Source organism: Anolis sagrei, chromosome 2, assembly GCF_037176765.1.
Source record: "Anolis sagrei isolate rAnoSag1 chromosome 2, rAnoSag1.mat, whole genome shotgun sequence".
In the NCBI taxonomy this organism is placed as follows: Eukaryota; Metazoa; Chordata; class Lepidosauria; order Squamata; family Dactyloidae; genus Anolis; species Anolis sagrei.
In genome coordinates, this window is record NC_090022.1 from 82,421,650 (window position 1) to 82,482,597 (window position 60,948).

At 39.4% G+C, this 60,948-nt stretch overlaps 3 protein-coding genes across 5 annotated transcripts; 2 read left to right on the top strand and 1 right to left on the bottom strand.

Annotated features, from left to right (window-relative positions):
* Positions 1-2,942: 2,942 nt before the first annotated feature.
* On the bottom strand, positions 2,943-16,183 carry MFAP3 (microfibril associated protein 3). Its single transcript, XM_060765513.2, has 3 exons — positions 16,058-16,183; positions 12,805-13,223; positions 2,943-8,759 (listed from the first exon to the last, which is right to left on the bottom strand). Exons 2-3 carry the CDS (start codon positions 13,085-13,087, stop codon positions 8,002-8,004), a joined length of 1,041 nt encoding a protein of 346 aa, XP_060621496.2. The 5' UTR covers positions 13,088-13,223; positions 16,058-16,183; the 3' UTR covers positions 2,943-8,001.
* Positions 16,184-16,235: 52 nt separating this feature from the next.
* On the top strand, positions 16,236-38,573 carry FAM114A2 (family with sequence similarity 114 member A2). 3 transcript variants are annotated; one of them, XM_067463664.1, is made up of 14 exons: positions 16,236-16,437; positions 20,086-20,294; positions 21,779-21,878; positions 22,212-22,307; positions 23,143-23,255; positions 25,461-25,595; positions 25,779-25,940; positions 26,421-26,544; positions 28,308-28,387; positions 31,113-31,241; positions 31,444-31,583; positions 33,791-33,863; positions 34,979-35,032; positions 36,642-38,573. In XM_067463664.1, the coding sequence occupies exons 2-14, from the start codon at positions 20,100-20,102 to the stop codon at positions 36,741-36,743; spliced, it is 1,503 nt and encodes a 500-aa protein (XP_067319765.1). In that variant the 5' UTR covers positions 16,236-16,437; positions 20,086-20,099; the 3' UTR covers positions 36,744-38,573. The 3 variants fall into 3 exon arrangements, with proteins under 3 accessions (XP_067319765.1, XP_060621493.2, XP_060621494.2); XM_060765510.2 differs by having other exon boundaries at positions 16,236-16,415; XM_060765511.2 differs by having other exon boundaries at positions 16,236-16,382.
* Positions 38,574-47,012: 8,439 nt separating this feature from the next.
* Positions 47,013-56,782, top strand: LOC132768985 (uncharacterized protein DDB_G0288629-like). The gene is made up of 5 exons (XM_060765508.2): positions 47,013-47,116; positions 49,364-49,402; positions 51,697-51,809; positions 55,101-55,151; positions 56,556-56,782. The coding sequence occupies exons 2-5, from the start codon at positions 49,384-49,386 to the stop codon at positions 56,610-56,612; spliced, it is 240 nt and encodes a 79-aa protein (XP_060621491.2). The 5' UTR covers positions 47,013-47,116; positions 49,364-49,383; the 3' UTR covers positions 56,613-56,782.
* Positions 56,783-60,948: the final 4,166 nt, after the last annotated feature.

A 60,948-nucleotide genomic window follows, 5' to 3' on the forward strand; every position in this document is an offset into this window, starting at 1 on the left:
GCACATTTTCATTATTTCAGAAGAGTAATTCAGAAATGTAATCTAGTGTGAAATAAAGGCAGCATCATTTTGTGCTTGACATAATGATGCAATTGAAGACTGAACATTCATTATCAAGGCAACATGTTTCTGTTCCTTTCACAGCTTCATTCAGAATAAACTGAAATTCTCAACACATTGTGGGTGCCATTTGATTGCTTGTAGTCAAACTTTCTAAAGGAAAAAACGTAATTAGTCAGGTGTATTCCAAAGTCACTATAATTGCTTTAAGTCTGGACTTACTTTTGAACAGGTCTATATAGGCTAGATATGTAGTCAGTAAATGGCATTCATTCATGATGCCAATTCACCATTGATTTCCCTTCCCTCTGCAACCACTGTTGTGTTTTTGTTGGGGAAGAAGACACATGAACTCATTCCAGAGCACTACCTTTCTCCATTCAAAACTATAACACTCCCCAAATGCCTCCACATGCCTGTCTCTTTTAATGGGGAAGATCATATAGTTGTTTCCTGGCAATCTTCCCATATGAACTGTTTGTTGTTCATTCGTTCAGTTGCTTCCGACTCTTCGTGATCTCATGGACCATCCCACGCCAGAGCGCCCTGTCAGCCATCACCTCCCCCAGCTCCTTCAGAGTCAATCCAGTCACTTCAAGAATACCATTCATCCATCTTGCCTTTGGTCAGCCCCTCTTCCTTTTTCTTTCCATTTTCCCCAGCATCATTGTCTTCTCTAAGCTTTCCTTTCTTCTCATGATGTGGCCAAAGTACTTCATGTTTGCCTCTACTATTCTTCCCTCCAATGAGCAGTCAGGCTTTATTTCCTGAAGTATGGACTGGTTGGATGTTCTGGCGGTCCAAGGCACTCTCAGAACTTTCCTCCAACACCACAGTTCAAAAGCATCTGTCTTCCTTCACTCAGCCTTCCCTATGGTCCCATTGCTTTGACTATGCGAATCTTCGTTGCCAGTGTGATGTCTCTACTCTTCACTATTTTATTGAGATTGGACATTGCTCTACTCCCAAGAAGTAAGCGTCTTCTGCTTTCCTGGCTACAGTCTGTATCTGCAGTAATCTTTGTACCTAGAAATACAAAGTCTGTCACTGCCTCCACATTTTCTCCATTTGCCAGTTATCAATCAACCCGGTTGCCATAATCTTGGGGTTTTTTTTATGTTTAACTGCAACCCAACTTTTGCACATAAACTGTGTAGCCCTCTTACTTTCCAACCAATTGACATGGGAGGAGGACAAAACATTGTATGCCAAGAGACTTCCCTCCTCTGCATCATTGTGGATGAGAGGGAAGAAGATAAGGTGTATACTAATATTCACTTGACTGGAGTCACTGTCTATCACTGTTTTGAGATACTTGTGGACAAAAATACTGCCAATCCCTGATACAGACCATCACCCAGCATGGTCAATGATTAGGCATGAGTATTAGTCCAACATCTGGAATATTAGTCCAAGTCTAAACTACTTATATTTTAGACTTATATTATCTCCCCCATTCCCTGACCCTCAGTTCCTTTATAGCAGGGGTGGCCAAATTTGCTTAACATAATAGCCATATTATAAACTTCTGATCTTCGAGAGCTCCAAGATATGAACAAATATTACACACATTAGTACTGTCATATTTTGTTAAAATTATAATATTTAGAAACACACCTAATGTAGGTAATATTTATCAATGTATGCAGTTTTTAAATTGTTAATTTGTATTGGTTTCAATACTAAAAAACTACACATACACATATACATATATACCAAATGTTTTCAAAATCATGACCGGTTAGGGATCAAAGCAAACCCATACTCAATCAATTGTTCAAACCATCCATTTGAAACAATATTGTAATATTTTTTCAAGCAATTATGCATCTGATTTTACAGCAGGGTATGTATTTTAAGTTCCATTCGCTAATTTGTTCCAGGAGGCTGCAGTTTAATTTGAAGTGCAATTACAGTAGAAACAAAAAACCAATGCACCAATGTTTTCACATATCTTAAATCTGACAAAAGACGGTAGGTAATTGGTTCTTATAAGAACAAGACAACCTACACTATATTTTCCTCTTCCCCTTTCTTCACAACATACAATGAAATGAGAGTTCCTGGAGGAAATCAGTTGCCCTATAAGGATTTGCTAATACCTGATTTTATGCCCTATAAGGATTTGTTAATACCCGATTCTATGACAATGATAAATATAGGTTAAGACTAGAGAGGAGTTCATGGTGGTGGGTTATTCAATGAAATGGTTTACCTACAGAAAAATAACTGAATAAGATGGATACACAAAAGTATTTTAAACAGTTAAATCAGGTTTTAAATCTTACTGTACACAGCTGATGAGCATTTGGCTGCTGAATAGTATGCGTTGCTGTTGAATTACAAAATGGAGGAGGAACAAGTGAAATATTGCACTGTGAAATGGGCTCAAAATACACAGGACTTGACAATTAGGGTTTCAAAGCCCAGTTTACCCTTAGGGCAATGTTTAAGAATCTTCCATCTTTGCTATCCTGTAGCCAAGTAATTCTTCTTCTGCTTTTCTTCCCTTGCCTCTCAGGAGTTGTATAAACTTGAACGCTCGTTATTTCCTTTTTGTTAGGAAAAAAAAAAAACATCCCTGTGTCACAGAACAGGATTATAAAAAATCAAGACAAGTGGCATTATACAGTTGAGAATATTTCTGCTGGAAAACAACCTCACTGATTGTACAGGAAATTGTTTCTAGATCTAGGATGAACTGTTAAGAGATGGCAAGGAGCTTTAAGTGCACATAAGAATGCTATATGGATTGACATGCAAATAACACACTTTATCTAATTCCATGAAAAGTCTGCTGGCAATGGTTAAAGTCAATTGTTTAGTTACTGAACAATTCATTTGCTTGCCATTTTCTGACAAAAGAAATGTAAAGCTAAAAACACAGTTTACAATAGTATATTTTATTCTGGAAAAACAGCACCACCTTATTTTTATATGAAAGTATGAAGCCCAGTGCTGTTACAGGAAACCAGCATTACAAAATCAAGCATTACTTTGATGTTTTAAGCAATAGTTCAGTTAAAGCACAATTTATTGATCATGAAGGAAGCCAGAGGTTACAGAAATAAGACAAAATTTTGCAACTGATAGGTAACATTGGTTTGAAAAGAAAATAGAGGAATGTTTATCTTTTGTGGGTGACTGGATATTGTGCAATGGAAACCTCATGAGAAACTTGCCCTTATCATTAACAAAAATACCATGTTGACGGAGTAATTTTACATAATTACTTACTTAGCTGCATCAGTTACTAACTGCTAACATCACCAACATTTTCCATGTAAATAGTATTACAGGATTTATAAAGATTCCAGAAAACTAGTCACACAGCACAACATTTTAACTATTCTTTCAATTTTGACAACACATTTCAACTTACACATTGAAGAAATATATATTTGAATCTTGGCTTTTGTTATAACAACTATACACAAGACAGCACTCTATATATTTTCCATGTCATAAATGCATCTTATATACAGAAGAATCTAGAAGACATAAACAGTTAAAACAAACTTAGGGTCCACTGGAACGAGGGATCGTCACCACACTCCAGAAAATGATGTATTTCCTGGATTAATTCTTGACACAAATTGTCTGCATTGTATTATCAATGTATTTCAGAAAGTACATTTTCCCATACATGTATTTCCTCATCTATGCAAACAACAATTAAAAAGGTGGTGGTCTTTAAATGGCTTTCCCAATATTATCTACTTATTTGAAAGCCACTCAGTGGTTTTGCTAGTACAGTGGTTCTCAACCTGTGGGCCCCCAGGTGTTTTGGCCTACAACTCCCAAAAATCCCAGTTAATCTACTGTTAGGATTTCTGGGAGTTAAAAGCCAAAACATCTGGGGACACACAGGTTGCGACCTACTGTTCTAGGGGAATGTCATACAGTGTTCTCTTACGTCTACTGGGTTGGTAGCACCATGAAAGAAACCTGGGTTTGCTAGTTGTGCCTTGATATTAATCTCAGGAGGCTATGTTTGCCTCACATTCAGACTTCAAGGTACAAAAGGACACATGATAATCTGATGTGCTTTGGCCTACAGATCCACCTGGCAATCTGAACAGTCACTATTATTATGCCAAGCAACAATAAAACGTGAACTGCTTTAAATAATTTGCCACTGTGGATCGTAGCCGAGACCATACATTCACATGATTAAAAACATTCAAATCTCTTGTCTCTAGCATTAGAAGCTTTGCTCTCAGAACACACTGAGCACCATTTTCTTTCAATACAGAACAGCAAAGTGTGTAATTAAATATTTGAACAATTAACTCAAAGTTGCTGTGCAAAATCAGCTCGACAGCATTCAGCAAAACACAGGGTTCCATTAATACTCTGCTGCAGTTTTCTTCACATCTAGAAGATTCTTTACACTAGGAAACAGATTCTTGGAATTAGCTGGCTTGCTCTGTTCATTCATAAGACAATATATATTTCTGAGAATATTTATCAGCCAGGATCACCAAAGTAACCTCCCTTAACCTAGTGCTGCCAAATTAGCTGAAACAAGGGAAAACATTATATGGAATTTATCTTGTATTGCCGATGGCTTTCATGGCCGGAATCACTGGGTTGTTGTAGGTTTTTCGCCTGCATCTATGGCAGGCATCCTCACAACCTCTGATGATGCCTGCCATAGATGCAGGCAAAACGTCAGGAGAGAATGCTTCTAGAACATGGCCATACAGCCTGGAAAATCTACAACAACCCAGGAATTTATCTAATACACAGTTTCAATCTTTCTAATATGCTGTTTCTTTCTTTGTAGCAGAGATAACAGGTGCACCACAGGAACAGAACTGAATGTGGCCTAGAAAGTACAGCTTTTTCCCGACATGGATACTGTGCCTGTTTTCTTGAAAAATTCTATGGTAGTAAGACTTTATGCATGACCAACATATCTTAACTGGACACAACAGTAAGCCATATGCTCCAAATGGGATTCAGGGCAACAAAGTTTAGTAAAAAAAACATGACAGGAGCATTAGCCATGAGTTACTGTTTCTATATAACATTTTATTGCCTATAGCAGTAAAAGCGGAATGCTACATCTTGGGGTCAGAAGCTGACAATTCGAGTTTCTAAGAAATATACAGCATAGTCTTTTGAAAGTACCCCTCTGCCATGTTATCACTTTTTTATCATTTCTATTTTATGAAAAATAGAGATGATAAATCTCTTCATGCAATGAAATTCAAGCTACTATGAGCTGAATATTACTCAAATTGTCTGTTGCACAGCAAGGTGTCACTGCCAGAGCCTCCAATCTCTAAGGTATCATTACTGTTGCTATTTGTCATCCACTTCTACTACTGCTATAAATGTAACATTAATCAGCTTGAAAACACAGCTTATTTTCCTTCAGTGACTGGAGCTCAAATGGCATTCCATGAATAAAATGGCAGGAGAGCAGCTGGAAATTAAGTGGAGCTCTTGTTGACATGCTGTTGAAGTTATGACATTGTTTTAGTAATCTGAAAGAAGCAATTTGCACAATGCAGAGAAGCCTTATATACATACTGAACCTGAACTGAACATAAAATGTAAATACAGTAATACACTTTCAATGTGTAAAATGAAAAAGAAAGCACCAAATAGTGAAAATGGGAGTCGGCTTTGATTTGTCAGGAAACTTGGGAGTAACAGCGAACAAGTATACTCATGTCTCAACATTAGGCTGACAATGACTTAATCTTTGGCAGTGTGAAAGTAAGAGAGTCAGTCATAGGCCACATCATCAAAGGAACATCCTTCCTAGAAATTAAATCCAGAATTAGATGTTTCCACTTCCTCTGAGGCAGTCAATTTTCCAATTCTACTTGATATTAATTGCCCCAATTCGTAACACTAGAGACATGCCACTACTTTACTGTGGCTTTTGGCAACTGTACCTGCATGGGGACAGACTACCATGCTATTACACACCAGTGACATGCTTTAAAAAATTATTATTATTATTATCGTGTCAGAAGCTACTTGAGAAATGGCAAGTCGCTTCTGTAGTGAGAGAATTGGCCATCTGCAGGGATGTTGCCCAGGGGATGCCCAGATGTGTTACCATCCTGTGGGAGGATTTTCTCATGTCCCTGCATGGGAAGCTGGGGTTGACAGGTGGGAGCTCACCCTGTCTTGCAGATTCGAACAGCTGACCTTCAGGTCAGCAGTTCAGCTGGCACAAGTTTAACCCATTGTGCCACCACGTCTTATGTGGTTCAGCAGCAACATGCTGAATAAGTTTCAGTCTATATGCACCAGGATGAAATGGTAGAATGCACTACATCATTTCAACATTCAAAGTGGGGGAATCCCATTTTGGAGAGGTCACCTATGTTTTAAACGGCTGTAGAATTCTCTTCTTAAAGTGGCCAGAAAGGCTATTTTCTGGTAAGTCTTTTAATTGCAATAGACCTTTGGAAACTGGTTGCTGGGAGGTGGGGAAAGAGGCTACAAAGTCCACTGTTATCATTGCTAGGTGCTTACAAGTTATCTCCAATGTATGGCAATCTCATCCTTGGTTGTTGCCTTCCTGCAGCATCTGGACTCTTCTTCAACTATTAACTAACCTTCTAAAGCTTTCTAAATCAGACAGGATCAGGTGTCTTCAAAGTATTTAGGCTTGCTTTTTTTTAAATGAAGATGCTACTGGATTGTTTTCATTCTATTGGTAGGATAATTCTATTTTACATTTTGTACAGTTTTCTATGTATTCATTTTTATAAGCTGCCCTGGGGAAAAGGTAGAATATAAATGAATAAAAACCCACCAAAGACAACTCTAGACAAGACAACAATCCCGATTAGTTAACCATGGACCAAGCTAGAATTGCCCTGCTACATCTGTATAATACTCTTCACCTGAGGTACAATCTGTTGCACTATCAGCTGCCCCCCTACCACTCAAATGATAGCCTTAGAGGGATATCATTCAACCTGGTATCAAACTCTTTAAAGTATACACCAGATTTAAGGGCCAAACTAAATATTGCATGGCAGATGGTTGTGTGTAACAGGTACCTACAATCTGTTTTTCCACTTGTATGCCGAAACTATTTTTTACACAACATAAGCTTCTTCAGCTGCTCTTCATTAAACACACACATTAAGAGATCTGTTGTGATGGTGTCTCTATACATTGGCCTCCTTCGCTAACATTTCTTACAAACAGACTTTTGGGGAAGTGAGAGGTTTTTTCTTCTTCTTCTTTTAAATGCACTTCGAGATTTTCATTTACACGGCTGTTGCCTTCACCATAGCAGTACTGATGGCACCAAAGCACTTTGGCATTTCAGCACTGTTAATTCCAGAAGAAAGAGAATTCTTGTAATGCTGGTGGGCTGAGCTTCAGTTGAAAAGTGAAAAAAGTACTCTGCTGAACTACTTGGCAGCATGTTGGGGTTACTATTTTGCATTTCCATTTCATAGTTCAAGGATTGCATTGTATAGCTCTTGCTATAGTCTTTATTTGAACTTATCAACTGTCTGACAACTTCAGATAGGCTGCAGTCTTCCATGGTCTAGCAAATGATGCCAGCAAACACCACAAATTCATGACTGGATACATTCAGGAATTTAGACTTCCCTGCAGATACGACAAAAACAGTTCATGTCAGTGTATTCTTTTTGTCTGTAAATATGTACCACCTATTAGAACAGGGTTTCCCTTCTGTAAAATGCTTCTAATAATAGGAATATTTTAATCTTTACTGAAGTGAACTTCAAAAGATCTTCATCTAAGCCATTTTCAAAAATGGATTATATGACATACACAATGACAAAAATGCTTGCTGTATTGGCACCTTAGTCTCTTAAGAAGTTAAAAACAGAAGCCTGTGCATTTGTGATTATGGCTGCATTTCTTCTTTTCCTGCCTCTCAGCTTGCAGGAAATTTGATGTAGCCTTTATTCCTCTGTTTCTGTTGCTCTATTTAGACTCGGTGCTTGCATCATCTTCTGAAGGTATGGAAGGGATGCTGTCTCTCGAAACAGTGTCAATGCTTTGGGCTTCTGACTGAAGGTGGACAGATACCTCCACGGCTATTTCTTTCCCATGGTCATTCACAGAGCCATCATCTGAATCCCCTGCGGGTGAATTGCTCCGCTTCATTTCTGGATTCAAGGAGTAGAGCCTTTCTTGGGCACCAAGGGCCTGGGTCTGTTTGACTCCCTCTCCCACTTCATCAGGGTCATCAATGTGCACTGCTTCAAAGATTTCTTCCATAAAGGCCCTACAGTTAAGGATCAGTGGTGGAAGAGGGATGCTTCTGGCAAGCTCTTCAATGTAACGAGCAAATTCCATTGTCTTGAACTGAGTGACTTTGGCCAGCTCTAGCGTTTTGGCAGAGGTGATGATAGGAATCCGTTTGGCAATTTCAAAGGCTTTCTGCAATTTCTCAGCCCCTTCTGTTCTGAAGAACTCATTGATGGCCTTCTCTGTCTTGCGGAGGTGACTGCTCATCATACACAGACGTGTTATATTTAAGATCATGATGATAGTGAAGGCAACCAAGCAGACAATCATGTAGTAAATGCCCATGTCTCCAGAGGTGGAGACCACTCTGAGGGTGATGGAGTAATAAGAAGTGCCATTTCCATTAGTGCTAACACAAGTATATCGCCCCCGGTCACCAAAGGTTACTCTAGTGATATTAAGGGCACTTTCAGAGGTCAACCATCTTCCACCTAAAGATACAAAAATACAAAATACATTCAGTGTCACAGCTGTAATTTATACTGATAGCTATGCTAGAACTCGTGAATACAAGACACATAACATTTCTGTGGTAGCTTCATCTTTATGTGACTCCCTCCCAAAGGATCTGCATTTGGTCCCCTCTGGAAAGTGTGTGTTTAAAATGTCTTCGAAGATCTTTTCATTTTAATTTAATTCTTGATGCTGACCAGGAAGTTTAAATTTGTTATTGTTGTGTTTTCTTTGCTAATGTGGACTAAAATGTTTTTATCTTCCATTGACTTATATATGTTTATTATGAGCCATTTTGCAGACTATTCTCCTGGGAAGTGGGATATAAATTCTTTAACAAATATATGCAATATAATAATAATAATAATAATAATAAGTATACATTTGTTAAAGAATTTACTGTATATACTCAACTATAAGCCTAGTTTTTCAGCACATTTTATGCTGAAAAGGCCCCCCTCGGCTTATACTTGAGAGGGTCTTGGGAGGAAGGCAAGGGGCTGAAAGAAGCCCTTGGCAGGGCTTCTACTAGCTGCGTGCCTCCTCCGCTTTTGGCACAGCAACACAGCTGCATCTCTGTGCCAAGAGAGGAGAAGAAGGTGTGTGGCCTCTCCTCTCTGCACAGCAACTCAGCTGGGTGGCTATGGAGAGAAGAAAGGAGAAGCTGTATGCCTCAATTAATGCAATTTTATTCGTATCTATTTTTATTTTGAAATTTTCCAGTAGCTGTTGCATTACAGACTTGTTACCTTCACTGACAGCTGTTAGGCCACACTGCACAATGCAGGTTTGCAAAAAGGTCATCATAAATATATATGAGTAGAGACCTTTGGTGAATCAAAAATATCCTTTCATGTATGGAATAGACTGAAATTAAGTATGTGATACTGGTTTGAGGACGCAAAGGAGGAAATCTTCCTTTCAGTTTCCTTTCCAACATTGCCCTCCCCCTGACTCTTCAGAAGGATGTGCAAGAGAAATCAGTCAAAACTGCCTCTCTTCTTTCAGCAAAGAACTCTATGAACTGAATTCTGCATACAAGTAATCCATACTCAATTCATAGTAATTAATGACATTAAAAAGCAAATCACTGCAACTAGAAAAGGTATATTATGAATATGGCTTTCTGTCTAACACCTCCTGTGCTTGTATCCTGATTAAAAATTAGCACATGGAAGGAGCTAGTAGTATAAGCTTTCTTCCAATATCTCCAAATGAAAGGAAGCAAGCAACACACACCTGTGTATCTACAGAAGTTATTACCATACAAATAGACAAAGGCAAACATTTTCACCAATTTTGGTGCATGTACTTTTTTGATATACTGGAACAGAAGTAAATTATGTGAAGACTTTACCCCAAAATTACTATGTATAGTAGAGTTTTGAGCTTTTAATTTCTCTCCCCCCCCCCCCATGTAACCTTTTAAAAATCTTGATAAATTTATGTTTTATATATACATCTCAAAAATAGAGAGATGTGTATATAAAAACATGAAAATAGTACACCTCGCATATCCATGGGGGATAAGTTCCTGGAATTACTGTGGAGACACAAAACCGGGGATATCAGTGAACCCTATTGAAATGAATTACTTCTGATAGAGGCATACCATAGAATCACACTGGAGTACCTAGAGAACTTTTTTTAGATGGTTAAGTGTAACCTGCGGATATGGAGTCATACTGTAGTGCTTTGCCTTCAAAAATGCTAGTGTGTAAGAAATCAATACACATAATACTGTTTTCGGTGGATAGCCAGAAGAGATTTAAGTCTATATTCTTTAAAAGATACAGCTGATGATGGCAGAAACCTAGATTTCAGTTGGAAACTATTTTTCTTTTCTTTTTCTGCTTGCTCCTGCTTGCCCCTTGAGTTTTGTCGATGTGAAAGAAATTTAGATCTGAAAGAGTAAAAATAACTAGAACAGGTTCTTTTCTGACCTCAGGGTTCCACATGTTATACTCTGGAGAATGAACACTGTGGCTGTATTGCTTCCCATCTAACAAACCTGAATGAGCAGTGAAGCAATGTAATGTTTGAGTTTCCCAAGCAATTTAAAAGAGGTCTATTCTTGACAACAGCAAAATAGAGCAAGCATGTTCCTGTATGGCTACCTCTTTCAGTTTTTAGTGGCTAGGAAAGACATTTACAAAAGTTCTGCAATGCGCTATTTAATCCAGAAAAGATGCAAATTTCAGTTAAAAGATGGCAGAGAAGACACTCTTTTGCATTTTTTGTTTACCTAATGCTAATTAAACTTTCCACCACTGTATTTACATTAGACAGAGGTTGATCACAAAAACATAATTGGAAACCTAGAAAGAACACTTTTTTAGGCATCATTAGGTTTTCCAGCCCAATTCCAAAGTATACAAAGCTCTTCGCATTTTATGTGAAACTGCCTACAATGGGCTCACATAATAAGTAGAAATACTGCACTGAGATGATCATGACACCCAGAACTAATTCAGTCTTGGTGTGCTGAGCAGAACAATGTCCCTTGAGAAGAATCATGCAATTATCACATGGGTTGAAATAGCAATGAATGAGAACTGGTTAGAGCAAGTGTATACAAGAACACTTAAATTCTCTTTCTGTAAATCAGTTGGTTCCCAACCTTTTTTTGACCAGAGACCACTCTCCAGCATTAGTACCAAAAGGATTACAAATCAGTTTTTGGACAACTTTCGATTCTGTTTGGTTATTTGGGGTGCTGATTCTGAAAAATTCATTGGATAGACCACATCAGCTCTAGTTTCTGATACAGAATATATGCCATCCAGTAGTTGCTATCTGTTTGTCCACAGAAAACCATATTTAATAATCTAGAGCTGATGTGGTAGTAGGAATCTTTCATGGGTAGTCAGCCTAGCCCCTCCCAACATCCCTGTTGCCTTGGCACTATAAGAGGGCTTCATGAGACCAGTTGTTCTCGCCACATGGTTTTGAGGCAACAGTGCAGTAATAGTGAGGCCGTGGACCATGTTTTTGTTCTTACAGACCACAGTTTGGGAACTACTGCTATCAATCATGGTTTGTCAACAGGAGGCCGTTCAGGTCATGCATGCGCTCTCCTTTTTCCTTCATTCTCCCCTAGGCATTTCTCTTTCTCTCTTTTTTAAAAAAGGACAGATTGCTCTGCCCACTTGTTTTCACAATCATTCAGATACGAATCTGGATATACACTTCTGGTTTCATTTTTGGGAAGTGGTGCAGCCTATGGCTAGAAACAGGTTTGGAAACCGGATCCCTAAGTACCCAGAACTTACAAAACCCTCTTCTGTTGTAAATAATAATCTATTTGCCCTAAGCTTCTTGGTCTATCTAAAGATGGGAAAAGAATGGCCTATGTGCCATATGTGGAGCTTGATTCCAAAAGGAAACAAATCCATATGAACACATTTTACAGGAATCAGAAAAAAGAGTTGAGGTTATGCATCCTATTGCTGTTATCTAAAAGGAAGGAACCAGGAAGTTGACCTGTTGGAGAAAAGGGCCTCCAGAGTCCCAACAATGTGAAAGAACTGCCTTGGATCTCTCTCTCTAGGAAGTAAGGGGAGTGTTTTTTCTTCTTCCAAAAATGGTTATGTGTGGGCATTCAAGGTCCTCTAGCCCACAACAGTTAACCAACCTTACTCTAACTCTGACATGGGCAAACTTCAACCCTCCAAGTGTTTTGGACTTTGACTCCCACAATTCCTAACAGCTGGCCAGGATTTCTGGGAGTTGAAGCCCAAAACACCTGGAAAGCTGAAGTTTGCCCATGTTTGCTCTAACCAACAGAATACACAAATGTTCACAATGTTCTTGTTGAAGACATAATCCAGTTTTTCACAATATTCTTTCTGAAAACAAAATTCAACATAGTAACATATGGGTCTACATTTTAGTTTACTGTGGATATCTTTAAGCAACGAGGCAACATATTCAGGGGAGGTTTTTTTGCTTGTCCATTCTAAAGAATGTGATTACTATGCAAAGTATCAGCTCTACTGTACTAATCAAATGGGTATCACTTACCTTCTCCATTGGGTTCAAGCAGATGCCATTTTGAATTATACCAAAGGATGGCATCATGCTGGCTAATGTTCAGCTTACATTCAAGGAAAGCACAGTTACCCTCTTTCACTATGATATCCTGAGGTTCAACTGATCTTGTCAAGGCTTGTAGAATGGGCAGCCATGATGTGTTGAGAGGCAGGGACCTTGAGCTAGATGAAAGTGTCAGGTTGGGGGCCACATTTTCTAGTGCAAAAACACTAGAATTGAGGAAAAAAGTCAACAAGCAGCAACTGAGCTTCATGGAAGCATATAATACGGTGCTCCTTTCATTGAATTTTATAGCTGAAAAAAGTTGTCTGAACAGTCTGTATTTTGTTGGTCACCATGAAAAGATCTTGACAGATGATTTTTTTAAAACAAATAAATGGACAGTCCAACTGAAATAAAAAGATAAATATGATTAATGCAAATTTTGTATCATGTTTAAACTCACATATTTATGAAATATCAGCTATCTAGATTTCAAATGAACTAGGGAAAATCTTCACAAATTAACAAGTCTATGCATTAGCAATGAGGTGCTATCATCTCATGTTTGTTCCCTGCTTCTATTAAATAGCAACAAGAAGGTCCCTAAATTGGTCTCTTCTGTGAATGGGATCAAGATCCAATGGAAGGTCCTACTAGATTTTTTTTCTTTTCCAATCCTCATTTTTTCATACTATTACAAAAGGCACGGGGATTTTGTAGCAACTTCAAAACTAACTAGGAAAATATGTTTGTGGCATAAGCTTTCTGAGACTGGTTCTATTTCATCAGAATATCTAAGGCATTAGACTGGGTGGAATACAAGAGCACCACTAAAGGGGGAAATGGTTGGGATTTACTGGTTCCAGTTGATGTAGGTTCAAAAAAAGTGAATAGTAGGTAGCTGAAATCTGACAAAATTGCTTATATGTAAACAAGTGACAATGCTATACATTATAAGTCTATTTCTATGTGCAACACAATGCCGTCCTGGAGCATAAGGATATGACTTTATATTTTTTAAAATGTTGTATTTCCCCAAGTCATTTTTCCTTTTTGAGAAGTCCAGTCGTGTCCGACTCTGGGGGTTGGTGCTCACCTCCATTTTTAAGCTGAAAAGCCAGTGTTGTCCGTAGACACCTCCAAGGTCATGTGGCCAGCATGACTGCATGGAGCACCATTACCTTCCCGCCGGAGTGGGACCTATTGATCTACTCACATTTGCATGTTTTCTAACTTCTAGGGTGGCAGAAGTCTTTGTAGTTGTTGGGATTATAGTTCTAGGTGAACTATAAATCCCAGCAATTACAACTCCCAAATGACAAAATCAATACCCCCCCCTCCCCCAACACCACTAATATTCAAATTTGGGTGTATTGGGTATTTGTGCCAAATTTGGTCCAGTGAGTGAAAATATCAGATATTTACATTACGATTCACAAAAGTAACAAAATTACAGTTGTGAAATAGCAACAAAACAAATTGTGGTTGGGGGTCACCACACCATGAGGAACCGTATTAAGGAATCGTGGCTTTAAAAAGGTTGAGAAACACTGGAGAAGATAATAATTCACATACTGGCACATGCTCCCTAGTACAGGGCATGTGCCATTATGTGACCGCTGTCAGTGACAGAAAGGGGCTTCTGGTAGACCACTGTCATCAAATCTTTGGTCTTTACTCATCCCTCCTAGGCAGAGATATTTCACTGCTGAGTTTTGGGAGTGAGTGAAAATTTCACATCTCTCTCTCCCCCCCCCCCCTCTATCTATCTATCTATCTATCTATCTATCTATCTATCTATCTATGTTCTGTTCATTTTGAGTGACATCATAACTCAAATACCGCTGGATGAATTGCCGCCAAATTTGGGCACAAGACACCTACTAACCCAAGTAGTAACCATCACTAAAAAAAAAATGATTTTGTAATTTGGGAGTTGTAGTTGCTGGGATTTATAGTTTACCTACAACCAAAGAGCATTCTGAACTCCACCAATGATGGAATTGAACCAAACTTGGCACACAGAACTCCCATGACCAACAGAAAACACTAGAACGGTTCGGTGGGCATTGATCTTGAGTTTTGGAGTTGTAGTTCACTTACATCCAGAGAGCACTGTAGACTCAAACAATGAAGGATCTAGACCAGGGGTCCTCAAACTAAGGCCTGGGGGCCGGATGCGCCCCTCCAAGGTCATTTACCCGGCCCTCGCTCAGGGTCAACCTAAGTCTGAAACGACTTGAAAGCACACAACAATAACAACAAGCCTATCTCATCAGCCAAAAGCAGGCCCACACTTCCCATTGAAATACTAATAATTTTATATTTGTTGAAATTGTTCTTCATTTTAATTATTGTATTGTTTTTAGGTGTTTTTTGCACTACAAATAAGATATGTGCAGTGTGCATAGGAATTTATTCATTTTTTTTTTCCATTATAATCTGGCCCTCCAACAGTTTGAGGGACTGTGACCTGGCCCTTTGTTTAAAAGGTTTGAGGACCCCTGATCTAGACCAAACTTGTCACGAATACTCAATATGCCCAAATATAAACACAGATAGTGTTTGGGGGAAACAGACCTTGACATTTGGAAGTTATAGTTACCGGGATGTATAGTTCACCTACAATCATAGAGCATTCTGGACCCCACTAGAAACAAAGTTCTTACACAGAAACCTCATGACCAACAGAAAATACTGTGTTTTCTGGTGGTGTTTGGCGACTTCCCCCCAGGGGTCCTGACCCCCAGGTTGAGAAATACTGCCTTAACGCCATCCAGTCCAACGCCCTCCTGACAAAGAGCCATCCAGCCATAGATATAGATAAATATATTTGATTCTCACACACGTATATGACAGATATAGTATCATAGATTTGGAAGGGGACAATTATATGTCCCCTAAAGGAGGACAATTATATGTTGCATGTTCCAGAGTAGGCAAACCAGACACTCTCCACATCAACACTGACAAAGAAACAAGAAATACTGTTTACCCACAAGCAGGAAGAAATTACACATATTAGAAAACAACACTTTCTCATTACTTTATTTTCCAGATCAACAGGCTGGGCCACAGCAACGCGTGGCAGTGAATGGCTAGTTATATTATATAAACATATCTGAAGAGGGGAAAGGAAGGGGCCTGAGGCTGTTAGGAATTGTGGGAGCTGAAGTCCAAAACACCTGGAGAACCCAAGTTGGCCCAGGCCTGATATATACACATAGACAAGTATACATACTGTGGCAAACTGGGATCTTTCCTTTGCGGAAGGAAGGGCGCCGGCCGCGGGTAACAACACTTGCTGCTTCCCTCCGCGCGTCCAACCCCGTCGGTGTCTCTCCTGCGCAGGCGCAACAGCTCCCGAACGGGGATTGGGGAGAGAGAATGCCACTTCCGCCGCGGAGCGTCGTTCTTCCGGGGCAGGCCCGCTCTTTCCGTCCTACTCTATGGTCTGGCTGACTCGGCAGCGATGTTGATGTCTGGAGGGACGTGGCGGTGACAGAGAGGGCCTTCTTCGGGCGGGAAGGTGGAGGCGCCTCGACAGAGCCGGACACAGCCTTAAGGTGCCACCGCCGCCTCTGCTGCTTCCATTAGATGTTCGTTCCCTTCCTGTTTATTGTGGGTATTTGCTGTTATCAACACCTTATAAACAGTGGCTCCCACTGAGGCCCTGCAAACTCTCTTGAATCAGTGTCTTGTCGAAGGTTTTCATGGCTGGAATCACTGGGTTGTTGTGAGTTTTTCAGGTTGTATGGCCATGATCCAGAAGCATTCTCTCCTGACGTTTCGCCTGCATCTATGGCAGGCCTCCTCTGAGGTTGTGAGGTCCTCACAACCTTTGAGGAGGCCTGCCATAGATGCAGGCGAAACGTCAGGAGAGAATGCTTCTGGAACATGGCCACACAGCCCGAAAAACTTACAACATTTCACTTGATTCAACCCATTTTAAATATCACTCTTACTGTTACTCCTAGTATGCATATGTTTGCTTCACTGCTCTCTTTCTTTCCCTTTCTGTTGTTGTTCATTCGTTCAGTCGTCTCCGGCTCTTCGTGACCTCATGGACCAGCCCACACCAGAGCTCCCTGTCGGCCGTCACCACCCCCAGCTCCTTCAAGGTCAGTCCAGTCACTTCAGGGATGCCATCTATCCATCTTGCCCTTGGTCAGCCCCTCTTCCTTTTGCTTTCCACTTTCCCCAGCATCACTGTCTTCTCTAAACTTTACTGTCGCCTCATTATGTGGCCAAAGTACTTCAGCTTTGTCTCTAATATCCTTCCCTCCAATGAGCAGTCGGGCTTTATTTCCTGGAGGATGGACTGGTTGGATCTTCTCGCAGTCCAAGGCACTCTCAGAACTTTCCTCCAACACCACAGCTCAAAAGCATCGATCTTCCTTCGCTCAGCCTTCCCTAAGGTCCAGCTCTCACATCCATAGGTTACTACAGGGAATACCATGGCTTTGACTAGGCGGATCTTTGTTGCCAGTCTGATGTCTCTACTCTTTACTATTTTATCGAGATTGGACATTGCTCTCCTCCCAAGAAGTAAGCGTCTTCTGATTTCCTGGCCACAGTCTGCATCCCTTTCTGTATGTACCTTCAAATGACTGATGGAAACGCCACCAATTTCGTAGTATTCTCTGAGAATGAAATGGGGTTCATTTCATCACGCTAGAGAAAAAAATTCACTTAAAATCCAGTTTCTGTCTCCTTCAGAATTATGGGGTTCATAGTTTAATGAGGCTGTTAAATGCTCTTCCTTAAACTACAAACACCACAATTCTGGAGGAGGCAGAAACTGGATTTTAAGTGATTTTTTTTCCTCTAATGTGATGAGACAAGTATAGTGAGAAAATTATGGTAGTGGTGGTTTTGCGAGTTTCTTCCTCTGAAGCACAGGTTACAGGGCCCGGTATTTACTGCTGGCCTCACATCCAAGTCGTAACCAAGGCTGCCCCTGCTTAGCTTCCAAGATCAGATGGGATCTGGTGCCTTTAGGGCACTGGCAAGGCCTACCATGTTGTTTTATGTGGCTCTCCAGATGCTTCACTGCAACATCTGAATTCCCCATCACTAGGCATCATTACTAGAGCTGATGAGAGTTGGGATACAGCAACATCTAGAAGGCTACAGGTTCTGTTTAATCAGGAGAGTGGGGTTTGTGTTGAGATACAATGCTTGTGGGGATCCCCTAGAGGCACAGCAGGTTAAACCACTGAGCTGATGAACTTGCTGACCAAAAGGTCGGTGGTTCGAATCTGGGGAGTGGGGTGAGCTCCCACTGTTGGCCCCAGCTTCTGCCAACCTAGCAGTTTGAAAACATGCAAATGTGAGTAGATCAATAGGTAACACTTTGGCAGGAAGGAAACGGTGCTCCATGCAGTCACACTGGCCATATGACCCTGTAGGTGTCTATGGGCAATGCCTGCTCTTCAGCCTAGAAATGGAGATGAGCACCACCTCCTAGAGTCGAACTTGGCTAGACTTAATGTCAGAGAGAACCTTTACTTTTTTTTACAAGGCTTGTGGATATGTAACTGAGATTACAACAGTACTTGTAACCTCAGAGCTACAAGTACTGTTGGGCTGTACTTCCATCATCCCCAGTCCACATGGCAAATAAGCAAAAGGGATGTTACTGCAATTGTCGTCCAGTAATATCTGGGGACCCTAACTGGCTTAAACGAAATATCACTAACCACTATGTAAAGAAATATACCATAGTTGGCCCTCCGTAGCCACCGATTATCTGTGTGTGGATTCAATAGCTCTTTGAAGGCAACTGATATGACCCTCGATTAAAATGTGTTTGGCACCCTTGGTTTAGGGTATTTAGGCACTGCTTTAGTTGATACTGTTTGCTTAGAAATTATTGGAGTCAGGTGGAAGAGTTCCCAAAGTATTTGCTCCCTTTCTCTAAAATGGGCTTGGGTTAAGTTTTCTCCCTTAGGATAGAAAGGTACTGTATTTGGGTTTCCCTCCAGCACCCTTCCTAGCCACCCGACAGGCTGGCCCACCTCCGCAGCCTCCTGCACATGGAATATTTATGCCTGTGGGACTCACTCCCTTCCTGCCCACACTTTTGCAAGGCCTCTTACGCTGTTGTTCTTGTTGTTGTTGCTGTTGCTTCTGCTATGTTAAGACTCAAAGCGGTTTAACATAAAAGCATCAGCATACCATTTAAAATGTACAGATATGCAAACATTAAAAGTGGATTAAATATAAACAGTATTTTAAAATTCCCAGTTTAAAACCATTAAACATATCCAGAGATAAAAACCATAGCAGCCACTAACTTGACCTTAACAACCTTCATCTTTAAAAGCCTACCTGAATAAAAAGGTGTTGGCTTTCCCCTTTTACACCCCACAAAAGCAATGATGTTTGTTATTGAAGGAAAAAACAGTGTGTTGGTCATTGTCTGTCATAATCCAACTTGGACAGATATTTGCAGTTTAACTGAATTCTAGCCCTCTGAACGAGTCCTTCCCCATCACAGTTAATATATCTCTGTGTCCTAAAAATAATATCAGGAACTTGAAAATAGTGATAGAAAGACTTGCATGCGCAGGTTGATTATGTGAGAAAGCAGTTTTCTCAGGTATTTGTTTTTGTTTTGTTTTTTGTAAAAAAAAATCCCTACATTAGGAGTCATTTTGTTCTTTCAGTAACATTAAAAAATTGGTGTTTTGATTAGTTGCCAGAACAATGACCTTTTGCATCTTGCTTGCAGTGACTAATATAATTAACCCTTATTATATTGCCTTTCAGTACATAGTCTTCCTCTTTGCTTCTGATACTGATGAGGTAGTACTAATGATTCCATAATTAATTCCCTGTGACTAATCATGGATGCCATGGGTTGCATCAGGTCATCTTCATGTGATCCTGATTGAGGGATGTCATGCCTCACCCACTGGCTGGAAGGGAAAGGATCAAAGCTGCACAGGGCCTCAACTCTTCTGTAGCCATAGATTCACAGCAAATGCATTTATTAGTTATATATTTGAAATTACTTATATACTCATGTATAAGTCTAGAAAATTTAGATAAAATATCAAGCCAAAACCACAGGTAAATGTGACTACTGTATCTTATCTCTTATTGAAAAAGGAATTTTCCATTCTCTGTTCTGATTCAAGTCTTTTTGGAAAAAAATACACTGCTGTGACAAGGCACAAAGCACTTTTGAGATTAAACAAAATGAAGATTTTATGCTGTGCTATACTTTATAGAAGTTATAACAAGAATTCTTTGTACATTTAGGATATGCTCTGGTCATGTCCCAAAAGGATGATGAATCTTTGAACGAAGATGCTTATGAACCTGTTGAAAATGACCAGAGGACAGAGGAAGCTGAGGCTACTGAGCCTGATGGAGTGGAAACTGAGCCAGTGGCTATGACACGGAAAAGACCTGAAGCCAAAACCTCTGAGCATGTTGCTTCACAAGAGTCCCTGGGCCACAAAGAAAAGGTATTGGTGACAAATCTGTCACTAAATGTTATTTTTGTTACAGTGTTCATATGTTTAAAAATATTTTACCTTCATTACTAAGACTTGAGAGCAAAGAAAATTGCACGGAATTTGGTGATGTGTTACGTACTGTTGTGAAACTATAAGAAGCAGACACCTGTGTTTTTTGAGTGTTTAGTACCTACATCTATAGAGTGCCCCAAGTATTCTTCTGGTCTTTAGAGAAATAAGAATCCCGAGCTCCCCAGAGCAGATTTTGGCCATGCAAGCAAGGGGAAGGACATCTCTTTCTTTTGGCTTCCCATTGCTGCCCATGAAAGTCTGGCAGTGGAAGTGACCTTTGATCTGAATGTTTCCAATAGCAATCGGATGACATTTTGTGATATCTGGACTTAAGTATGATTTTAATTTTTCTTCTATTTCCTTTGGACCCTCTGTTTCATAGATGTAATTTATTGACATTTGACTTCCCCTTTTAAACATTTTTTAATGACCAAGTACCTGAACAGTGATTTGTTTAACATTCAATTTGAGTAAAAAACAAACAAACACCCCCCCCCCCAAACCACTGACTTTTATTGAAATAGTTAACATTGTTACTTTGAATGATGATTTGATATTGGTCACAATTTGTATAGCAAATGCCCCAAGGTCCACTGCTTTATGTTAGAAATCTCCAGTCCAAATGAATTGATATAAACATGTTTGGAACATGACGTTCTTAATGAAATTGACATTTAAGAAAGGAAGAGAAAAGTTGCACCCAAGCAGATTAGTTAAAATAGATTTACAGTGTAACCCATTGTAACTATACATTTGAGAACTACCGCTATTGTATTATTTTTCAAAACTCTTATGTAAAATTGTATTTATTTGCTGTCTTAGAAGTATAATATTTTATGTTTTCTTGTATCTCGGTATGAAATAAGTTGTTATTTCAGTGAACAAGGCCCAGAGCAGATATCCCAGACATTTCCCTGGTTGTCATCACATTTTCCTCTCTTTTAGCTAAATTATGGGAAAGGCAGGGGAAAATCCTTCCCTCCGACCCTGCTTCTCATGAATCTTTTTCATTCTTTCTGGGCTTGGTGCAGATAGAAGCCAATGAGATTGCTTTGTGCTAACCTTCACAGCCTATTTCCAAAGCACCTGAAAGCATGTGGAATGCATGTTTTTTACAGAGGCTTTGTGTACATGGAGTCCTTCCCTCTGATCTCTTGCCCTGATGAGACTCCATGAGAAAAGAGATCAGAGCACTGGGTGTGTGACTAGCTCCCTTTCACTAAAGGTACTAGTGAGCAGCTGGCAATAAAAGTTTTGGTTATGGAGTATTTTAGATTGCGGATTTCAGAAAAAGAGATTCTACCCGTATATTAAATATGTATTATAAAGCAAGTCTAAGATTAGAAATATGATAACTATAAGCAAAATTTGATAACTATAAGCAAAAGATTGATCATATCCTATTTTTTCCCCTCTTACAGGAATCCAGTTTATCTGATGGGTCACAAACAGGATGGAACTATTGGGGGAGTTGGGGGAAATCATTGCTCTCAACAGCTTCAGTTACAGTGGCTACCGTAGGTAAGGTTTTCTAAAGCTCCAGTCTACATTTATCGTAAAGATCTGCTCCAGATTTCAGTCACTTTTTCATCTTTATCATTTTTTTCACTTACTTTTAGATAAATCAGACATGTTGAGGAAAGGAGCTACATATCTATCTATCTATTTATCTATCTATCAATTAATTTTAATTTAATACCTAAACCAGGCATTACACTGTAGATTTATGAGCACTTTTTCAAATGCACACTGGTGATTTGAACAGATCTGTCTTACTGATTTGGTTTGCACTTGCTGTGTTTTTAAAATTTTAAATCTTCTTATGATTAAAGTAATATTTTTTCTTGCCTTTAGGTTATGGCATCTCAAATGTCATTGAAAAGGCAGAAACATCTCTTGGGATTCCAAACTCTACTGAATTACATTCTGAGGCCAAAGATGCTACAGAAGGTGAGGTTTTTTTTTAGTGAAAAATAAAATCTGTTTAAAGTTTTCTGCCTTTATTGTTGTAAATGGTAAGTCAGTACTATTGCTATTTATTTGAGGGGATTGGTTGTACATTGTCAGAAAATAGTGTCATTCTTTTACTTGCAGGATGTGATTTTTTTTTTTTACCAAGGTGGCAGCTTCCTCCTTTTTGAATCTGAGAATTGTGCGCACAGCCCATCCAGGGGAATTGAAATTTTTCACATAGTTAAGCAAAAGGAGGCTAATGTAGTCTTACAGAACTACATGTCCTTTTCAGGGGTGACTGGTGGATGAAAGCTGTAGAGAGTGGCAATGCACCCCTTTTGTAGTTCACCATCCCTTTTCCTGGAGGTAAACAGGAGAACTCTAGTTTGACACCAGTGGGGCTCCTGAGCAGCTCAGAGCTGTGGTAAAATCAATAATAGTTAAAGGATCAGCACCTGCCCCAGAGTTTTTCTGCATTATGTTGGGGAACCCCTCTGCAACTGGACTGTCTCTTGTATGCCAAAATGGCTGTTAATGCTAACTCAATCCATGTGAGCCTGTGCACCTCTGTCAATGTATTGTATGTGCTTCCAACAATGTATGTTGTCTGAAGTCTAGAGAATTGCACTACTAGTTTCATGTATCAATCCATCAATCAATCAATCAATGTAGCCAAAGGATCTTTAGTCAAATTTGAAATAGGAAATCTGAGGGGAGGGGGAGTGAACAACCTTGCAACATTATAGGTTTCTTGTTTTAATTTATAATGCAGATAATTTAGTTGGAGGATTGTTGATTATAATGCAGTTTCTTGTGGTTTTCTCCCTTTCAGAAAGCCAGCATTTTGAAGAAGGCAACACTCACAAAGGAGAGGCTGAAAGTCTGTTGCCTATAAGTGGTGCGCTTGGAATGCTTTCTACCCTTTCTGCTGCAGTTCAGAACACCGTGAGTGTGACCATGGACTTGTATGACTACTGAATTGTCTTGTTTTTAGGACTAAATGGTCTACTCTTTTATTTTAAAGCTGGTCAGTGGTGGTTCATTAAACAGTCAAGTAAATAAGTAATCTAGTCCCGTGTGCAATGTATGATGATTAATGGCATCTAGAGTGAAGTGGGGACAATTGCTGGATGTTAGGGGACTAAAATGGAGGACTACACCCCAAAACTCTCTCCTGAAAAAAAAAAGATTTTTTTTCTTCCCCCAATTTCTCCTCTATACGGCCCAGGGAGAGCAAAAATATAGAGAAAAAAACTCATTTGCACTAAGGGGACAGTCGAGGTTATTTTCAAAATTGAAGTCCTCCATAGATGTAAAAACAGCGACTTTCCTTATCTTGTTCTGCCATCTTCCACAATTCTTCACCCCTACCTTCCCAGTTGTTTTCTAAAAGGAAGCAATGAGTAGTTAACTTTTTATGATTTTTTGGTGTGAACGTCTTCAAAAACTGCAATTTTCAAGGGCTATTTTCAGTTCATGGCTAACTCTGCACAATATTTACATGTGGCTTTTTTCTGTGCAATGTAACATCATTTTCTTCACAGTAAGCAATATTTTTGCACATCGATACTATTTTCTGCTTAGAACATTAGCTGTTTCCTGTGCAGAAAATTCTGTTTTCCATGAAAAACGATGTGCATTAAAATGAAAATTCTCATCAATCCATGATTCTTCTCATCATGATTTCTAACAGAAACAACTGTTTAGACCACTTTCTGGATATATTTGAATATTCATTTCATCCCTAAGTAGTGGGCATATGACATGTAACCTTTTTTGACTGTTCACTGAGTAGCATGAGATATTCTGGCCTTGAAATCTAAGATATGGAATAGCTGATGTGAAGCCTTTTTAGAAAATTTCATGCTGTATTCTAGGCCTTGGGCACCAACCTGTATGAATTCTTCAGTCTAGATTTATTGTTTAATTTGTGTGGTGTGAAGGAATGCCCCTCTTTACTTTATTTCTACTGATTATTAGTGATGTATTCATATTGTTATTTTTAATTCAATAGTAGTAGTAGCAGCACTAGAGTAATAATAATTTTATTGATTCCCTTAAGCCATGTCACAACACCAAACCAAACAATGAGGCTTGATTAGACTTTATTGCAATCTATGTAGTAAGTTAAAATAAGACACTAATAACAATACAGTAAATAAATATGATAAAACGGAGTATATACATCATATTTCCTTATCACTCTACATAGTACTAGAGTAGAGTTGGGCCTCATCAGACTAGAGAAAAAAATCAACTTAAAATCTGGTTTCTGCCTCCTGCAGAATTCTGGGATTTGTAGTTCAGGGAGGAGCCTTTAACAACCTTGCTAAACTACAAACCCCAGAATTCTGCAGGAGACAGAAAGTGGATTTTAAGTGGATTTTTTCTCTAGTGTGATGAAGTGGTAGTCCACTTTTCAGGATGGACTACCATCTTGAAGTTTTTCATTAAGGATGAAAAACTTAATGACTCAAATTGCAACTTACACAAAATCAAACCCCTTTAATAATACTGAGTACACAAAGCATTAAACTAAAATAGAAATAGCATAATCACAATACAATCACAATATCACAGTACAATAAATCATATTTGAGCTGGGATAAATAATACTTGTTGTAACTATCAGCCACATATTTCCTACAATAACTTGCAACCATCAAATAAGTTATATTTGCTTTTAGCAAGCTTTCCTCCAGCTCAGATTTATTTCTATCTGTCTGTCTGCCTGTCTGTCTATCTAAGCTAGAGTACTGTATGGTTGAATCTGGTATGGTTTATTTTTTCTCTCTCTCAATTAATTTTTTTTTGTTTATCTCATATCTATCTAAAAACCATTTAGATTGACTTGGATCTTGCAGTGTTTGTGAAGGCAAAATAAGAAAACTAACAGAAGATTTTTTAATTTTTAAAGCATATGATTACATTATTGGTCTTGCTATTAGGAGAAAAACTATGCTCTTTTAAAATAATATTTACGAATATCTTACTTCCTCAGCATAATGAGAAGAGTATGTGCTACAGCTTGAATGCTTAGAAGCCAGAGCTTATCACAGGCAGTCATATTTCTGTAGTATGCTTATGCCTTCTTCAAGGCAAGGTCTGAATTTCACTGTTTTTTCTAAATTGAGCAAATGTATTCTGCAGGGAAAAACAGTTATTAGCGGAAGTCTGGATGCATTAGAATTTATTGGGAAGAAGACTATGGATGTGATTGCTGAAGGTGACCCTGGGTTCAAGAAAACGAAAGGCCTCATGAATAGAAATTCTACACTTTCTCAGGTACTGGCTTTCTTAAGGATGCTATACAATTGAGAATGGTTCATTCCTGGATTGGCTCAGTGTAGTCCATAGCGTACTATGCTTTCTAGTAGGGCACAAAATATTTTAGGTATGAACCTTTTCCTTTGAACATTCTGTCTTTTCATTCTTCAGTTCTAAAGCTTGTTTTTTGTCCATTTGTAGATCTTGCGAGAGGCAAAAGAGAGAGAAGAACAACAACAGATATCCACGGAGGTTTCCATGGCTACAGAGAAGAAAGCCCACTATGGGCTATTCTTTGATGAGTTTCAGGGTCTTTCTCATTTGGAAGCCTTAGAGATGCTTTCAAGAGAGAGTGAATCAAAGGTAATGGCCTTTAGCAATTCCCCTTCCTTTTGCCTTAAAAAAAAAACATTGAGGGGTAATAAGAGTAGATATCGCTATAAACTCTGAGGGATGAGTCCTTTAGTAGATTCTTCACAAGCACTAGTAAATGAAAACTACATAGACACAGGGAAAATGGCCTCCTGCCGTTCCCTGCTGTTTCTTTCTCTTTTGTGTAGTCTACTCTGTTTTAAATAAAGTGCTTTCTCAATCTTTGTTGTTCAAACTCACAATGAAATTGATGGTGGTTAAAATAAATCATCAGAATTCTGAAATATGACAATTGTGATGTTCTTATTCCCTGATGGAGAGAAAAGAATGCATGCAACTGCTCCTTTTTAAAAAGGAAGAAGATTGCTTTTACTAGGCAGCCTGTCATTAATGCTGCCATCTTTGCTTTTCACATCAAATACATGTAAGTGGCTTTACAATTCTCTCTGTGGCTTTCTTCTCTTCAATCAGGTGAAGTCAGTTATGAGCTCACTCTCTGGAGAGAAGTTAAATACTTTAAAGGTGGAGGTGGAACAGCTGAAAGAAGCATTTTCCTTAGCTGAATTTTGTGATGATGAAGAGGAAGAAAAGAGAGGTAATTATGAGAATTCTGGCTTTCAGGGTAAAAAGCAGACTTTTAAAATAACTGAATGGCAATCTAATTCTGTGGTTTGTACTGCAGTTAGCTGCACAGGTAGGATGGAAAAGTGCTAGTAAGGACACCCCAGTGAGGCACATTGACAATTTGCCCATTATTCCATCTCTGATAGTGGTTCATTCTCTGGAATCTGCATGAAGTATAAGACAGCATTCAGCACGAATTTAGTACTCTATGGAATACCAACTTTTTCAGGTTAAAAGATTCTGTGGCCATCAGTATTTTGCATAATGGTTACTAGAAGTCAGATATTCAATTATTAGTTATATATGTGACCTGCCCTTTCTCCAAGAGAATGAGAGCAGAAAACAGGTGGCTCTCCTTATCCACAATTTCTGTGTCTGCAGATTCAACCACCCTTGACCTAAAAATATTCAAACAAAATTCAAAAAAATTAATCTTGATTTTTGTTATTTTACGTAAGGAACACTTACTATGCTATTTTATATAATGAGACTTGAACATCCTTGGATTTTTCTATCCACAGGTTATCCTAGGATCTACTGTCCTTATATATATTTTCTTTACATGAACCATACCGAATATGTTAGATTCAGGAAGAGTAATTCACTCTGGCTCTGGGTGGCTTGGTGAGCTCCAAGTGGAAATTGAAGCCTAGATCTTCCTGACCCAGATGTAATAATTTAATGTCTGTATTTTGTGTTGGATCCTATAGCTTGTGTCTGGTTTTGTTTTTTGAGCTCCTGCATCTCTAGAAGTGACTACACATGAGTCTGTGCACCTTAGTTTAAGTGAATGGAGTTGTGGTGTGATAATGTGAGGTGTCCCATTGACTTGTGTAGGAGAGGATCATAAAAGGAGGATTCTTACACATTCCGCCCTGAGTCCCTCAGGGGAGATAGGGCGGAATACAAATAAAGTCTTACGCTATTATTATCACATGGGAAAAGTCAGTTATGGTCAATATGAAATTAGAAAATGAGATGTGTAAGGAATATGTGACTCCTTGAGTATTCTCCAACTCCCATCAGTCCCAGGTATCCCCATGTAGCTACTAATTCATGGGCATGGGTGTAGGTTGCTGTTGTTTATATGAAAAGCTATTTCTGAGACCAAGAAAAACTGCCCAAGAAATTTGAAGTTGCTGCCATAAGAAAAGGAAAATTTTAAAAACCCTCTGGGCAGGCCTTCAACATTTTTATAGCAACCTTTTGTGCTCTGTACACTTTCTGGTGTGTGAATCCAGATTTTATTGTACGAATGTCATACAGGAACCAGACCAAAGTTATGGATGCATTCAAACCTTCATAGAATAGTAGGCAGGGTATGAAATGATGTAGTCTTTTGGAGCCCCTTCCTTCATATGCTTCTCTGTAATAATAATAAAGGCATGTAAACAGCAGTATCTCTGGAATGAGAATGCTCTCTAAGCATGAGAGGAGAAGCACATAAAATCTACTGAAATACTGTGCATCTTTTAAAGTGTTCATTTTCTTTATTGCTCTTGAATAATTCATTCAATTTAATAGTCTATTAATAGACAGTTTACTATGATTCTTCCTCAAATGGCATAGTTTGAGCAGAGAGATGCTAATGGTGGCTGATTTTGTCTCTTGGTCATACTAGACCTTCCAGAGTGTTTGCATCAGAACAGGGAGGTCTACCCTTTCACAAACTGCAGTCAACTAACATTTAATTATTAGATATAGTATTCAGAGTCTGTCTTCTGTTGCTTTCAGATGAGGAAGACTTCACAAAAGAAATAACAGATTTGTTTTTTGAACTACACATCTCTACAAAGCCAACCAAACTGACCCAAGTAAGTTTCTGTCATTTCTTGACTGTTGGGGTTAGGGTCTTTGAAATGAAGACGGCCATTGGACAAGCTAGCTAGGAGTTGGAGTCCCAAACACCTGGAGGGTCACAAGTTGTGCAGGCTTGACCTAGGCCACGTCCTTTCAAAGAACAATAAGAGATATTTGTAAAGTTGTAAGATTGGCTCTTTGAACTTTCCAACTCTTAACAATCTTATATCCTCCAGTAATCAGCAGCCCTATTAGATAACAGTGCCATTATGCTGTTACAGTGGGCCATAGTCGGTAAGTTCTGTATTTCATTTATTGGCATATGGGTTGATCACTTCATAGGTTCTATGTACCAAAACCCAAAAGAGTATGTCATCTCTAGTAGATAGACTGGGTGCATTCATGAAGCCAGTGGTTCCCAGCCAGTTTTATGTGAACCACAGATAACCTGTAAGAAACAGAAAAGTGGTATTTGGGAGTCTTTTACAGGCAACCTGAGGTGATTCAGCATGGTTTTTCAGGAAGGGGCCCTGCAAGCATAATATTTATTTATTTACTATATTTGTATACTGTCCTTCTCAGCCCTTGGGTGACATAGGGCGGTTTACAATGGCAATGATTCGATGCCCCAAAACACCATAAAACATTTTAAAACATTAATACATAATATAAAACCATAATAAGAATACTAAAAGCATACATCATTTGCGTCTCCTAATAAAAACATTGTCCCATCTCGTTGTCCAATCGTTCTAATTCCTATGTCTTGTACCTTGCATTTTCAAACGCTTGCTCAAACAACCAAGTCTTGACTCTCTCCCTCACCTACATACAAATGGGCCTGGAAATAGGGATCTGGCAGCAGCAGCTTCAAACCCAAGGAAGGAAGGCAGGCAGGAAGGGAGGATCCAATGCCCCCCTTCCCACCCCCTCCCTTTGCCCAGCATTGGACCCTTCCTTCCTTGCCTGTTCTTGAGGCAGCTGCTGCCAGAGCACCATTTACAGTCTCCTCTTTGCAACCTCCTGGGCTTGCAAGGAAGGAAGGATCCAACATAGGCAAAGGAAGGGGGCAAGAATGGCAGTGTTGGATCCTTCGTTCCTTGCCTGGGCTTGAAGCTGCTGCCACCAAAGCCCCATTTTCAGGCCCAGGTGGCGGAGAGCTGGGTTGCAAAGAGGAGATTGCACATGGGGCTCTGGGAGCAGCTTGCTCAAGAGCAAGGAAGGAAGGAAGAATCCAGCATAAGGGAAAGGGGTTTTTTCCTTCATTCCTTACCTGCTCTTGAGACAAGGAAGGAAGCCCCATTCACAGGTTGGCTTGCAAGGAGGAGGAGGCAACCGAAAGTCAGTAAAGGCAGGGGCTGAGGGAAGCTCCATCACGTTTCTCTTGGGGAGGGGAGGGAAGAAAGCACGCGGGTACGCTCTCCTTTTGGCTTGTCCAGCCGAAGAAGAGCTCTTGGGCCCCATTCTCCCAGAGTGGCTCTTGAAGCCTGAGTAATAACAGGAGCATGGGCTCCTGTTAGTACTATGGTTTCAAGAGCTACTCTGGGAGTCTACTACTATCAAGAAACAGTCTCCTCCTTACAACCCCATGGGCTACTCTGGCATTGAGCAATAGTATCAATCTCAGAATTGTCTCTTAAAGGTTGGGAACCACCGCATCAAGCAGAGCTGGTTTTTTCTGTTTGAACTTAGTATGTCAGCCCTATTTCCATGTTTTCTTGCAATGTTTGGTAGAGCCACTGAGTGGCACTGTATCCTGAAAGGGGATGAAAATGCCGCTTACCTAAGAAGCCAGCTCTTATCTTGTTGTTCAGTTCAAAACAGAAATGCTTTTAAAGGTGTTTTTTTCCCCACTAAATGTTTTCACACATCCTGTTCTAAGGATTTCTGTGTATACACACAGAATAAATATAAGTTTCAGGTAAACGCTCTTCAGGTAACATACATTAAAATATAAATTAAGATCTATAACACATAGTTGATTTCAAATAGCACCACAGCAAGAACAGCCTTGTGCTGAACCTCCAAACTCATCAGCTTTCCTCTGACCAATCAAAAGATGGTGTTCTTTAGCCTGCAATTTTCTATTTACCGTGTTTTCTTATGGCATCACCTGCTCTCATAAGAAAGACAATCAGACTTTCATGAATACCAAGATATTTGGGGGAGGAGATCCTGAATGTGAGGAAGATGCATATCTTACCCAATAGGAACAGGCCATTCACTGATGAAGGGAAGGGTGGAGGGAGAGAACAGTCAGTGAGGTGAGGGGAGTAGGAATGGATTGTCCAGAACCCTGAACAGGAAGCACTGTATTAGCAATGAGGCAACATTTAATTGACAGTTTTACTTGTTTAAGGTACTTCACATGTTTTATTCCCCCACTAGCATCACCAAGAAAAGAGTCTGTAACTGAGCAATGCAGTATAAAGCAGGTAGGGAGATGGTTAGTACTCAAGAGTCCATTCCTTCATATTTCTTCTTCAAATGGCCAGTTTGAGAACACAGAAAGGATCAACTGGCTATTTGAGAAAATAAAATTCTGTGAAGGAATGTAAGCTGTCTTTTCCTTACAATCAGGTATTGTTCCCTGGCTGTTTGTTTCTTTGGGTGTGGATTCCAACTTTGCTTTAAATCCAAATTCAGCAGGCCTCCAACTCTTCTGGTGTGCAGTGGAAGTGCGACCATTCTGCTTTCCTTTTCATTGATATACTGATGTTTCTGCTTCTCCTTATATAGGCAAGGAACTCTACTTGTGAATTGGTTAAAAGCCTCAGAGTCCAGACTGTAAAAGCAGACAAACCGGATGAAGGAGACGAGCAGGAGGACTCAGGAGATGCTGGACAAGGGCATAAAAAATCAGTTGAGGTAATCAATGTAACTGAAGGAATGTTGGAAGTGCAGTCTAATCTGGGCACTCTTACATAATCTTCAACAAGAAATCACGACACGTTTTATCCTTGCAGGGATAATCTTTAAAGGAAGCCTTTCAGGAATAGAATTAGATAAAAAAAAAACAAATGTAGTTTTCTTGAACCTGTACACTCACATTTTTTTTCAAAATCTACAGGATATTCATACCCTTGCAATTAGAAGCTTGGCAGAATTGACAGCCTATTCCATTGAAGTATTCCACAAAGCTGCTGAATTGTTTCTTCATGGTCAGAAAGAAGAGGTGCTAGCCGTAGATCGAGCCAAAGCCCTTTCACAGTAAGGCTGATGACTCTTGACTGCTCTCCCATACATGAATTGGATTGTAAATTGTATCCTGTGTACTAGTTGCGATATAGCCCTACAATTTCTTTTAACAATTCTGGAATAAACAAGAGAAACACTTTTAGGCCAAATCATATATGATATTCTGTCATTGATAAGTCATTTTTTCTCTTTATCCCCCTCAGGTAAGTCTAGTCAAGATTGTTCAGTCTGGACAGAAGATTGAGATGGGTTGAAGGCACTGCTAATAGGCAGTCTCTATTGCAATGGGCAGTCTCTAGCCCATTGTATGTGAGTCAATGGGGGACTCGGCAAGAAAGAGATGACTTATCCCAGCCATCAAAGCCGCCTCTAGAAAATTCAAGTAGCTTTTTAGGGGGATGTATTTTTGTTGATGCTGCAGTCAGGGCTTCTTACTTCTCTCACTCCCCAAAATGGTGAATATCGGGAGACTGATCCTCTGGAGTAGGCACAGGTGTGATCCCAGGCAGAGTATATACAGATGATTCAAACTGTTCCTGTTTTCTTTGTAATAAAGGTAGTTTGTTTCCTGTCCACTTTAGGCTTCTGGCATAAGGCTCAAAACCAAACTATTTTAGATCACTGTTGGATGGGTCATGGTAGTGAATTCATATTGTTATCAGGTTGTTAGTTATCTTACATGTTGTGAATGGGTGGCAGAGACCACTTTGTCCATATGCTATTTCAGAGTGAAAATCATGCAGCCATCCTAATGTTAATTTACAATTGCAGTCTCCACAATAGTCAGTGATAAGTAATGGTGAAAGCTCCAGTCTAACCACATCTGGAGATCCTTCCCATTCTCTCTACTGCAGTTACATCTAAATTCATCTAATTAAAATAGTTCCCCTTGCCTCTGTTTAGTCTCAGCTATGACATAATGATAAGTTGATATGAGTTTGTTGTCTGCAGAATTTGGAAATGCTACTGTCAAGAAAACTACAGCTAGCATCCTGGGGGGTTCTAGAAATTATAGTTCCAAAGCCCTAATTTTCTTTTTTTTAAAGATATAATTCTTATTCAATAAAACAAAACAGACAAACAAGCCTACAAGCAACCAAATGTGTAAAACACTAAACAAAATGCAACAATCAGGTTCATCCCCCATCCACAAAAACAAAACCATATAATTTTTTTTTCTTGCTATAAAAGGTAACTCCCAGTAATACAACATAGTTTACAGCAATGATCCTCACTACAACAAATGCACCCCTACCACTCCTACACATAAACAAGTGCCTGCTCTATAAGCCTCACACCCTCTGCCTGATGGTTTTAACGTCTTTACTTTTTAACATCCATAATATATCACTAGTCATCATCCAACTATTATGATAAAATTTCTCCCATTTTTTGGTGTTAAAAGGTAGTAAATAAGTCCCAGTCTTCCTTAAAGTTAGTCAATATTTTTTCCTTAATCAGCTTTGTTAGTTTGTTCATTTCAGCTACTTCATACACCTTTGTAAGCAAGCCTTCTTGTGTTGGACTCACAGGATCTTTCCATTGCTGGTCATAGATAATTTTTGCTGCCATAATCATGTATAATATTAGTCTTCCATGTTTTCTGGATACTCTTACATAATTTATTTATTTTATTTTTAACTGGTCATTTAATGTCTCCAACAAGTAGAACTCTGGTTTCATCATAAATTTGACCTTAACAATTTCCATAATTAACAAATGGATTTGAGGCCAATATTTCTGGGCTTTTTTGCATGACCACCACATATGCCAAACCCCTAATTTTCTAGAGCATTGGTTAGCTGTGGCTTTTAGTGCTGTGTGCTGGGGATGGGGGCAACTAGTCTAGCACTTCCATGTCCAAGTGCAAGGGTCTGAATCATGCAGCTCTCCAAATGCCAACTCTCAATAACTGTAGTTGATGGCAAGTAGTGCTGGGATCCAATAATATATGGAGGCCCTTTATATTGCCCTTTTTTCTCTTAAAAGAAACTCAAAGTAACAAAGAGACTAAAAAATTGGTGTTGCTATGAAATTTCAGTTTTTTGTACTGTTATTTCAACACCCCTGCAGCACAGTTCAAAGTCTTGGTTTATGGAGTTTCAAATGACAGGTGTTTTCACTATTTTTTCTTACAAAAAGTTGAGAAGCACTAAATAAAAACAGGAAACTCCACTCTAGTAAGTTTTATTTACAACACCTTGTTTGTTTTCTTCCAGAATGACCATTGTGCTATGTAAAGAATTATCATCTCTTTCCAAGGACTTTGCTACCTGTTTAACAGCTGCAGGGGTAAGAGGTCAAGGTTTTGAAGGTTTCCACTGTGAAAACAGAATAATGCAACTGCATGATCAATAGTGCATGATGATGATTATGATGATGACTGTAAAGAATCTCCCTTTTTCATCCACTGAATCTGCAGCTTTTTATACCTCTTGCTTCTTTACCACAAGTATTGCAGTTGCTCTAGTATACTAGTTCCCCTGGTATAGATATCCAACAGGATCTTGACTAAACCTCATTTTCTCTGTCTTGCCCTTTCTGATGTTTTGTTTCTAAAAAGAGGAAAGAATTCTTCTTTTGAAGGCTGTTATTTAATAAAATCAATGGGAAATATTGAAAAAAATGAATATTTTATGCTAGACTCAGTAGAACAGGGTATACAGCCTTCTTAGCCCCAAGGATGGCATCCTGAATCAGAATGCCACCTGCATATATGCATTATTGTTCTTATTTTCACTGGTAGGAAAACTGCAATTGTGGAGTCAGAAATCCTTGGTTTTACATTTGGCTTTATCCCTGTCACCCACCTAGAAAATCAAGGGATTTCAAAATCCAGACTTTAGTACCTTTCCACTGCAGCCCGGCTATTCAGGTTTAGCAGTACAGAAAGCAGAAGCAGGCCCTGTCAGCTTTGAGGGCAAACTGGGGAGTGACTAAGTGCTGCTTGTTGGCTGTAAGGATATCCAGTCCTGTGCTAGAAGTACTTCCTTGACTTTTTTACATCCCTTCCTCTCTCTCTTCCTTCCAAGAATAAATCAGATTATCTTCTTTCTTTCTTTCTTTCTTTCTTTCTTTCTTTCTTTCTTTCTTTCTTTCACTATCCTTTCCATGCTCATGCTGCCCCTGTCTTATACAGTAATTTGACATTTTGTGTACTACTGCTGTTTTATTGTTTTTGAAAATCTCGGCTGAGATTTTGAGTCCAGAGTAGGTGCAGTACATTTTTGCCATAGGTTGCTTCTTCAGAGTTCTGTGTTCAAATGCTATAAAATGGATTCTAAACTGATTGAAACCAGTGGAACTATTATTGAATCACTTTTAAGACCGGAGGTCACCTTCCATTCAGGATGGTTTTATGCTCAGTTTTTAAGTGCAATCTAAAAATATATTTGATCTTTTTATAGATGGAAGAGAAGGCAGATGTCCTTAACCCTTTAATCACTGGAGTATTTTTGGAGGTCAGTTTCAATAAATGTTTTATTTATTTATTTATTTCTGTTCTGTCCTATCTCCCCGAAGGGACTCAGGGCAGATTCCAACATGCAGTGTACAAATGTACAGATGTATATGTTTCGTAGTTGCAACTTCATCTGAGATCCCTGGATGGTGCGTGAGTGTAAAGAAGGAATGATAAATTAAGCGATTTGATTTGAGATGGTGCATGAGTGTGAAGAGGGAATGATAAATTAAGGGATTTGATTCGATCATATTACATATTTGAAAAGCTTTGTAACGTCATTCCTAAATTATTACTACCTTGTATTCCATGTTGTGTTGATTGGATGAAATATGGAGATTGTATGATGTTGCCCTATAAAATTTAAGTCTAGGTTAAAAGTAAAAATCTGTGACTTCCTCAGTCTTTTCTAATTTCCATAGGTTGTAGAAAAAAAAGCTGAAATCATGTGAACAGCTTGTTCAGAAACAGAAGCTTGGTAGTTGGGTTGACCCATATTTTAATTAATACTAGCCATCCCCTGCCACGCATTGCTGTGGCCCAGTCTGGTGATCTGGAAAGTAATGAGAAGGTGTTGATTTCTAATATATGTAATGTCTTTACGCTTGTGGGTAAACAGTATTTCTTGTTGTTTCTTTGTCAGTGTTGATATAGAGATTGTCTGGTTTGTCTACTCTGGAACATGCAACATATAATTGTCCTTCTTTAGGAGACCCTTTCAAATCGGTGACACTATATCTCTCTGTGTGTGAATCATATATCTATCTATATATATGGCTGGATGGCTCTTTTGTCACGGTGAAGGGAGTTGGACTGGATGGCCTTAAGTATTTTCTATTGTCATGGGGGTTCTGTGTAGGAAGTTTGCCCCAATTCTGTCGTTGGTGGGGTTCAGAATGCTCTTTGATTGTAGTTGTACTATAAATCCCAGCAACTACAACTCTCAAATGCCAAATTCAATTTTTTTTTTGTGATAATCGCTCCTTGGGTTAGTAGGTGTCTTGTGGCCAAATTTGGCAGCAATTCGTCCAGTAGTTTTTGTGTTATGTTAATCCCACAAACAAACATTACATTTTTATTTATATAGATGGTATGTGGATCCCTGCATGCTATATGACTGCGGCCTAGACAAAAGATATTTGAAGATAGGATTAAAACCAATCTTTAAAAATGTGGTATAAACACCAAGAATCAGGAAGTCCTGGCACTTGAGCATTGTAACTGGAGGTCAGCTGTCACCAATGGTACTATGGATTTTGAAGAAGCATGAATAGAGGATGAAAGAGAGAAACATGCCAAGAGGAAGGTGCATCAAGCAAACCCTTTCCATCTGGAAATCTATGTTCTCATTGTGAAAGACCATGAATAGATCTCTAGTCAATTACAAAACGATCGCTATGACTCTACCCTTGGATGACAATCATTCTTAGCCATTAAGTTATAGCCTATGATGATGATGATGATTCCCCATTAGTTGCTTTAGATTATCAATTTTGGCAGTAGTGATGAGATACTAACTCATACTAACTAAATGACATCTCCTAGGATGACTAGGCACTTTATATGCAGTGAGAAACTCCAGAATGATTATTTTTTGTTCTCCTTTATAGGCTTCAAACAGCGCCTCTTACATCCAAGATGCCTTCCAGCTGCTCCTTCCCGTTCTTCAGATCTCCCACATCCAAAGTCGGACAGAGTTGACAAAAATCTGACCGTACTAGAGCAGCACCCCTAGTCTTTTTGAATGATTACTCTCTGGTTCCACAAAAATAAGGAGCATGTAATAAAGAGATAACTTTGATTTCTAGTTCCCACTGACCAATAATCAAATGGCAAATGTCTATAACCTATCTTAAGAAGATAAAATACAGACAATATAGCAAGCTTAGAAGTGTGGGATGCTCATGTTCTCTCTATTACTGCTCCTGGTGTTTTGTTGAGAAAATAAGGCATTAAGCTCTTTGATTGGAAGTTTAAAAAAAAATAAAGAGCAAGAATGCATATATTTCTACACTCATGGAATCAAGGTGAATTATACAACAGGCATGATAATTGTGTAATCTGATGAACCATATGCTCTTAGAAAGGCTACCTTAAGTTAATTATCAACTAATCCATGATGATAATTACAGTTAAAAAAAAGGTGTGGAGCTGTGTTCTTGTCGTGTCTATACTTCATTGACCCATAGAGCCAAGGGAAGGAAGGTTGCAGCCCTGTGCATAGTGATCTGGGAATAAACCTCATCAGCTCGAGTGTGACTTGCTTCCAAGCCGAGTTATGGTGATTAAGTCAAAAGCCTGACTGGCTTATGGCTTTTTTAGGCTTGACTGCTCATTAATGAAAGCTTACAGGTAAATTGGGAATTCTTAAATCTATTTAGAGGAATGTATTTCCAAGATTTTTAAAAAAAACAACAAACACTCCTTTGTGCATAGAACAGAAGCTTGGACCTGAACTGGCTAATGCATTTTCAGTGTAGTTCTCTAGCAATAAACAAAAAGAATCTCAAGAGATGTTTGCATAATTGAGTCGGGGATTTATTAAAACAGAAAGCTGGCATAGCAAAAATACAGAATTAACATGGTGTTTTGTTTCTCTTAGTCTAATTTCAGGTGTTAAAAAATTGATCCCCAAATTTACACTTGATTCTTCATATGGTTTGCAGAAAACAGTTTCCCCCTTGTTCAGAATTGCAATTTGCATAATTGAGTTTCCCTCAGCCCTCATTTTGGTGATCCCACTTTTTTTTCAAAAGGAGTTCTAGAATCATTTTTAAAAACAAAACAACTTGTTTCAGAAAGTGTGACTACTTCCATTTGTCTCCAAGGATCAGGAAGGCCCTGACCCTTCAGATGTTGGCATCCAATCCATCAACTCAAGCTAGGCTTAGCCAATGGTAAAGGGAAATTAGTACAATAGTTCATCATCATCGGGAGTGCCTCAGATTCCCTCTATGAATTAGAGGTATCACCTTATGATGGAATGGGGTTGTGTGAATATTTGCATGGAAGGAAGAGTTGGACGGAGGTGAATTGCAAGTTACTGCCACTTTTGGGAACAGATTGAGCTTGTGATTTTTTTTTATTAGGATGGGCTTGTTGCAGTGTTTTAGCTCTGGTCTGAATTTTCAGGCTCTTTGTTTTTTAAAGTCTTCCAATTGGTAAATCTGTTTACTACCAAAGTCTGGCCTAAATTCATTTGTTAGCATCACCTAGAGTAGAGCCTTGCACCACTAGGAATTTGCTAAGGAAGCAAATCCCATCGATTTAGTGAATCTACTCTAGCAATTACATTTAGCTCTCTTTTATTAAGAAAAGCAGTATTGGAACAACATGTTTGAAATTTGGCAACAAACATGCTCAGTCTTGCACAGGAGGACAAAAAATTGCTCAGCTTTTAATGTATAGTAGATCTTTTGGAAAGAATTTTTTAAAGCAAAAGATCTATATTTTGAATAAAAATGACATTTGTGAGTAAAATCTGCACTATATTATATAATGATGATAAATGGTCTGTAATGTAATAAAAAGTTTTGCATTAATGACAAGGCTGCTTGTTTTCTGTAGGATAGATGCTCTCCAGAATGTGACAGTGTTTGACTGTGTCACTGTGCTCTACAATAGGCGGAGCAAGCCTATGGAAGTGACAAAGGACGGTGATTTCTAAGATCAGTTGGATTCATACTGCCTTGGATGAAAGATGTGTGCATGCTTCTCCTCTTCCATAGGGTCCTGTAAATGGGAAGGTTAATATAGCACACCCGGAGCTGATGTAGCTCATCTGTGAAGAGACATGCTGAAAGAATGATGGGGGCTAGGGTTCCCTCTCTCAGTCCATCTCCAGCCTGCCCCTTTCTCTCTCTGTTGCTACTGGAGGCTTTAGTCACTACAATGAGGAGACTTCCAGTGGTGAACCTCTCTGTAGAACCATAGAATTACAGACTTACCTATTTTATGTTTTCATCTTTAGAAGTCCTATGTAGAATAGGCAGCCATCCTCACAGGCTCATTTGTTGAGGATTTGGAAGAGCACCTTATTTGTGGCTGCCCCTCAGCTGTGAAAATCTCTCCAATTAAGTGGCTTTGTGAGTTTTTTCTTGTTTTGACAATAGGAAACAGTTTTTAATTTTTTATTACATTTATTATACATTTATTTATAGCAGTTACATATTATTCAACACCCTCTTTAACATATAATCTTTTTCTTCTGCTTAAGCATTTTTCCCCCTCCCCCCCCCCCACCACTGTGCTCCCCTCCCCCCCATTTCAAGCCACAACTTTTACATATCATCTGTCCAAAATCTCATTTCTTCTTGTGGCGGTAACCTTCCTTCTTTGTTTTTTAAACCATTTACACCAAATTTACCCCATACAACATCAAAATCACTTTGTTTCCATATACCTTTTTTAGTTTAAAAAAAATGACTACCAGCTTCTAACTGGTTCTTTTAATGGGAATATGCTGTAGTTTTAACTTCTAAAAGAATGCATTTTTTTAAAAAAAAATCAACATTTAAATTAACATATTAAATGTGATTGCTTTTTAAAATGGTTTCCAGTGTTTTTAAATTTTTAGATATTTAATTGTAGTTATAATTATACATTGCTTTGGATCTTGGGCTCAAGAAAGATGGAATATAAATTAAATACATTATAAAAAGATGTGTGAATCTAGATGTATCACAACTTGGTTTTCTACAAATTTCATCTTAGATAAATTTATAGAAATTGGTAGATTTTGCATCAAGGTTATGTATTTGAGCAGCATCCAGTGGTCAAAAGTTTTTTTAGCACTGCGGGATTCACAAGAAATTTTAGGCACCAGAGCAGTGGTTCTCAACCTGTGGGTCCCCATATGTTTTGGCCTTCAACTCCCAGAAATCCTAACAGCTGGTAAACAGGCTGGGATTTCTGGGAATTGTAGGCCAAAACACCTGGTGACCCAAAGGTTGAGAGCCACTGCACTAGAGAGAAAAGAAACCTGTCCATGATAATTTACTCTCATAGTCAAGAATTTCTCAGTGAGGCAACATGGGTCTAAGCACCACTTAGGATTAAAACCCTTCTCTAGTCAGTTTTTAAAGGACTCGTCACATAAACAATCTTTCTCCTTGCTGATGGAAGGAAAGGAAGTACAGGCCTCTAGGGAAGGAATTCCGAAGTCTTTGTCATGACCAGAGGTTTGGTGATTTTAGTGTAGCCACTGTGGAATGCTTGGAAGGGGTTAATCTCCCTCCGGTTTGCAAAAGGTCAAGTTGACCTTCCCTTCCAAGTAATGGTTCACAGCCTGCGGAGATTATTTTGGAAGGACAGATATGGGATACAGCTGTAATTACCTGCATAAAAGAGCTCTGTAAGGGACTTCCCTTTGGGAGAAAAGTATCCATCGTATTGGGGTATGTATCCTGGCTTGTTTTCCCTCTGGGCTGGATCCTGATGCCCAAACTTGATCCAGAGAGCCTGTGGACCTTACCACGTGGAGGTCCATAAGCCAAGGGTGGCGGGGGAATCTGTGGGGCAGCAGGGAAACCATCGGGCAGCGCCCCCTTACCATCCCACACCATTTCACACCTGTCCCTGGCTTCGTCCCGCGCTTAGTCTATGAAAATACGGGTAGTCACCCATGTTCTCAGGGCTGCTTCTTAGCATGCTGCTGAGACGCAGCATTCATGGAACTAAGACAGAGCCCAGCGGGAAGTAGCTCTACGTCATGTGATGGGTTCTCTCGATCTCTGTCCTGGCAGCGTCCTCGGACCAGGCCTTTTCCCCATGTGATGAGGTCCTCTGTTGTATCCTGAGGAACCCTGAAACCTGGCTGTGAACCTTGTATAAGAATTTCGGTTGAATCTTGTGGCTTGATTCCTGGACTGAAAACTGGTTTGTTTGTTGATACTTCAGAAAGCAGTTTTGCCTTATTTACTTCATGTAATTTTGGAGCCTTGATAGTGCTCTTGAAGCCTGGGACTTGGCTTTACCATGTCAGCCATGTGCTATCTTTATGTTTTGTAGCTGGACATTGAAAAGGCACCATTGAAGTTCATTTCCAAAAAGCTATTTTTGGCACAACCTTGTTGTTGTTTTGGTTAAACTCTAGCCCTGGAACACAACAGTCTTGGAGCTGATGCCAAGAAGGCCCTCTGCCTTCTTCCCACGAAATGGGCCTTGACGGGGATGGGACAGAGAGAAGGACCCTGTAGAACTCTACAGGGCTGGATTCTACAAGCCATCAGCATGTGATACAAGCCAAACTTTTCCAAGTAACCTTATTTCCCCTTCAACAGAGTGGAAGCTAACACCATGCAGCATTCCCCTGGCATCATTAGGTGGAACCAATCTGACTAAAATTTTTATATTAATTATACAGAAGGCAGTGATATTATCCTTCATTAAGCTGTGGTTATAATATTAGTTATGATTTTTAATTAGAAAGCAAATTACAGGCTAGTTATTTATAATTGCTTCCAAACACTGGCTACTAGTGCAAAACCCCATTTAACTTGATTCCTAATACAAAAATGTTCCACTTACTGACAGCTAAGGCAATGAACTAGACAATATGAAGGAACATGGCTGGTGAAAAAGAAACTGGCATTTTCTATGTCTCACTTTCTTAAAGCTGGGGTGCTCAAATAGTATAAATGCAAAACAGAACGGGGCACACCAATAGGAACAAAAAGTATAGGGGCAATACAAATTCCATGGTCTGATCGTCCAAAGGAAGCCCAGGGCCTGACTATTTTACATGTTTATCTTTTTTATAGTGTTCTTTTTTAAATGCTTGATATTTATTTAAAACTGGTAATTTTAAATTAAATGATAATGGTATACAAATTAAAAAGATAATTATTGGTGGGGAATCACATTAGAGAAAGCAAAGGTTGGTAAGAAAGTTGGACTCCTTCGGAGTTGCTCCTGCAGCAACAAAATGAAGCAGCCTGGCCATAGGGAGCAGAGGAGGAAATGGCCTTTTCCATTTACAGGAGGAGAAATAAACAAAAATTAGTAACTACATCTAAGAAGGCAGTAGTTACTGCTCTGGAATGTTTTCTACAATGATCAAAACTAAGCTTTTTCGAGCAAACATTTGTCCTATGATGTTCAGCAGATGGTTATCAGTGGAACGTATGTGTGGGTGGTAGGACCTGTTTTCCAGTTCATTATTCATGAGCCTTCCACATACTGTTGGGCAAATCCTAGATGCCTTAGGCAACCTAGCCAAGTTGAGGAATGCTGGGCAAAGCAGATCAGTTACATCTGGAGGGTCACCTCCTTCTACAGCAATCTACTAAAAATATGTTTAGGTAAAATAGCGTATTTTCTCTGTTTGCTTCAGGCTGTGTCATGATGGTTCTACCAGCAAAACTGGAAACGTTGACAATAACTAGAATTTCAACAAACAAATCCACTACAAGTCATAGTACATAGATCACAAAGGTAAATGGTTTTTCCCCCCATCTTATATAATGCAATATTAAGTGTATAACCAACTTATATGATGCAGCATTGAGCAATATACAATATAAGAATACAATGAAACAGTGGATCTAAAAATATACACAGGTGGCTAGAACATGTATCAAAAGGGATAAATATTTCCATATGTTCCTAACATGTAAGGTGTACATAACAAGAGGCATAGGTACTTAACCCTTTAGATCCACTGTTTCATTGTATTCTTATCCACCTGAGGAAGAAGTATTATTTTGGAGAACTTGATGTCCACTTCATTGTACTCTTTACATTTCTCCACCTGAGGAAGACGTCAGTCGAAACCGGTCTGGAAATCCTCTACATGGATAACCTCTTACAAGGGACTGGAAACTTCACTCAAGAGTATCTTTCTCTAAAGTAAGGGATCTTATGCCATTAAGAGAAGTCTGCTTTACATCAAAAAATACTCTACTTTTGTTACTGATGTAAAATCACAGTATAAACAACAATTTTTTGTTCATCAAATGCGGGAAACTCGACTGCACAATTTTTTGTTCATCGTATATTGCTCAATGCTGCATCATATAAGTTGGTTATACTTTTAATATTGCATTATATATGCTGAAAAAAAATTTACCTTTGTGATTTATGTACTATGACTTGTAGTGGATTTGTGTTTGTTGTGATTGTGGGAATCCATAGTCTTTTGTAGTAACTAGAATTTGGCAGATTCTGAGGATTGTTGACCAAACCCCTAACTTTCCGGAGTTCCAGTTAGCTATGGAATAATATCATAGAGTGGAAGAGGCCACAAGGGCCACCCAGTTCAACCTCTTGCTATGCAGGAATATGCAATTAAAGCACTCCTGAGAGATGGCCATCCAGCCTCTGCTTTAAAATCTCAAGAAAAGGAGACTCCAACACACCCCAAAGCAGCGCATTCCACTGCCAAACAACTCTTACTGCCAGGAAGTTCTTCATAATGTTTAGGTGAAATGTGTGTGTGTGTGTGTGTGCGTGTTTGTTGGGAAAGGGCAACAAAAATGGTAAAAGTCTGGAGACCATGAATCTCTATGAGGACAAGCTTAGGGAGCTAAGTATGTTTAGCTTGGAGAAGAAAAAAAGTTAAGACTACAGTGTTTAGATATATGACAGGATGCCATATTGAGATGGGAGCAAGCAGTTTTTCTGCTGCCTCAGGAAACAGGACACAGAGCAATGGAAACAAACAACAGGAAAAGACATTTCAGATAATTATTAAGAACTTCCTAACAATAAGAGCTACTTAGCAGTTGAATAAGCTGCCTCTGAGTTTTGAGGAGTCTCCTTCTCTGGAGGTTTTTAAGCAGAGGTTGGAGAGCTATCTGTAATTTGGACTCAGTCTAATGCTGACAATTTGTATCTTGGTTTCAAGTTGCACTAGCAGATTTGTTTTTCATCTCCTATCAAAGGAGATGAAAAAAATGGGCTTGTAATCCCAAAAGCCAGGCAAGTTTCTACAAGAGTGATGTTCCATTTTTGGAATCCTATTGCTTGGAGACTACCTGGTACTTCTATATTCCCAGGAATTTGGGGAACTGTTTTTAGTGCTTTTAAAACTACTATTAATAGATTTTACTTTTGAGTTGATTACATGCTGCTGCTGGTTTTAATTTGTTTCTTATTTGACTTGTTATATCTTATTGGTTTTATGTTAGTTTTGACTGGCTTGTGTAATCTTGTTTTTGTTTGACCGGCTTTATCTGGGTTTGATCTATTACATTTTACTGCTATTTTTTATGTATGCATTCATGTTCTTACCACCTAGATAATTTATTGGATAACCTGATAATAAAATAACATGAATAAAGGCATGTTGTACAATGTAAATAATAAACATGTTCAGAACTGAGGAAGCGAAATTCTAGGAATGGGAATCGACATGCATCTTTGGCAGATGCAACTACATTTGTATGACTTGGTGTCACATGTAAAACTTATCCTGGATTAAAAATTGGATGGGCATCAAATAGATAACATATACAGGGCTAACTCCATTTTGCTGGTGGTTGTGGCAGGAAAGATACTCCACTCTGTCCTGCCTAAAACCTGAAAATAGAGGGTTTCTTAGCCCTTCATATCCAGCTGGAGGGGCTGCAGCGGGGAGTGGGGGGGGGGGGGGGGGTGTCCTAGAACCAAGGTCCAGTAGATATCAAAGGTCATCTATATAGTGTGATAACAGAAAACCCATTATATGAAACAATTAGTTCTCAAAGGTTTTCTGGAATCAAAAAGTGTCACCTAAAAACAAACAGACAGCAAGGAGTGAGCCTGTCTGTAGGAACTTCTCTGAAGGTGCAAATAACAATATAATATACATGAGAAGAGTAACATCATGGTGGGCAGGCATCTCAGGGTTACCATCCATAGGAAAGGGTACATCAAGCACATGCATTTGCATGACCTCTCAAACATACTCTGAGCTTTCCAAGTAGAGAAAAGGGACCTCCCTTGAACAAAACAAATCCCCAGTCAAGTGAAAGGACTGCAACACAGATCCAATGAGATATCATCAGGCTACAATCCCTAGTGAGGTTTTGTTAAATGATTGTGGCAGGAAGACCGTGTCTCCTTGATAAGGCCTTCTCGCTGGGAGTCCTCTTTCTCTCTCCACCTCCACCTCCACAGTCAAGCAACTCAGAAGAGCCTTTCTCCTTGTGATGTCTTTCCTTACCACTCTTCACACCACCAGCACTCACTTCCACAGGAGATACCTGCAACCCATTTCCTGTCCTGCAGCTTCTTCTTTCCAGACCTCCTTCTGAGCTTTCTGAGCCACACCCTTTGGAAAGGCTTAATTCAGGCCAGCAGGTGGTTCTCCTTTCCTTCTAAGGCCAGGGAGCGGGGAACAGCTAAGGCAGTGCTTCTCATAAGTTCTTTTCTTCCACATTGGTTTATGGTGAAGAGAAAAAAATGATCACATCTGTTCAGTTTTGAGTATCTCTAGGTGAAAGTATGACATTTGGGACCCAGAGGGGAGAAATACGAGGAGTGGTGAAAAATGAATCAAATCCAGTCACTCTTATATTACTTCACTGTTATCCTGTCCCACCTGCGTTACATTACTTCACTGGCATCCTGCCACAGCTGAATCTCTCAATTGGTCTGCTGTCTCGCGCACGTGTTCTCTTCTCTAATTCAGAGCCATGTTGCACAACCAGCATAACGCTACCAGCACTGGGTCCCAGCTATCATACTTTTACCCATCTCTATTCCTTGCTGTGGACAAAGGTCACCTATGATTTGGGGGGGGGGGGGGGGACGTTTCTAGAAGTCAACAGGTTAGAAAAGGGGTGGAAGCCAGAACATACTAAATCAATTGTGATTTGAGCCAAGGTCAGCCCCCTTTTCTCCTTTCAACAAGCAACAATAACCTGCAAGTGACACAGAATTTCAAATTACCTATGTTTATGCCACATGCCAGTGTTTCAGAAATTCTGTTTCTGCAATTGAGGTGTCCGTTTTACTAATAGAATCATAGAGTTGGAAGAGACCTCGTGGGTCATCCAGTCCAACCCCCTGCCAAGAAGCAGGAAAATTGCATTCAAAGCACCCCTGGCAGATGGTCATCCAGCCCCTGCTTAAAAGCCTTCAAAGAAGGAGCCTCCACCACACTTTGGTGGCAGAGTGTTCCACTGCTTAACAACTCTCACAATCAGAAAATTCTTCCTAATGTTCAGATAGAATCTCTTTTCCTGTAGTCTGAAGCCATTGTTCCACGTCTAGTCTCCAGAGCAGCAGAAAACATGCTTGCTCCCTCTTCCCTATGATTTCCCCTCACATATTTATACATGGCCATCATGTGTCCTCGCAACCTTCTCTTCTTCAGGCTAAACATGCTCAGCTCTTTAAGCCGCTCCTCATAGAGCTTGTTCTCCAGACCCTTGATCATTTTAGTCGCCATTCACTAGACACATTCCAGCTTGTCAACATCTCCCTTCAGTTGTGGTCACCATAATTGGACACAGTGTGATTCCAGGTGTGGTCTGACCAAGGTAGAATAGAGGGATAGCGTGACTTCCCTAGATTTAGACACTAGAGTCCTATTTATGCACGCCAGAATCCCATTGGCTTTTTTAACCACCACATTACATTGTTGGCTCATGCTTAACTTGCTGTCCACGAGAACTCCAAGATCTTTTTCAAATACCTCCAAAAGGAACAGGTCTTTAAAATATCAGGTTTTCATCCAGTAAAGTGTTTTTCAATGATTTTCGGTCACTTTCAGTTTCTCAAAGTTGTTTTGGGGGAACTATGGACTCCAATGTTCCCTGGGCCTCTTTTTCACAGATTTGCCTATTCCCATTTCCAACCATGAAAATAGAAAAATAGGGGGAAAGAAATGTATCATCTGAAACACAGTCCAGTCTTTTCTGCTTTGAACCAGAATGTTCTTGCAGAAATAGTCAGGAATTAGGTTTGTTTGATCACTGGTTGCATATGCGCAGAGCACACTCCCTGATAGCACACTGTGCTAGATGGAACTTGTTTTAATTCCCTTCCGGGACACACTAGGGCGGAGATGGAGCGCAAATTATAAAGGCAGCAGACAGGATCTGAATTGCCACCAGTGAAGAGTGAGACCGAGAGGCTACCTGGCTTTCTTCCCCACTAGGTGAGGTTATTTTTTCTTATGCCTTTTCCTTCTGAGAGAACTGAAGTTATTGCTGTAGAGAAGAGTACCTTAACTGGCCATGTTGTCCTGGGATTCTGAGCTGTTTGCTTTATGGATGATTTATGGGACTTGCACTCTGGACACAGTGCTTTGATGTAGATAACATACTCAGTTTTTCAGGGGAAAGAGAAATGCCATTTCAGTAACAATCTTCACCAGAGGCAAGTCCATCACAAAAGAAATATTAAGAAATATTAATTTGTGTGAGAAAGGAAAAAGGTGAATTTGCATTGACTTTATGTGCTCGATTTCCTCGGCAGTGATTTATCTATTACATTTAATTCCATCAAGGAATTCAAGGGATGTATTGTCGAAGGCTTTCATGGCCGGAATCACTCAGTTCTTGTGGGTTTTTTTGGGCTATATGGCCATGCCTCTAGAACATGGCCATATAGCCCGAAAAAACCCACAAGAACTGAATTCAAGGGATGTTTGTGGTTTTCTAGTGGGGACTAGAACATGAATTCCCCCCAAATCTCAGACTAGGACTCCAAAGAAGAGTAGGAATTATGTGATCCTTAAGACCATTGCCTCTTAAACTGTGGGCCCTGACACCTAATGGGGTCCCCATAGCTTAATATTGGGGTCCTGAAAAATTTGACAACAGTGAAAGATTTCTGAATGTCACCTAGTGGTTATTTTAGACATTTACACAAATCTGTTGTGCAGTGTTTATAGTGGACTCTGCAGAAGAGGGTTCAGTTTACTTGATGAAAAGAAAAATTCGTTTGTTCAGCAAGCCTTGCAAATGATGATTTGTTATGCTCCCATTTTTATCAGTTTTATACTAATTTGTGCAATGCTTTTGATACAAAATAAAATAATAGTAAATATTTGATTTTTATACCTGTTTTATATGCCTGTATTTTAATGTGGGGTCACATAAAAATTTCTCAGGCCAAAATGGGTTCCTGTGTGGAAAAGTTTAAGAAACCCTGATCTGTATCATATCCTCCAACAATTGTGATTTGACAGGGACAGTCCCAATTAACACCGTGTTGTACTTTTCTAGCTGCTTTTGAAATGTCCCAGTTTCTTTCTCCTTTCCCCACTTTTATCTTTCATTCTAATTTTACCTCAATTGTGGAAAAGTAGTTTTACGCTGGGTTATTGTAGGTTTTTTGGGCAGTATGACCATGTTCTAGAAGCATTCTCTCCTGACGTTTCACCTGCATCTATGGCAGGCATCCTCAGGTTGTGAAGTCTCACAACCTCTGAGGATGCCGGCCATAGATGCAGGTGAAATGTCAGGAGAGAATGCTTCTAGAACATGGCTATACAGCCCCAAAAACTTACAACAACCCAGTGATTCCAGCCATGAAAGCCTTCGACAATACATAGTTTTACACTCATTTGCTCAGCAGTGAGAAAAAGAAGAGCGAGTCATGCCTACTTTCCAGTTGGCTCAGGCAAAAGCAATCTGTTTGAGTCTTTCTTAGCTATTCACAAATTTTGCCCTTTTTACCAGACTCTGATGCTGTTTAGCTACATGTGCCCTGGTTTTCACCTGTGCAATGTTGGAGAGTAAATTATGTTGAGCAGCAACTCCTAGTGAACCTCACAATTGGCCCTGTAGGCAGGAGGTGATAAGAATTGCAGTACAATAATATCTGGAGGATCACACTCTGCTCACCTGTGCTCTAAACACAGATCATGCTTATTTTGTTGATGACTTTCTTCATGATTCAGCCTCAAGTGAGTGACTAGAAGCCTGAACTTCATATAATAAATATTAACATGGAAGAATCTCCTTGTTGCACTGCAGATTTATGTATAATTTGTTTGCACAGGGTAATGTTACCCTACTGAGAGGAGGTGAGGCCTAATGGCGAACAGGCAAAACCAGATTCTTTTGCAACCATTTGGAAACTGGCTAATCTGAGGATCTCCTGTTACAAAAACACGTCTTGAGAAGGCAGCTTGTTCCAAATGCACTAGGTCAGCCTCATGACAACAACATTCTGACTTTCTGTCCTTCAAACAGCAAAACAATATATCATATGTTTTGCCATAGATGCAGGTGAAACGTCAGGAGAAATGCCTCTAGAACATGGCCATATAGCCCGAAAAAACCCACAAGAACTGAATATATCATATGCTTTTAATATGTTCTGCTTTTAGATAAAACCAGCATTGACTTAGGAATTGAATACAGAAAGACTGACACATCTGATATTTCTTTGCCAGATCTGCATTATACTTGAAGGATGTCTTCCATCTTGAAAGGTGAGTTGCTTTTCCTTGGCATTTTCTCCCCAGAAATTAAGATAGATTTACATATTTTAGAAAATAAGGGACAGGAATGGATGCATGATTTAATTACATTCTGGAGGATAATGGCAGAGGATTCTCCATAATTTAGTTGGATTGTAATATACCACCATCTTCTTGGGAAGCCTACTTTCATATCTGTCCTATGGGTCAAGACACTATTTGCTCTATGGCAACTGATATCCGCAATTTACCTGAATTGATGCTGAGGTGTCCAAATTCATTTTACTGAATAATAATATTCAGTCATAACTGCTTATAGCTAAGCCCAGCTTTATCTTAACTTTTCACTTGGATAGACTGCTCGGCTATCTTTCCTGAGGACCAAGGGTTGATAATCATTATTCCTCTACATAAAAAATAGAACAGGCAGACCTAAGCATAGACCAATCAGCTTGCTAGTTAACTATATGCTAGTTATTTGCATTCAAAATTAGTGGATTGACTAGAACAGGAAAGCAAACTGTATAATGATCGAGCTGCTTTTAGATATGGATGTTCAACTGTAGATGAGAGTCTTATCCTTCAGCACATAGCTGAAAAATATGCATCCCCATCTGAGAGTGCTTTCTACATGTATTGTCGAAGGCTTTCATGGCCGGAATCACTGGGTTGTTGTAGGTTTTCCGGGCTATATGGCCATGTTCTAGAGGCATTTTCTCCTGACGTATATCTGTGGTCTTTCCACAGATATATAAACCCATTTTCCTACTTCCAACAGACCTCACTTCCTCTGAGGATGCTTGCCATAGATGCAGGCAAAACGTCAGGAGAAAATGCCTCTAGAACATGGCCATATAGCCCGGAAAACCTACAACAACCCTCTTTCTACATGTTCCACTGTTTTTATGGAAATACTAGAAAATGTGAGGATACCACAACTGAAGAAAGGTTCCTAACGCATTATCATGACCTGTTTGAAAGTCCTCACCTTCCAATAAGATGCAATCATGCAGGGCACTTTCCCCACTCCATCCTTATTTTTTATAAAAAGACTTATGTTTTTCAGATTCCAGTTCATAGAAATTGCCCTAGAGCAGTGGTTCCCAACCTGTGGTCCATGGACCATCAATGGTCCACAAGCATTAGTACACCGTCACCTTGAAACCACGTGGCAACATGAGCGAGTGGTCTCACAAAACCCTCTTATAGTGCTGAGGCAACAGGGGTGTTGGGAGGGGAGAGGCTATCTATAAAAGATTACTACTACCACATCAGCTCTAGATTATTAAATATGGTTTTCTATGGGCGAGCAGAAAACCAGATGGCATATGTTCTGTATCAGAAACTAGAGCCGATGTGGACTATCCAATGCAATTTTCTGAATCACCACCCCAAATAACCAAACCAAATCTAAAGTTAACCAAAAACTGATTCGTAATCCTTTTGGTACTAATTTTGGAGTGTGGTCCCTGGTTGAATAGTCCCTGGTCAAAAAAATGGTTGGGAACCACTGCCCCCTAGAGAGTGCCCAAAGGAATATGCCATTTTTGCTTAGGTCGTTTAATGCCATTAAAGGGCAACATTTTCCTTCCATTACCCAAGTATTTATAGACAGGATTACATCCCAGTTCTTGAACAGTTCACAATTCTATGCTTTCAATAGTTTGGACTTATTTGAAGTGTTTCAGAAATATACATGCTGTCCACTGGGTTCCCAATGCAGATTGCATCTTGAGGCAGGCTGGATCTCCATCAAGGCTGTGCTTGGATTCTTTAAATCAATTATTGGCTAAGACTCACCCCCACGCTGCAATGGGGCTGACTCTTCTATTGTAAACTGTTAGTTTTTAGTCCGTATGGAAATAGTTGCTAAATAAGAAACTTCTAACATGTGAGTTTACATCTAATGCTTTAATAGTGCCTGGCTATGTTAATGCTGGAGCCCCCAGTGGTGCAGTGGTTAAACCACTGAGCTGTTGAACTTGCTGACCAAAGGTCACCAGTTCAAATCTGGGGAAGTGGGATGAGCTCCTGCTGTTAAACCTAGCTTCTGCCAGGTTTCAAATGTGAGTAAAGCAATAGGTACCGCTCAAGCGGGAAGATAACGGCGCTCCATGTAGTCATGGAGCACCAACCCCCAGAGTCAGACACGACTGGACTCACCGTCAGGGGAAACCTTTACCTTTACTATGGTAATGCTAAATCTGCCCCCAAAAATCAGTAAGGAACATATGGTTGCAAAATCATTACAGCATTGGTCTTCATGTATGACTTAATTGATTTTAATTCGTTCCTATCATGTTTAGTGTTTGGGAGAGACGATAAGGAGAAGGAGAAGGAGAAGGAGAAGGAAAAGGAAAAGGAAAAAGACAAGAAAGATGGAGACAAAAAAGACAAGAAAAAGAAGAAGGAGAAAAAGGTACAGAAAAGAGGTGTCCGTTATATGATATTGTTCAAAGAACACATACTGAATGACAAACAATATGTATTTAAAATCTGCAGTCTGAGATAAGCGAGTTTTTTGTACTGTATTTTCATAGCAAAATCATATGTGGGAATTGTACAGAAGTTATTGGACTGCAACTCTGGGCATCCCTCAAGATTGGCTATGCTGGCTCGGGCTGATGTTCAACAACATCTGACTGTCATTCCTGGAATAGATGGGCATGAATGAAGGGCAAATTCTTAGTCAAGAAACACCAGCACATTTTCAAGTCATAAGACAGACATTTTTATTTATTCCATTCTCTAATTCTGTCCTATACAGGTGTTTTGGTTTATATGGCCATCTGTTGGGAATGCTTTGATTCTATATTCCTGCATAGAAGGGGCTTGGACTGGATGCCCTTTGTGGTTTTTTCAGTTCTATGATTATTGCTGTTTTGAAAACCAGGCAACCCAACTAGCTATGTCACTTTGCCTGTATTAATTATGTAACTGTGTGAACAAACACAATTACTAACATCTCCATGTTCTCATCAGCCCTGAAAAGAACATGCAAATAAAAATATCCACATGAGTTTATTACACAAATATGTTGCATAGATTGCATCCAACTTTGTGGGAGCAGTTTTCCATTTACACAGCAACATCTCCTCCTTCTATTGAGAATTTTCCCCAAAGCAGTTTTTAGGAGTGAGTAAAGGCGAGGCTGAAGGAAGGAGGAAAAATTTACGCCAATGGCAAATACCAGTTCATTAGTGAATTGATATTGCTGGGTTTTTCCCAGCTATAACTTCTTATTTGTATTCCTGTTTCCTTAAGGAAGGATGGAACTTAAATGAATATGAAGTGCACTTGAGGTATTAGGGGAAAGAAGGAAGACACAGAAGAAGAGTGTTAGGACAGTGGTTCTCAACCTGGGGGTCGGGACACTTGGGGGGTCCATGAGGGGAGTTGCCAAAGACCATCAGAAAACATGGTATTTTCTCTTGGTCATGGGGGTTCTGTATGGGAAGTTTGGTCCAGTTCTATCATTGGTGGGGTTCAGAATGCTCTTTGTAGATGAACTATAAATCCCAACAACTACAACTTCCAAATGCCAAAGTCTATTTCCCCCAAACTTGAGCAGTGTTCACATTTGGGCATATTGAGTATTTGTACCAAGTTTGGTCCAGATCCATCATTGTTTGAGTCCACAGTGCTCTCTGGCTGTAGGTGAACTACAACTCCCAAACTCTAGGTCAGTCCCCACTAAACCCTTCCAGTATTTTCTATTAGTCATGGGAGTTCTGTGTGCCAAGATTGGTTCACTTCCATCATTGGTGGAGTTCAGAATGCTCTTTGATTATAGGTTAACTATAAATCCCAGCAACTACAACTGGCAAATAACAAAATAAATCCCTCCCATCCCACCAGTATGAAAATTTGGTTGTATTGGGCATTTGTGCCAAATTTGGTTCAGTGAATAAAAATACATCCTGCACATCAGGTATTTACATTATGAGTCATAACAGTAGCAAAATTACCATTATAAAGTAACAACAAAAATAATGTTATGTGTTAGGAGAAGGAAAACACAAAAGAGAGGTATTAGGGGAAAGAAAACTTAGAAGAAAAGGGATTTATAAATGTACTTAAATTCAGAACTGCTACAAGCAAGTACATTATGACCTATTGGCATAAAGGAAATATCCCACAGTTGATGTATATATTTAGTTTAAAAATGAGCTTCCAAATGAGTACAGACTTTTGGGGATGCAAGAGAGAAAACACAACAATGTGAAAAAAGAGGGGGTAATTTTTCTGCATTCAGAAGTTGAATAGGAAAAAAAGTACAAATTTATGTCATTATGACACACCACAATTACTCTTATGGCATGACTCAACATTTGTGCTATGATTAAGACCTTCCGTAAACAATTGAGTTTGTTGGCTGCTTCCTCCCTGTTCCATGTGTGACTCAGTCTTGGCCCAGCTTGGATAACTGAAGCAAATAATAATGGGAAAAAGTCAAATCAGGACTAGGCATGTAATGGGAGGTAGGAAGACTCCCATGGGAAAAGTAGGAAAGAGAATAGCATGGGCGTGTAATGTTTCTTGAGGGGCACATTATGAATAAGCCTCCAAGCTGAAAGGAGAGTGCAATAGGATAGTTGCCCTTCAGAATTTGCCTTTCTGTTTCCTCATCACAGACTATTACTAGCATAGAGTGTGTCAGGTTGAATTGAAATATAGAAAAAAATGTTACTGTCCTGATCGTAAGAATAATTATTTTTTAAAAACATTCAAAGTCTATGGACTTTGAGGGGGTGGGAAAAGTGTGCTAGTTCAGTTCCAGCTGGCTCATTTCAGTTCATTTATCCTTCTGTAAGTTGTTATTCTCCTGCAAGGCCATTTATGTAAGCAGTGACAAATACTGGGTATTTAGAATCTCAAGTGTCTTTTTCTTCAGTTCTGCACCAACTTAGAGAACAAGCCATCAAATCTGCCATGTGTCTTCGGTAATCTGTCACTTTTTCTTCTTCCATGTTCTCAACTGGATGGATAAAGAGCTCAAAGCATGATGCAGTTGTGTTAGTCGTAGTCAACGTGTTTGGCAACTGCGTTTTCCAGAACATAATGTGTTCAAAGGGAGTTCACACAAGAAACAAATATGAGAGCCATAGTTATAATACATGACAGAAGCTAATACTGTACAAGGATTGCCTTCTCTTCAGAACATGGATTCTCAGCAGTTTACAAATTAAGTAAAATATAAATAAAAACATTTAAATACTACTATTAAAGTGTAGTTGCCAGATAAAAGGAATGCTACTAGTCAGTGCAGTGTAGTAGTTTGAGTGTTTACTATGATTCTAGAGATCAGGATTCAAATCCCTGCTTGTCAAGTATGCCCATTGGGTAAGTTGCATTCTGTCAGCCTTAAAGGAAGACAAAGACCACCCCTTTCTGAACAAATCTTACCAAGACAACCCCATGATATATTTGCTTAGGACCTGCCTTAATCAGAAAGTCACACAATAACAAATAGGGATGTTAGTAAGTTGTTGTTCTGAGAAGAAATCATTCAAGTAGTGATGCCAGATTCCCTGGCTAGATAGAGCTGTGTGTCCTATTATCTTCTGCATGCACAGCATGGATTCTGCTACTTACTACCATGAAAACACAGTTTGATTTCAGAAACGGTACATGACTGAATTGGATTTAGATACCCTGCCTTCTGTGACACTACAAATGGACTAATATTTTGATTTTTTCCCATTCCCAGCATGATGGACAAGATGATAGCAGCAGCAGCTCCGACAGTGATTCTGAAAAGGTAATCTAGTGGGTGATTGGCAGAATGGGAATTTGTTCTCCTTCTAGTTTTAATTCTCACATTGGGATGTGCTGTCAATTCAAACGTTTAACAATTTACAGTTATAGAGAAACATGGGATGATTTACATGGATTTCTTTAATGCCTGCGAGGACTATAATCTGTCTCTTCCAACACTCTCCCCTCTCCCAGTCCCCACAAGCAAACTGTCTCTAATAATGGAGGTAATATAGCTGTCATCACTCACAACTATTGGTAGACTTATCCCACCTCACCCCCACCCCAGTTTTTCGAAGTTATCTGCCCTGATTTAGTTCACCCACTTGGTGAACTAGAGTACTTTGCCAGGGATGAGCGGTGTCTGACAATGTCTCTACATTTTCTAGCTTGCCCACTTCCAAAATGAAGTCATAATGACTTACAGAAATATTCTGACAAAATGACAATTAGAATTTCCTCTTTTTTTTTTTTTTAGTTTTCACTTGCCACCTACAGTAAGATTTCAAAGAGCAGAGAACAAGTAACACTGATGTCTGGCAGTTGGTTTTGAAGTTCCAGTTCTCTAGGTGTTTCATATCCGTTAACTTTATGTGATGATTGTGATGTCATGATTGTGGCACTATTACCACAAGTTTAAATGCCCTCCCAAACCTACCTTAATAGCAAGCAGCTAGATGTCTGTTCAACTGTAATTGGGGTGCAGCAGGATGACAGTTCCACTCTCTCCCACTAGTGAGTCAGGATGAAAAGCAGGACCCCTGTTACAATTATCTGTTGCAGCCTCACTTACTGGTGGTAGAAGGGTGGAAATGTCATCCTCCTTACACCCTGATCAGAAGCCAAATAAACTTAATTTGCTCAATCCATCTTGTAGTGATTTCAATTAGGACTGTGGTTAAGAATATAAGCTAAACCAGATAGGCCATGACAGACCAAGTTGAAGACAAGCCACAGAACTTTATTACAATTTGGCCAAAAGGGATGCAAGTACACACAAATTGCTTCAAAATGTATGAGCATAAACAGACAGAGAAATGTGAGACATCTTACAGAGTTCTGACAGCCATTCAAATCTCGCACTTCCTCCTTTGATTGGCTTGAAAGAAGGCTGGTCAGGATCTGCACAGGGAATGGCTGAAAGCTTTGCTGATGTCACTGCCTCCAGGTATTTAAAGAAGGCTCAACCTCATCATTCTCAATCAGCGTGGCCAATGAGGTGACATAGCTAAGAAAGAAACTGACAAATCATAGAGCCAAAAAAAAAAAAAAAGAAAAAAAAGAAAAAAAGAAAAAAAAGAAGTCTGCAAAGAAAATACGCTTTTACTTTCATTTGTGGTTTACCTTGAGATGAAAAAAACATGTCGTTCTCTTCTAAGTCCCATTTTATTTTTCTCTTGTCATGCAGGGTCATGGTGGTGTAAAAAAGGAAAAGAAAAAGAAGGAAAAGAAAGAAAAGAATTAACTTTCAAGGCAACTTAAAACTAGCAGAGGGAAATACATTGGCCAAACTGGCTAAGATCTTCAGGGCATTTGGAGAGAAGAACCAACTACCTGAATTTAGTTTATCCAAAACTATGTGTATTAAATTTGTTTATATTAAAACTTGGTCTGTTTCTTCTCACCCCTGCCAAATCCTCGACTGTCAGCTTTCAATTATCTTTATGTTCAGAACATCTTTCACTTCTTGTGTCATCCATCAGATTCTCCTTGCTTTCATCTACACTCATTTTGCTCCTCATAATATCAAAGAGTGGATGAGAAGCCAATTCATAGGAAAAGGTTTGCTGTGGTCTGCTAAGAAATGGCTACTTGTTTGTGAAATTTTCTGCCATAATGAAAGTGTCAGTCCTTAAGGTACTGCAAGGCTCTGTTGGCTTTCCTGTGACAGACTAAGCTACCTACCTCTCTGAATGCAGTCTGGATTCTGAGATACCCCATCCTTTCACAACAGATTGGACTAAAACAGAGATGGCATAATCATTATGAAGCGCTTTAACTGACTTCAAGGATTTTCGCATACTTGGAACCAGTAAGTGCCTTAGATGGTGCCAACTTTTAGGCTGCCAATTCAATATAATAAATTCTTAGAATATCTTTTTTAATTTCCTCTATACGTACATCTTTTTTTAAAAAAAGAATTCAATGCAGCTTTGTAGTGAAATCTTTCCAGTGGGATGAGGTGGGATTGTGAAGAAACCTGGAAGTCATTTGTCTGCATGAGTCTATACAATATTAAGTCTATGGGTCTTTTAGGAAAGCAGCAGAAGTAGGAAGCCATATTTAATAAAAATACTGGTAAACAGCCCTCTGGCTGAGGACAAAATGGTGAGGTCGTGGAAGAGCCAATTGGGGCTGGTGCCCTTCTTCCTTCTTTTCCCTCTTGGAGGTAAAACAGTTGTGCAAGAAAAAAGGGCAATTGCAAGGTGCACTCACCAATGTAAGGCACAACCCATTTTGAAGCCCCTTAAATAGGAAAAAGTGTGCCTTACCATTAACGAAATATGGCATTTTTCATATAATGTGTGTGCGTGCACTCATTTACGTGACCTCCCTGGGCTTTTACATATATCATAATATATTACCAATATTACTTTGAAAACCCACTGATCATTTCCATACCTTAACATGGTTCAGTCCTTCAGCTACCTTGTTTCCAGACACCTTGTGTGCTGCATTTTCCCTGTTTCTGCTCTTAATCTGTGGGGCATTGGGGGCTGCAATACGTAAGTTAACTTTTAAAAATTCCTATTGGATCCTCCCAAGTAGAATTTCCTACTGAGATAATATGTAGGTAAATACCACTGATTATGTCTACTTTAGTTATGATGACTAACCATAAGATTTAGAGTAGCACTCTATCTTTTGTCTAGTGACAGCTACTTCGAGAAGTTCAGTGTTGCAAAACACACAATAAGATTCTTTAAATGGTGGTGAATGTTCTTTCTCTCTTGTTGTGTGTGTGATGTGATGGACAATGGAAAAGTGTGCACTCAGCAGGCCAATTCTCTCACATCAGAAGCAACTTGCAGTTTCTCAGGTCGCTCCTGACATGGAAAAAAAAAAAACAGGCCTAAGATGTTGCTGGTGATGAGGCTGTTAATAATTGAGGAGTGGGAGCTGGGAATTACAGCCATGTAATCATTTGTTTGCGTGGATGTCTGATTTTGCAGTAAACTCAAAAGCATCAGATTCTGTCTCAACTTGGAAGCTATGGAGAGTTAGATATTGAAAGTCCTTAGATCAGAACCCACCAATAAATAGCTGGTGTTATAGGCTGTTTCAGAGGAAGGAACTGGCAAAAATATCTTTGGGCACTGTATTACTTACCTACAAAAAACCTGGAAAATTCCTGAATTTACCATAAGTCAACATATATCTTGAAGGCACATTCATACACAATAATGACGGCTTGCTGCAGACAACAAAATGTCCACTCTTGTTGCTGTTCCCAAGCAGCTTCTGATCCAAGGGACACTTCTTTTTGTAACTTTATACAGCCACAGGCTCTGAGAACCCTTCACCTCTGAGTCACTAGACAGGTGGCTGCTCCAGGAAGCCTATTGGTAACTCTCTCTGGCTGCTTACTGCTGGTAGTGCAAGCTCTTCTAATTTCACCAATGCTGTTGCTTGACAAGTTTAGGTCGGCAATGTAATTGTATGGAAGGTTCTGCCTGTTCTTATGTTCTGCAAATGTATCTGAACTCGTTTGAGAGCCATCAAGTCTGATTTTGACATCAGTGAAGTGGTGAATCAGCTCTGGATTTTAGTCTATACCAGGTCTGTACAATTTGCAAATAATAAAGTGCTAATATTTTTTTAAAAATCTGTGGGTCACTCTCCTTCTCTGCCTGCCTGACCAGGAAGGCAGGAAGGGAAAGGGGTGTATGTTATGTAGGAGCAGCTATTTTACATTAAGGAGCTATTCTAGTGAAAGGGTTCAGCACCTTGGATAGCTCCCTTAAAACTGAGACCACAATCCAGAACAGGTTCACTGCCACATTCACATCAGAGCTACTGGCCTCTACGTAGTACTAAAGGAAGGAAAATAACGCTTATACACTAAACCTAACTCAAAGTTACCAGGTGAAAAAGAGATCCAGACTCCTGTGCCTTTAATTATTAGAGTTTAATAATTGTACAACAGGGGAGACTATCAGTGAGTAGAGATTTAGTATTTATTTATTTATTTAATTTCTTGCATTTCTATCCCGTCCTTCTCAACCCCCGAAGGGGGGCTCAGTACCTGCTGAACCTTTTTCTTCTATTATTAGGTGCATTCGCATTCACTCTGACCTACGGAGACTCTTCCACATGATTTTCTTGGCAGAATTTGGCAAGAGGCAATTCATCATTGGCTTTGTCTAAAGCTGAGAGGATGTAACTTGCCCAAGGTCACCCATTGGGGCTAAATGGCTGAAGTGGAATCTGGGCCCTGGTCTCCCAGAGCCATAGTCATATATTATGTGGCAACCATAACATATGAACAGACATAAAAGACTAAGGAAGTACTAGGCATTGGAACTGAACTATGCTTCTGTGTGCATGTGCCTGCAAGTTGCCTGTTGACTTATGGTGACCCAAAGAATTTCACGGGGTGGGGTTAGGCAAGGAATATTAGAGGTGGTTCTTATCAGTTCCTTCTCCTGAAATGAAGTCTATAGTACATACTAATCAAGGCTCACTCTACTTAGCTTCCCAAGATCAGACAGGATCTGGTGCCATTAGGGTATTTATTTGTGGCTTCAGGCATGCTGATTTTTGAGAAATTTTGAATAATCTTCACTGTGATCTTTCACAGAGTTTTCCCTCTTGTGTCTTCCTATGGAGTACAATAACTAGCCAGTGTACTGTAAACATTATCATGAATGTTCTAAGATGTGTGAACGTGGAAATTTCTCCTGGCCATGCCTAGCAAAATATTGTAATAATTAAATTAAAGCAGTTTTGGTGAGATTAACTCTGGAAACTGTCCTCCTTTTGCAAATAAAGCCTAAGGAACTGAACTTGCATATAAAACTGAGGCAGTAGTACCATCTACTGGTAGCACAAATGTGACACAAGTTATCTAAGTGTTCTTACCTCATTGCTGTGCTTTTATAAATTTCCACACATGTTTACACAGTGCATGAAGCAGCAGGCTAAGCGTCTGATACTGATTAAGTAATGTGTGCTTTCTCTTTCTGTTGTAATTGCATTCTTATCTAAGAAAAAATACTTAGCTAGAAGTTTCTCATTCCTCTCTGTCAAGGGTGCATATTATGCTTTTCTTTGCTTCTTAGCACGGCAAAGAATTGCAATCTGTGGGTGGCAGCAAATGCATGGCACCTTTGCTTACCTCTCAGAGAAGTTAGTTGTTGTCATGCATTCCTATGTGGGAATATAACATACTGCACTTGTGGTGGTGTGGAAAGTTGCCCACCAATCCTGACAGAGACTTCATAGTGAAAAAATGTGCTTTTTCCTGTTACGTTTCCTATATTTCTGTCTCTGAACCCAAGTGTGTTTGGTGGTCAAGGGAAGGAGGCAAATATGGAGTCCTAGTCAGAAGCTTTACTGTTCCTCCCTCCTCAGTGTATACAGTGTATGAATGAGGGAGCTTAATTATAGAATCATACAATTATAGAGCTAAAAGACACTATAAGGGCTATCCAGTCCAACACCTTGCCATAAAAATTCTGTAGTCCTTGCCTTAAAAAACCCTAGGAAATTCATGGAGTCACCATAAGTCAAGAAACTTGAAGGAACACAAATACAAGGTGCCTCAAGCCCTGGGCTAGGCAACAGAAGGGATAGGGAGA

Excerpts from the sequence above, each read along its gene's own strand:
- MFAP3 (XM_060765513.2), bottom strand. The coding sequence starts at position 13,087 with ATGAAGCTCAGTTGCTGCTTGTTGACTTTTTTCCTCAATTCTAGTGTT. Across the intron at positions 8,760-12,804 it reads GCTTGAACCCAATGGAGAAG|GTGGAAGATGGTTGACCTCT; the intron begins GTAAGTGATACC and ends TTGTATCTTTAG.
- FAM114A2 (XM_067463664.1), top strand. The coding sequence starts at position 20,100 with ATGTCCCAAAAGGATGATGAATCTTTGAACGAAGATGCTTATGAACCT. Across the intron at positions 31,242-31,443 it reads GGCATAAAAAATCAGTTGAG|GATATTCATACCCTTGCAAT; the intron begins GTAATCAATGTA and ends CAAAATCTACAG. Across the intron at positions 33,864-34,978 it reads CCTGTTTAACAGCTGCAGGG|ATGGAAGAGAAGGCAGATGT; the intron begins GTAAGAGGTCAA and ends ATCTTTTTATAG.
- LOC132768985 (XM_060765508.2), top strand. Across the intron at positions 51,810-55,100 it reads AAAAGAAGAAGGAGAAAAAG|CATGATGGACAAGATGATAG; the intron begins GTACAGAAAAGA and ends TCCCATTCCCAG. Across the intron at positions 55,152-56,555 it reads CCGACAGTGATTCTGAAAAG|GGTCATGGTGGTGTAAAAAA; the intron begins GTAATCTAGTGG and ends CTTGTCATGCAG.